Consider the following 66,195-nt stretch of genomic DNA (forward strand, 5'->3'; position numbering starts at 1 on the left):
ATTTTTTTTATTTTTTTTATATATATATATTTTTTAACGTTTATTTACTTTTGAGATAGAGAGAGACAGAGCATGAACAGGGGAGGGGGAGACAGAGAGGGCGACACAGAATCCGAAACAGGCTCCAGGCTCTGAGCAGTCAGCACGGAGCCCGACGCGGGGCTCGAACTCACGGACCGTGAGATCATGACCTGAGCCGAAGTCAGACGCTTAACTGACCAAGCCACCCAGGCACCCCCCATGAAACCTTTACAAAGAAAAAAAATCACTCCCTATTCTCACTAGCCACATTTCAAGTGCTCACAAGCCATTCAGAACATTTCCACATCTGCTTCGTATACCATCCAAGAAGACCACTTTGCAATGCTTATCATGATACAAGAGAGAATGATACAAGAGATTACTTTTTCATATATAAAGGATTAAGTGAATATATTTTCACATTTCACCTTAAAAACCGACAGGGGTTAGAAAGGATTAGTCTTTAGCGCAGAAGTCTTTTTAGGGGATTAGAAACAGTAATTGGCCTACAGATAAAGATCTTACTACCGCATTCCACATGCACTATTGGCATAGTCATAGTTCTGGAACCGGTAGCTCTCTTACGTAAGCATGAAGATGAACATTGGCATGTGAGCCAAAAATCTGATGGATATGTACTGGGGAATCTAAATATATTGAATGAGGCTCCCGGCACAACAAACAAACAAACAAACAAACAAACAAAACAACCCAAATGGATTATTGCCTATATTTTCAGAGATACTATGGAATACGTGGTCAGATTTCTATGGGTTATTCTTGTAGTAAGTACAGTGAACAACTGATCTCGGTTTGCCTGGGTCTTTGCAGGCTTTAAAACTGAAAAGTCCCACATCGCAGGAAACTCCTTAGTCCTGGGCAAACCAAAACAGTTAGTCACTTTAGTGTTAAGGGATAGTGCTTTATGTCTCTTGTATATTTTCCATAATGGCAGCAAATAATAGGAACTGAATAACTTTTCTATATTAACATTTATACAATGGTTAATATAGATTTCTACATTGACAGTTATATAAGTGTTAATATAGACTCAACATAATCTGGCCCAGTCTGCCTTTCTAGTCATTCCACTTGTATGAACTTTATGTTCTTTTTTTTTTTTAATTTTTTTTAATAATTTTTTTTAATGTTTATTTATTTTTGAGACAGAGACAGAGCATGAATGGGGGAGGGGCAGAGAGAGAGGGAGACACAGAATCGGAAGCAGGCTCCAGGCTCTGGGCCATCAGCCCAGAGCCCGACGCAGGGCTCTAACTAGGGCTCTAACTCACGGACTGCGAGATCGTGACCTGAGCTGAAGTCGGACGCTTAACCGACTGAGCCACCCAGGCGCCCCTGAACTTTATGTTCTAACTATAGTGAAGTGTTTGGCTTTCCAGAATCAGGCACTTTCATACCACTGTGCCTTTGTTCAGGCTATTTTCTGCCCTGAATGCTTTCCCTCCCTTTGACCATACACTGAACTTACCCAACAAGGTCCAATTCAGATCGTACATCTACACAGCCTTCCTTGATACTTCCCTTTCTTCAATTTCCCCTATTCCCCAATAAAGTGGCTTGCTTCTTCTGCTGTACTACCAGCATTTAAAAATTTGCTTTCTTTTCTTTTTTTTTTTTAACAACTGATAATCAAGTTATTAAAAAAATTGATTTAAGGGGCGCCTGGGTGGCGCAGTCGGTTGAGCGTCCGACTTCAGCCAGGTCACGATCTCGCGGTCTGTGAGTTTGAGCCCCGCGTCAGGCTCTGGGCTGATGGCTCGGAGCCTGGAGCCTGTTTCCGATTCTGTGTCTCCCTCTCTCTCTGCCCCTCCCCCGTTCATGCTTTGTCTCTCTCTGTCCCAAAAATAAATTAAAAAACGTTGAAAAAAAAATTAAAAAAAAAATTGATTTAAGCATCTGCAGTGGTGAGTTCACCCTCAACTCTTGGCTCAATACTCTTGGAAGTAATCTTGTTTAACAATCTCAAAAGGACTGTGCAAATCAATGAGTCACTTGTAGATCCTCATCTGAAAATGATCCTGAGTCTTAGAACCTTCATCACAAGGAGTTTTTCTTGTGGTGAATCTAGCAGGCATCTGAACTGGTCCTTTCACTTTGAGATTCTTTCCCTTTGCATCTCTGATCAAGTCAGCATATACCTTCTCCAAAGATTTTAAGTTGCGTCTGGTTATAATAATTCTAATTCAGTGAATTAGAACCTCTGGTTCCACAGGTGTCTTTATGGTGTCTTTAAAAGCCATGGCTGTGGTGCGGCTTCTTCATGACTGGTTCCTTGGAGAGAGCTAACAGCAGTGAGCTGGGAACAGGAGCGGGCAAGTCCAAAGCTCCTTTGTAGCTGTGACTGTATCTTCCTCAAAAGAGCTAAAAATATTCTTATAATATTTGCTTCCTTGTGCTAACACGTGACTACATGTTTGCTTTCTTTTCTAGACTAAACTTGTAAAGGGCTCTATCATTATTACCAGTGTCTGTCCATTTCTGGCACATAAGAAATGCCTGTATGTTTTTATAAACTAAAAAAAAGTTATTGTTTATTTATTTTTGACAGAGAGAGAGAGAGAGAGAGAAAGAAGACAAGAGGGTGAGGGACAGACAGAAAGGGAGACACAGAATCTGAAGCAGGCTCCTGGCTCCAAGCTGTCAGCACAGAGCCCGACGTGGGGCTCGAACTCATGAACTGTGAGATCATGACCTGAGCCGCAGTCCAATGCTTAACCCACTGAGCCACGCAGGCACCCTTGTTTTTATAAATTTTAAAGCTTATTATATATGTATTATCTCATTTGATCTTCTCAACAAAGATTGACAAAGTTGATCATAGGATATTCATTCAGTTGGTGAACAAACAGGTGTGGACAGTGACTAAGTAACCAAGGTTAGTAGAGCATAAGTGATGGGAATGAATCGCAGGTCTTCTGACTGCCACTCTTTATTTTAAATACTGCTGAGGGTTAAAGGTCACCCAGCAGAATTACTCGGTTGGTAAAAACAGGGTGATCAATAATATTTGAAAAGTAGACTCCGTAAACGTTCCCCTTGTCTTTCCACCTCCTTCAAAACCCATTCCACACTGGAGCTTTCTTTCCCCTCCCCAATGTAATTCTTTTCTGGTAAGAAACGTGGGCTAAACCATTTGATCTTCAGTCAAATTGCCAAAACTCCACAGGCTACTGAAGATTAACCCTTGCTGAATGGTACACGTTTTACTATTAAAAGGAACTCTTTTATACCGTGACTTCAGGGATCTTTAGTTTCAATGTGTCTTTCAAATTTCATACCTCTTGTTTGATAGGCTTCTAGCTGTCAGCTAGCTAGCAACCGTGGTGCAAAGGGGGAAATCTCCTGTTAGGAATCTAACTGCAGGAAAGGGTTGTAGTCCAGGTCAACCATTCGGATTCTGGCTTTATCTTTCCTCACTCCACCAGTGAAAGGCGAATTCACGCCACACCCCCCTCGTGAGGGCAGGGTGCCGCGAGAATTAGAGACCCAAAAAGTAAAAGCGACTTGCAAACCTGAATTCTCAGCCCATAAAAAAATACTATGACATTTTCACACTTCTGTGTTTTGCTTGTAGCACACGATCTACTTAATTTTGGGGGGAAAAAAAATGTTCTTCCAACCTTGCGAAACCAAGTTCAGGTCTCCCCAGCGCCTCCGAGTCTCTCCCGGGAGAACCCGCCTTCCCGCTTTCCTCCGGTCACCGGGGACCAGAAAGGCACGCCCGCCGCGACGCTTTTACCCTGGGCGATGACGTCACTACCAGGCGCCGGGCGGCACGTCGGCCAGGCCTCGGGCGGGCTTCAGGGGGACGAAAATGGCTATGGCCAGTGATTTCTACCTGCGCTACTACGTAGGGCACAAGGGCAAGTTTGGACACGAGTTCCTGGAGTTCGAGTTTCGGCCAGACGGTGAGCAGGGGAGCGGCGCCGCCGCCGAGCGCGCTGCGCGGCTGGGGGAAGCGGAGCGCAGAGGACGCGGAGGGGGCGGGGTGGGCTGAGCCGTCCGCGGTGGGCTGGCGAGCCTGCGGTGGGGCCGGGGCCACTAGAGCCGAAATACACACGAACGAAAGTCTATCAGAGGCGTACATTGGTTCCGTGAAGAAAAGAAAATTGATCGGTGTAAATTAATTCAGAAAAATCGAACCCTGCCAGATACTGAAAACTTGGGGGTAAGCAGAATCCTGCATCCAGCGCACCGGAAGGGACCTGAGAAGGCATCTCGTGTACTTGACGTCATACCTGAACATTTTGAAGAACATCCCATCGTGCCGGGGTCCAAGGGATGCTGAAGGTCTTCCGGTGACCAGTTAATTTTCGGACTCCCCGTTCAACCATTGTATTCATTCAGGCCCTGCCTCTCAAGCCACGTGTGTAGGAAAAGGACCTGCTCTAAAGAGGGGAGCTCCTCAGTGTAGAAAAATGAATGTAATGATGTGTTTAGGGTGCTTAAATACAGTTGTTTGCCATAGGATGTGTTAAGAATACAAAAGAGGGGGATGGTTAGGGCTACGTGTAGGAGGCGTCAAGGAAAGCTTCCTAGAGAAGGTAACAGTTGAAATTGCAGCTGGTGCGCAGGGCTACAGGAGCACTTGTCTCCCGGGTTCCCAAACAGACCAAATCGGAGGCTCATTGTTGACACATCCAAAGGTAGAGAATCTACTGATGGTGAAACAAGAAAGTTTATTTCAGAGAGGCCAGCACCGGAAGACAGTGGACTAGCTTCTCAAATACGTCTCTAAAATGCCAAAAATACTTCCAGGTTTATGTAAGGAAAACGTGGGGCACAGGTGGGTGGGTTGTGTGCCGGTGGACCTTGAATTTTAAATTGATCATTGTCTTGGATTTCAATCCCAGCTGAGGTCTTGCTGGCTCCGGGCAGTCCTTGTTGCTTGAGGAGGTAGTTTTGGTTCCCATTAGGAGATACTTTGCCCTTAGGGTCTTCTGCAGGAGCCGAGAGATAAGCTGGAAGGAGGAACCTAACTAAAAAGTTTGAGATCACAATGGAGGCAGCCGAAGCCCTCTTTCAAGATGAGTCTTTTTTTTTTTTTTTTTTTTAGTTTTTTAACATTTATTTATTTTTGAGAGAGACAAGGAGAGAAAGACAGGGGACGAGTAGGGGAGGGGCAGAGAGAGAGGGAGACACAGAATCCGAAGCAGGCCCCAGGCTCTGAGCTGTCAGCACAGAGCCCCATGCGGGTCTCGAACCCACAAACTGAGAGATCATGACCTGAGCCGAAGTCGGATGCTTAACCGATGGAGCCACCCAGGAGCCCCAAATGAGTCTTTAAATGAGAATAGGATGTTCTGGGCCTGTGAGGGAGAAAACCATTCAGACTGCTGAAAATAGCATGAGCAAAGGGTGAATGGTCTGCTGCCGTGTAGGTGCAACATAGTCTATCTTTTGACAGCCCCGTATACTGAACTCTCCTGGCAACCTGGGCAGTCCACCCACCTAGGCTTTTCCTTCTTTGAATACGTGTTATGTGCTGGGCAAAAAGTAAATAAAAACATTGAGGATACAGTAATGAATAAGACTCTTTAATTTCCATGAAGGAGTTATGTCTTGGTGGGCGACACAGACATGAAACTAGCCATAAAACAGCGTGGATATTAAGTGGTGCGATATGTTTTGGGCAAAGTTCTGTGGGAGTGAAAGAGTGGAGAAGGGGCGCGTGGGTCGGTTAAGTGTTTGACTCTTGATCACAGCTTAGGTCTTGATCTCAGGGTCGTGTGAGTTTAAACCCCATGTTGGGCTTTACGCTGGGCGTGGAGCCTACTTTAAAAAAAAAAAAGAAAAAGTAGAGAAGCCTCGTATATTAGGAAAGAGGAAGAGAATCAGACGTTGAAGGAAGAACTCAAGGTAACTACAGCCATGCAATCTAGAAACTGTAATCACTTTATTCTCCCTTGTTCTCCCCATGTCTCTTCTCAATTTAACTAAGGAGCCAAATTTACCTGAATACTCCATCTATTCTTTTTTTAGGTGATAATCTTCTTAGTGTCTTTGCCTGTGAACAGCTTTCAGCTTGCCTATATCCTGTTTAGCCAGTCACGTAAATTAAGCAGTCTGATACTATCAGGGAAATTTCATGCCAGGACGGTGGTTCTCATCCAGTAATCTGCCATCACACCATTCTACACACTTCCTTCATTAGTGAGGGGATCACCTCATTAGGGTAACATCAGAGATGAGGACCATATTACATCTGTCCCTGAGCAACTGACTACAGCCATAAGGAGAAGCATGCATCAGGGAGTACAGAAGTCAACGATGGATTAAAATTAACTATAGGTCAGCTAACAAACTGGCCTACTTTTTATCTAGAAGCATTACATAGCATATGCATCCTAGTGACAGTGCTAAAATATTAGCATTGCCATATTGTATAGAGAACATTTTGGAGTAGTAGGGAAAGCGTGAGTATTGAAAGAAGGTGGATCCAGATCCGAATCTTTGTGTCCCTGGGCAAATAACTGAACTCTTGTTTTCTCAACCATGAATAGATGAAGTACCGATTAGATTAAATGCTCTGGGTAAATCACTTAGGACCAATGAAGACATAAAACATAGGCTTTAAAAGAAATGTTAGTTCCTTTTTCAGATTCCCTGTCTAGTTCATGATAATAGCTTAAGCAAATGAGCCTTAAAAGTAACTCTCCTAAAGGGTGCCTGAGTGCCTCAGTTGGTTAAGTGTCGGACCCTTGATCTGGGCTCAGGTCATGATCTCGTGGTTCGTAGGACTGAGTCCACATTGGGCTCTGTGCTATCAGCTTGGGATTCTCTCTCTCGGCCCCTCCCCAGCTTGTGCTCCCCCGCCCCCAATAAATAAATAAACTTTAAAAAAAGGCCCTCCAATTATATTGAAGGCATGAAATATTTATTTATTTATTGAAAAAAAATTTTTTTAACGTTTATTTATTTTTAAGAGAGAGAGAGAGACAGAGCATGAGTGGGGTTGGGGCAGAGAGAGAGGGAGACACAGAATCTGAAGCAGGCTCCTGGCTCCAAGCTGTCAGCGCAGAGCCGGACGTGGGGCTCGAACTCATGAACCATGAGATCATGACCTGAGCTGAAGTCGGGCGCTTAACTGACAGAGCCTCCCAGGTGCCCCAACGGCATGAAATATTTAAAAATTATGTTGAGTACTTAAAAATTCTGTTGAAGGTATGGAGTATTTGAAAATGACTAACTTCAGCTTTAGCTAACTTTTTTTTTTTTTACCAGCAAATACAGATCTAGCATTGATCTTATGCTAAAAAGGCAGAAACTATTAATAAAAAAAGTGGTAGTATAAAATGGTCTTTACCTTCAAAATTGCTTACAGTGTCATTTCTTTCTTTCTTTATTTTTTTTTAGCAGTTTTTGCTGTTATAGATTGAATTTTTTTCCACTCCCCACAGGAAAGCTTAGATATGCCAACAACAGCAATTACAAAAATGACGTCATGATCAGAAAGGAGGTAAGTTCTTTTTGAATGTCTAATTTTTTACATTTAGACCATTTTCTTCAGATCTTTTTTGAATTTACAAAACTACATCTAAGGCTATATTACTATAAAGAAGCCATTTATAGATTTAAAAGGGATTCTATTTAAATTAGATATAACTGTAGCATGTGTAATATCAAAAGAAGCAATCTGAATATAAATTGTAGACCCACCTTTGAACATATGATTTAATTCATTTTGTCTTTATGTCACATTCACTATTTAAAACTAATTGATAGTATTTAAACACAGTATGAATTTTATTTTTTTAAGTTTTTATTCATTTATTGGAGAGAGAGAGAGAGATAAAGAAACCAAGCAGGGGAGGAGCAGAGAGAGAGGGGGAGAAAGAGGATCCAAAGCGGGCTCTGCCCTAGCAGCAGAGAGTCTGATGCGGGGTTCAAACTCATGAACTCCTGAGATCATGACCTGAGCTACCCAGGTGCTAAACACAGTGTGAATTTAAATAAAAGGCTCAAAAGTTAGGGATAAGAAAAAGTTCAGAACAGTAGCTGTGATGTCTACTTGTATTTGCCTCTGTTCACCTTATAGATTTTCCCTTATCACCATTAACCACTCAGATAATTGAGTCCCATGTTATGAAGTCCAGAATCCAGGGTTTTAAAAGGAGGCTAGTGTATATTACCTTTTTTTTTTTTTTTTTTTTTTTAAATTTGGAGACAAATGTATATTCAAGGAAAGGGCAAGAGAATGAAGAAGAATCCTATGGATGAGTGATTCTCTCTCACCTTGTAATTTTGGAATCAGCATTCGATTCTTCCCTGATACTCCCTTTGAATATTTAGTGTTTGTAACATTGTATGATTATTTCATTCTGAGTCGGGGGAAGAAATAGACATGAGATTTTTACTGGAACTTATTTTCAGGCTTATGTACACAAGAGTGTAATGGAAGAACTGAAGAGAATCATTGACGACAGTGAAATTACAAAAGAAGATGATGCTTTGTGGCCTCCCCCTGACAGAGTTGGCCGACAGGTTGGTGTTTAGTGGTTCTTTAAATGTATACGTCTTAAAAGTTGGTAATATAATTAATTGTTACGTTTCTCCTTATTTATTTAGAATAGACCATTGGTTCTTTGGTTTTCCATTTAGTAGGCACCCGGTAAATCCTGTTTAATTTTGTTTCACTTAGGCTCATTTCCTGTGCTACCTCTGAGTAGTAAAGGAGTCAATGTGTAGCTCAAGATTTAGACCCCTTTCTGACCAGTCCTCTCTCTAGCCTCCCCAGTTAAAGCTATGATGTTTTCACGCTGTTATGAATAATTTCTATTGTGTATTACTTCTGTTAGGAATAAGTACAGTGTTTGTTAAATTCAAGACAGGATTCTTATTGACTGTAAAATTTACTTTCTTCATTTTTATAACTTTGAGAACCCTTGTCTGCATCCTTATGCCCAGGAGAGGGATTTGATTGGTGTCTTTGTTCGAACTGACCATTGCTTTTGCCTCATATTCCCTTTAGAGTAATTAATGTTTCTCAGAGGGCTTGTGAAGAACTTTGAAGGTTTCATTTCACTCTGTAAAAAGATAGTTTGATTGGGTCTTTTCAGCTCTTGAAGACATGAGATACAATTCCTGGAGAAAGAAACACTTAATTTCACTTTTTTATGTTCCTAAGAATTATACTTTATGTCACCTTCTTTGACTTTATTACTTTCTTCTAGAAGAAAATGTGGAGAAATCGAATAGATGCTGACATTCTATAGCAGTCACTTAGCTCTTCTGTTTAAAGAAACATTATTTAGGAAAGCAAAGGTAATAGTTAACAGTATTTATTTTATGCATTGAAACACTTTTAAAAAATAAATTTAAATCTCAGTTTGCTTTATGCAATGGGTACATTTGTACTAAAAAACAGACAACAGCAGTAAACCTTTTATCTCTTTTAGACTCTGGGAGAACCCAGTATTTTATGTACCCACTTGATGATGTGTTTATGTTTTGGTTAGTGGGGAGGGTTAAGCATGTTCCAGAGATCATCCATTGGATCTTTAAGTCAAAGATTTTATGATTGATTGAGAGCCTTAGGTAATTCTCCATGTTGTGTGTGCCATAAACTGTGTGTAATTAGGTCTTTTGATCAGACATATAGCTGAGATTGTCTTTAATGGCATTTGTTATTTAACCTGATAAATCACTACAGACATAGCCTCTTAATCATTGGTTTTAGATTTGCAGATAAAATATAGAGAAAAACTTATCCAGTAATTGTGGCACACTGAGAATGTCTACAGTATGTTGTATTTGTTTTAGTAGTGCTTAATTTTAAATGTTTTGTGAAGTCAAACAAGTGTGAGTCTTTCAGTGTTAACAGCCCAGGATTCAAATATGAGTACTATCACTTATTAGTGGTTATAAATGTTGATGTTTTTCCCTATGCTTTATGAATCTTGTATTTTGCATTTGTCAAATACCCTGATAAGGGTATTTTAGGGATTACAGAGTATGTTTTAAAGTCCCTAGCAGCAGGGCCTCATACACAGTAGATCCCAAAGTGGTGCTGTTAATACTCTGCATTTCTGGTAGAATGGTTAAGTGTGCTTATATTTATTTATTAAAAATAGGTTTTTACCCATATTATTATTTTTACAACATTGTGCTTCAAAGTTATTTCTTTAGTTTTTACGGACATAAGAAATGTTCATGTGTCATTCATATTTATAGTGTTTTCTTTATGAGATCTCTGGAAAGCAATTCTTGGTTGATCCTAATATTGGGGACTCCTGAGCATTCGATGAGGTTTTTATTTTACAGACATAGTTTATGTCTAACAGGTCAAGTTCCTTTTCCTTTTTCTTTTCTTTTTTTTTTTTTTTCTCCTCTATGACTGCTAGAAAACTCGCAGCTACAATTGGGACCTCTAGGTAACAAGAATACAGACACTTCTGAGATGGAGTTTTATATTAACTACATGAATCTATTTTTTTTTTTTCAGGAACTTGAAATTGTAATTGGAGATGAACACATTTCTTTTACCACATCAAAAATAGGTTCTCTTATTGATGTAAATCAGTCAAAGTGAGTATGTTAAAGTATTTTGACTAAATTGACATAATTACTTAGAGAGGCTCATTTTAGAACAGTAGCCAGTTTTTTAAGATTATTTCGGTGGCATCCTGTCAGTTTATTATGCAGATGTAATTCTAACTTTTATGTCATTAAAGACTTGCTATCAAAGTGGTTAGTGTATTTTTGTGATTATCAAAAGAATGTTAATCTGACAACTGTGTACAATAATGACCACGTTGTAATAGCTATTTTTGGTAAAAGTCTGGGTATCTTTTTACAGAGTTTAAAAGAAATCCTTATTGGATTATATCATTCATTATCACATCATCCTCATCTTTGAATTTAATATTTGAAAGAATTTGAAAAAAGTCATTGTAACTTAAGGATGGTTTTAGCTTCCTCTGTCTTTCCAAGTTTGTTTCCTCTGGGCCTTTGTAGGACATACTGTTGTTTTTGTCTGAAAAATTTCTCTACTTGGAGTTACTTTTCTCTCTTTACCCCTCAAAATGTTTTCTTAGTATTTTGTCCTATCACCCTAAATTGTAATAACTTATTTATTTGCTTTTCTGGCTTGAATATAAACTCCATGAGAACCTTGCTATATCTCCAAAGTTAACACAGTGCCTGGCACAGGATAGGTGCTTGGTAAATATATGTTAGAGGAAAGGAGAAAGGAATGAATGTATAGTAACTATTAGATACAATAAAGACCGACCAGATACTTTTAAACTATCACATTTATTTCCCCACAGTGGTGAGGATGTGGCTGGTGTTCATATCCTAAGTGGGATTTTAAATTGGTACAGTGTTTTTTGGAAAGCAGTTTGATAATTGTGCATTAAAAGGTGCTAGCATTTTAAATTCATCTTTGACTTAGTAATTCCATTTCTGAGCATCTATTTTAGGGAAATACTGTCAAATAATGAAAATGCTTTATTAGTCATAAAAATGGTCATTGGAGTCTTACTTATAATTGGGGAAAAATCCAACTGTTTAACAAAAAGAGAATTGTTAATTAGAAATCATTTGCGAATTATTTTTCATGTAATGGAAAACAACGTTAAAAAGGGTACAAGGAACAGGGGTCCCTGGGTGGCTTATTCGGTTAAGCATCTGACTTTGGCTCAGGTCATGATCTCCCGGCTCATGAATTGAGGCCCCAAGTCGGGCCCTGTGCTGACAGCTCAGAGCCTGGAGCCTGCTTCAGATTCTGTGTCTCCCTCTCTCTGCCACTCCCTCACTCGCATTCTGCTTCTCTCTCTCTCTCTTTCTCAAAAATAAACATTTAAAAAATTTTTGTAATCAAAAAGGGCCAGGGAATGCTTTTAGTTATGAAAATAGAGAAATGCCAAAATATTCATAGTTTTTCTGTAAGGAGTGACATTTTATAGTATTATGAGTATTATTTTTTCTATCTTTATAATTATATCTGCTTTATACATTTTTGCTATGTATAGTTCTTACTTTGATAAGAAAATAAATACTTGAGTATGAAATGAATACTGGTGAATAAAATTTATATTTTTTGTAGAAAAGATAGAGAAAGGAAATGAAAATTATTCAGTATGTTCATTTTAGTTGCAGCAAATCCTTCCTTTCTCCTGGATTCCTTTGTTTTGTTTTTTATTTTGTTTTAGGAATTAACTTACAAAATTATATGTTTCATTTTAGGAACAAAAAAGTAACTTTTACCTTTTTAAATTTTAGGGATCCTGAAGGCCTTCGAGTATTTTACTACTTGGTACAGGACCTGAAATGTTTAGTTTTTAGTCTTATTGGATTACATTTCAAGATTAAACCAATCTAAGTTGTATGTTTTTTTAAAAGCTGTTTTTATATTTAATTAAGGGATGGGTTTGTCATTTACAATATTGGGATTTTTATAAATGTGAAACTCTTGTTTTGTATGCCCACTGAAAATAAGAAAATACATAAACAGGCTTAATGGTTATTCTCACTTGGCTCCAAGTGGTTTAGATAGTCCTCACACATATTAAATTCTGTAAATGAAAGCAACTTTTTGTTGAGATTTTGCTCCAATAAAACATATCAAAGCCTGGATGGAGAGTGGTTTTTTTTTTGTTTGTTTGTTTTGTTTTTGTTCTTTTTTCCAGAAGGGTATGTCTTTTTATTCACTTTAAGATAATAAAGAATTGTTATGGTAGGACATCCTATGGCAGAAGTTCTTTCATGCAGCCAGAGTTTCATCCATTAAAGGCAATTACGTGTTACCTTTATTACTTCCATACCTAATGGGACTTAATTTGTTGGTGCCTATAGAAGTTGTTTACAGAAGGTTCTGGATTTTTTTTTTTTTTTTTTTTTTAATTTATTTTTGGGACAAAGAGAGACAGAGCATGAACGGGGGAGGGGCAGAGAGAGAGGGAGACACAGAATCGGAAACAGGCTCCAGGCTCCGAGCCATCAGCCCAGAGCCTGACGCGGGGCTCGAACTCACGGACCGCGAGATCGTGACCTGGCTGAAGTCGGACGCTTAACCGACTGCGCCACCCAGGCGCCCCGGTTCTGGATTTTTTTACATTTATCACCAACCCCCCAGGAATTACTAAAATTTAAATATTTTTGGTATAATCAATCATGCCTAAAGGGTTACAAGAGTAAAGTCAGCACCCCAAGTTAAACACAGCTTTTATTCTGCCCTTATTCCTTATTTTCACAGTAAATTTTGTAAATAAGATATTTCACAATATATTTGTGTTTCTGTAGGAACTAAATGAGTTCTCAGCATGACAAATTATTAAAAATTTAAGCTTTTACACGCACATGTGTGTGTGTATTTTAATTTCTAATGACCATAGTTTCCACTCGTGATTTTCAGTTCCCTTCAACGTCTTTCTGATAGACTTGGTCTTTCATTATTTCTCTTAGTAAGCATGCCCCTGGTATTGTTCTTTCTCCATCTGAACCCCCACTTTTTAAAGGGGGCAGTCCTTGTAGTGACGATTCACTTAACCCGGGACAGTGAGGATGACCTTATTGGGAAGAATTAGTCTCTGAAGGTGTGCAGTACTCCTGAGCTACATTATCTAGAGAGGTTCTGGCCAGTCAACTTATTTGAGATAATGGAGATGTCCTCTATCTGTAGTTCAGTAAGGTAACCACCAGCTACTATGTGTGGCAACTAGTACCTGAGATGTGGCCAGAATAACTGAATTTATAGTCCTGTTTAATTAAAATCATTTTTTAAATTTTATTACGAAAAATTTCAAGCATAGAAAATGTTAAAAAAATTGTAAAATGAACACCCATATGTCAAATCTAGAGTCTATAATTTTTTTTTTTTTACTGAAGTAAGGCTTATAAATCCTGTCCTGTTGATTTTTGACTTAAGAATGGAATAACTAGTATAATTGGTGTCAATAAATAACTTTTTTTTAGTGCTATTTAGTTTTGGTTAAAATTTATTTATTTATTTATTTATTTATTTATTTATTTATTTATTGTCAAGTTAGCTAACACACAGTACATACAGTGTGCTCTTGGCTTCGGGAGTAGATTCCCATGATTGATCACTTACATAAAACACCCAGTGCTCATCCCAATGAGTGCCCTCCTCAATGCCCATCACCCATTTTATCCATCCCCCTGTTCTCCCACTCCCTTCCACCCTCAGTTTTTTCTCTAATTAAAAGTCTCTTATGGTTTCCTTCCCTTTCTGTTTGTATCTATCTATCTATCTATCTATCTATCTATTTTTTTATTTCTCAACTTCCACATATAAGTGAAAACATGATATCTGTCTTTCATGGACTGGCTTCTTTCACTTAGCATAATATTTTACAGTTCCATCCGTGTTGTTGCAAATGGCAAGATTTCATTCTTTTTCATTGTTGAATAGTATTCCAGTGTGTGTGTGTGTGTGTGTGTGTGTGTGTGTGTGTGTGTACCACATCTTTATCCATTCATCATTTGATGGACATTTGGGCTCTTTCCATAATTTGGCTATTGTTGATACCATTGCTATAAACGTTGGGGTATATGTGCCCCTATAAATCAGCATTCCCCAATCCTTTGGATAAATTCCTAGTAGTGCTATTGCTGGGTCATAGGGTAATTCACATTTTAATTTTTGGAGGAACCTCGACACTGATTTCCAGAGTGCCTGTACCAGTTTGCATTCCCGCCAACAGGACAAGAGGGTTCCCCTTTCTCCACATCCTCACCAGCATCTGTTGTTTCCTGAGTGTTCATTTTAGCCACTCTGACTGGTGTGAGGTGGTATCTCACTGTGGTTTTGATTTGTATTTCCCTGATGATGAGCAAAGTTGAGCATCTTTTCATGTGTCTGTTAGCCATTTGGAGGTCTTCTTTGGAAAAAAGTCTATTCATGTCTTCTGCCCATTTCTTCACTGGATTATTTGTTTTTTGGGTGTTGAGTTTAGTAAGTTCTTTATAGATTTTGGATACTAACCCTTTTTAAAAACAACTTTTTTTAATGTTTATTTTTATTTTTGAGACAGAGAGCACGAGCAGGGGAGAGGCAGAGAGAGAGGGAGACACAGAATCAGAAGCAGGCTCCAGGCTCTGAGCTGTCGGCACAGAACCAGACGCGGGGCTCGAACTCATCAACTGGGAGATCATGACCCGAGCCGAAGTCGGACGCTCAACTGACTGAGCCACCCAGGCACCCCTGGATACTAACCCTTTATCTGATATGTCTTTTGCAAATATCTTCTCCCATTCTGTCGGTTACCTTTTAGTTTTGTTGATTGTTTCCTTTACAGGGCAAAAGCTTTTTATTATGATGAGGTCCAGTAGTTCATTTTTGCTTTTCCTTTGGAGAACATGTCAAGTAAGAAGTTGCTGCGGCTGAGGCAAAAGAGGTTGTTGCCTGCTTTCTCTTCTAGGATTTTGATGATTTCCTGTTTCATGTTTCAGTCTTTCATCCATTTTGAATTTACTTTTGTGTATGGTGTAAGAAAGTAGTCCAGTGTTGTTCTTCTGCATATTGTTGTCCAGTTCTCCCAGCACCGTTTGCCAAAGAGACTGTCTTTTTTCCATTGGATACTCTTTTCTGTTTGTTGAAGATTAGTTGGCCATACATTTGTGGGTCCACTTCTGGGTTCTTTATTCTATTCCATTGGGCTGTGTGTCTGTTTTTGTGCCGATACCATACTGTCTTGATGATTACAGCTTTGTAGTAGAGGCTAACGTCCAGGATCGTGATGCTTCCAGCTTTTGTTTTCTTTTCCAACATTACTTTGGCTATTTGGGGTCTTTTGTGCTTCCATATAAATTTTAAGATTGTTTGTTCTAGCTTTGAGAAGAATACCGATGCAATTTTGATTGGATTGCACTGAATGTGTAGATTGCTTTGGGTAGTACGGACATTTTAACAATACTTGTTCTGGGGCGCCTGGGTGGCGCAGTCGGTTAAGCGTCCGACTTCAGCCAGGTCACGATCTTGCGGTCTGTGGGTTCGAGCCCCGCGTCGGGCTCTGGGCTGATGGCTCGGAGCCTGTTTCTGATTCTGTGTCTCCCTCTCTCTCTGACCCTCCCCCGCTCATGCTCTGTCTCTCTCTGTCCCAAAAATAAATAAAAAACGTTGAAAAAAAAAAAATTAAAAAAAAAAAAAACAATACTTGTTCTTCCAATCCATGAGCATGGAATGTTTTTCCATTTCTTTGTGTTTTCAATTTCTTTCATAAGCTTTCTATAGTTTCCAGCGTACAGATCTTTTACCTCTTTGTTTAGGTTTATTCCTAAGCATCTTATGGTTCTTAGTGCAATTGTCGATTCCCTGATACCTCTGTTGCTTCATTATTGTTGAATAAAAATGCAACCGATATCTCTACATTGATTTTATGTCCTGCAACTTTGTTGAATTCATGTATCCGTTTTAGCAGTTTTTTGGTGGAGACTTTCGGGTTTTTCATGTAGAGTATTATGTTATCTGTGAAGAATGAAAGTGTGACTTCTTTGCCAAATTGGATGGCTTTTATTTCATTTTGTTGTCTGCTGAGGTTAAGACTTCCAACACTATGTTATACAACAGTGGTGAGAGTGGATATCCCTGTCATTTCCTGATCTCAAGGGGAAAGCTCTCAGTTTTTCCCCTTTGAGGATGATATCAGCTGTGGGCCTTTCATATATGGGTTTTATGATGTTAAGGTATGTTCCTTCTATCCTGACTTTCTTGAGGGTTTTTATTAAGAAAGGATGCTGTATTTTGTCACATGCTTTCTCTGCATCTATTGGCTGGATTGTATGGTTCTTACCCTTTCTTCTATTAATGTGATGTATCACACTGATTGATTTGTGAATATTGAACCAGTCCTGTAGCCCAGGAATGAATCTCACTTGATCATGGTAAATAATTCTTTTAATATACTGTTGAATTTGATTTGCTAGTATCTTGTTGGGAATTTTTGCATCCATGTTCATCAGGGATATTGGCCTGTAATTCTCCTTTTTAGTGGGGTCTTTGACTAGTTTGGGTATAAAGGTAATGCTGGCTTCATACAATGAGTCTGGAAGTTTTCCTTCTGTTTCTATTTTTTTGGAGCAGTGTGAGAAGAATAGGTACCATGACTGGTTTAAATGTTTGGTAGAATTCCCCTGGGAAAGCATCTAGCCCAGGACTCTTAAATGTTGGGAGATTTTTGATAACCAGTTCAATTTCTTCACTGGTTGTGGGTCTGTTCAAGTTTTCTATTTCTTCCTATTTGAGTTTTGGTAGCGTGTGAATGTCTAGGAAGTTGTCCATTTCTTCTAGGTTATCCAGTCTGTTGGCATATAATTTTTCATCATATTCTCTAATAATTGTTTGTATTTCTGTGGTATTGGTTGTAATCTCTCCTCTTTCATTCGTGATTTTATCTATTTAGGTCCTCTTTCTTTTCTTTTTGAGAAGTCTGGCTGGGGGTTTATTGATTTTGTTTATTTTTTCAAAAAACCAGCTCTTAAATTCATTGATAGGTTCTACTGTTTGTTTGTTTGTTTGTTTTTGGATTCTATATTGTTTATTTCTGCTCTAATCCTTATTATTTCTCTTCTTCTGCTGGCTTTGGGGTTTCTTTGCTGCTCTGTTTCTAGTTCCTGTAGGTGTGAGGTTAGATTCTGTATTTGGGATTTTTCTTGCTTTTTGAGATAGGTCTGATTTATGATGTATTTTCCTTTTAGGATTGCCTTTGCTGCATGCCAAAGGGTTTGGACTGTCATGTTTTCATTTTTATTTGCTTCCATATATTTTTAAAGTTCTTTAATTTCCTGATTGACCCATTCATTCCTTAGTAGGATATTTCCTTTTCTTTCTTTCTTTCTTTCTTTCTTTCTTTCTTTCTTTCTTTCTTTCTTCCTTCCTTCCTTCCTTCCTTCCTTCCTTCCTTCCTTTCTTTCTTTCTTTCTCTTTCTCTTTCTTTCTTTCTTTCTTTCTTTCTTTCTTTCTTTCTTTCCTTCTTTCTTTCTTTCTAATTTTTTAAATTTATTTTTTTAATTTACATCCAAATTAGCATATAGTGCAACAGTGATTTCAAGAGTAGATTCCTTAATGCCCCTTACCCATTTAGCCCATCCCCCCTCCCACAGCCCCTCCAGTAATCCTCTGTTTGTTCTCCATATTTAAGAGTCTCTTATGTTTTGTCCCCCTCCCTGTTTTTATATTATTTTTGTTACCCTTCCCTTATGTTTATCTGTTTTGTCTCTTAAAGTCCTCACATGAGTGAAGTCCTATGATATTTGTCTTTCTCCGACTAATTTGGCTTAGCATAATACCCTCTGGCTCCATCCATGTAGTTGCAAATGGCAAGATTTCATTCTTTTTGATTGCCGAGTAATACTCCATTGTGTGTGTGTATGTATATATATATATATATACACACCACATCTTCTCTATCCATTCATCCATTGATGGACATTTGGGCTCTTTCCATACTTTGGCTACTGTTGATAGTGCTGTTATAAACATGGGGGTGCGTGTGTCCCTTTGAAAACAACACACCTGTATCCTGTGGATAAATGCCTAGTAGTGCAATTGCTGGGTCGTAGGGTAGTTCTATTTTTAGTTTTGTGAGGAACCTCCATACTGTTTTCCAGAGTGGCTGCCCCAGTTTGCATTCCCACCAGCAGTGCAAAAGAGATTCTCTTTCTCCGCATCCTCGCCAACATCTGTTGTTGCCTGAGTTGTTAATGTTAGCCATTCTGACAGGTGTAAGGTGGTGTCTCATTGTGGTTTTGATTTGTATTTCCCTGATGATGATGCTGGTGATGCTGAGCGTTTTTTCATGTGTCATCCCTGGTAATGCTGAGCATTTTTTCACGTGTCAGTTGGCCATTTGGATGTCTTCCTTGGAGAAATGTTTATTCTTGTCTTCTGCCCATTTCTTCACTGGACTATTTGTTTTTTTGGTGTTGAATTTGATAAGTTATTTATAGATTTTGGATCCTAACCCTTTATCTGATATGTCCTTTGCAAATATCTTCTCCCATTCTGTCGGTTGCCTTTTAGTTTTACTGATTATTACCTTCACTGTGCAGAAGCTTTTTATTTTGATGAGGTCCCAATAGTTCATTTTTGCTTTTGTTTCCCTTGCCTCCAGAGATGTTGTAAGTTGTTGTAAGAGTAAGAAGTTGCTGCGGCCATGATCAGAGGTTTTGCCTGCTTTCTCCTTGAGGATTTTGTTGGCTTCCTGTCTTACATTTAGGTCTTTCATCCATTTTGAGTTTGTTTTTATGTATGGTGTAAGAAAGTGGTCCAGGTTCATTCTTCTGCATGTCGCTGTCCAGTTTTCCTGGCACCACTTGCTGAAGAGACTGTCTTTACTCCATTGGTTATTCTTTCCTGCTTTGTCAAAGATTAGTTGGTGTCATCTGTGAAGAGTGAAAGTTTGACCTCCTCCTGGCCGATTTTGATGCCTTTTATTTCTTTGTGTTGTCTGATTGCAGAGGCCACGACTTCCAATACTATGTTGAATAACAGTGGCGAGAGTGGACATCCCTGTCTTGTTCCTGACCTTAGGGGGAAAGCTCTCAGTTTTTCCCCATTGAGGATGATATTAGCGTTGGGTCATTCATATATAGCTTTTATGATCTCGAGGTATGATCCTTCTATCCCTACTTTCTTGGGGGTTTTTTATCAAGAAAGAATGCTGTATTTTGTTAAATGCTTTCTCTCTATATATTGAGAGGATCATGTGGTTCTTGTCATTTCTTTTATTGATGTGATGAATCATGTTAATTGTTTTGTGGATATTGAACCAGCCCTGAATCCCAAGTATAAATCCCACTTGGTCATAGTGGATAATTTTTTTAATGTATTGTTTGATACGGTTGGCTAATATCTTGTTGAGGATTTTTGCATCCATGTTCATCAGGGAAATTGGTCTATAGTTCTCCTTTTGAGTGGGGTCTCTGTCTGGTTTTGGAATAAAGGTAATGCTGGCTTCATAGAAAGAGTTTGGAAGTTTTCCTTCTATTTCTATTTTTTGGGAACAGTTTCAAGAGAATAGGTGTTAACTCTTCCTTAAATGTTTGTAGAATTCTCTTGGAAAGCCATCTGGCTCTGGACTCTTGTTTTTTGAGAGATTTTTAATTACTAATTCGATTTCTTTTTTGGTTATGGGTATGTTCAAATTTTCTATTTCTTCCTGTTTCAGTTTTGGTAGTATATATGTTTCTAGGAATTTGTCCATTTCTTCCAGATTACCCATTTTATTGGCATATAGTTACTCATAATATTCTCTTATTATTGTTTTTATTTCTGTTGTGTTGGTTGTGATCTCTCCTCTTTCATTTTTGATTTTCTTTATTTGGGTCCATTCCTTTTTCTTTTTGATCAAACTGGCTAGTGGTTTATCAATTTTCTTAATTCTTTCAAAGAACCAGCTTCTGGTTTCATTGATCTGTTCTAATGTTTTTGGGTTTCTATAGCATTAATTTCTGCTCTAATCTTTATTATTTCCTGTCTTCTGCTGGTTTGGGGTTTTATTTGCTGTTATGTTTCCAGCTCTTTCAGGCATAAGGTTAGGTTGTGTATCTGAGATCTTCCTTCTTTAGGAAGGCCTGGATTACTAAATACTTTTCTCTTATGACCTCCTTTGCTGCATCCCAGAGGTTTTGGGTTGTGGTGTTATCATTTTCATTGGCTTCCATATACTTCTTAATTTCCTCTTTAACTTCTTGGTTAGCCCATTCATTCTTTAGTGGGATGTTTTTTAGGTTCCAAGTATTTGTTACCTTTCCAAATTTTTTCTTGTGGTTGATTTCAAGTTTCATAGCATTGTGGTCTGAAAATATGCATGGTATGATCTCGACCTTTTTGTACTTGCTGAGGGCTGATATGTGTCCCAGTATGTGGTCTATTCTGGAGAACATTCCATGTGCACTGGAGAAGAATGTATATTCTGCTGCTTTAGGATGAAATGTTCTGAATATATCTTAATTCCATCTAGTCCAGTATGTCATTCAAAGTCTTTGTTTCCTTGTTGATTTTTTGATTAGATGATCTGTCCATTGCTGTGAGTGGGTGTTGAAGACTCCTAGTATTATGTTATTACTATCAATGAGTTTCTCTATGTGATTAATTGATTTATGTATTTGGGTGCTCTCACATTTGGTGCATAAATGTTTATAATTGTTAGGTCTTCTTGGTGGATAGACCCCTTAATTATTTTTTTTTTTATTTTTTATTATTTTATTATTTTTTTATTTTTTAAATTTTACATCCAAATTAGTTAGCATATAGTGCAACAATGATTTCAGGAGTAGATTCCTTAATACCCCTTACCCATTTAGCTCATCCCCCCTCCCACAACCCTTCCAGCAACCCTCAGTTTGTTCTTCATATTTCTGAGACTCCTCTAGTTTGTCTCCCTCCCTGTTTTTATATTATTTTTGTTTCCCTTCTCTTATTTTCATCTGTTTTGTCTTAAAGTCCTCATATGAGTGAAGTCATATGATTTTTGTCTTTCTCTGACTAATTTCACTTAGCATAATACCCTCTGGTTCCATCCACGTAGTTGCAAATGGCAAGATTTCATTCTTTTTGATTGCTGAGTAATACTCCATTGTACATATATATCACATCTTCTTTATCCATTCATCCATCGATGGACATTTGGGCTCTTTCCATACTTTGGCTATTGTTGATAGTGCTGGTAAAAACATGGGGGTGCATGTTAGACCCCTTAATTATGATATAATGCCCTTCTTCATCTCTTGATTTAGTAGGATCTTCTTTAACCTCCATGTACTTGGAGGCTTTCCAAATTTTTTCTTGTGGTTGATTTCAAGTTTCAAAGCATTGTGATCTGAAAATATGCATGGTATGGCTCAGTCCTTTTATATTCGTTGAGGGTTGTTTTGTGACTCAGTATGTGATCTTTTTTGGAGAATGTTCAACATGCATTTGAGAAGAATGTGTATTCTGCTTCTTTTCAATGAAAAATCTGAATATACCTGTTAAGTCCATCTGGTCCAGTGTATTATTTAGAGCCATTGTTTCCTTAATGATATTCTGCCTAGATGATCTTTCCATTGTTGTAAGTGGAGTATTAAAGCCCCCTACAATCACAGTATTGTTGTCTATACATTCATTTATGTTTATGATTAATTGATTCATATATTTGGGGGTTATTATGTTCAGGGCATAAACATTTACAATTGTTAGCTCTTCTTGATGGATAGACCCCTTAATTATGATATAATGGTCTTCTTCATCTCTTGTTATAGTCTTTATTTTAAAATCTAGTTTGATATAAGTATGTCTACTCTAGCTTTCTTTTGACATCCTGTAGCGTGATAGTTCTCCATCCCCTCACATTCAATCTGCAGGTGTCCTCAGGTATAAAATGAGTGTCTTGTAGGAAGCATAGAGATGCGTCTTGTTTTTTTATCCATTCTGATATCCTATGTCTTTTGATTGGGGCATTTAGTCCATTTACATTTAGAGTGATTATTGAAAGATATGAGTTTAGTGTCATTGTGTTATCTGTAGGTTTTGTGCTTGTGATGTTGTCTCTGGTCCTTTGTAGGTTTTGCTGCTTTCCACTCATAGAGTCCCCTTCAGGATGTCCTGCAGGGCTGGTTTAGTGGTCATGAACTCCTTCAGTTTTTGTTTGTCTGGGAAAGCCTTTATCTCTCCTTCTATTCTAAATGACAGCCTTGCTGGAAAAAGGATTTTTGGCTGCATATTTTTCCTAGTCAGCACACTGAATATTTCCTACCACTCCCTCTGGCCTGCAAGTTTCAGTGGACAGGTCTGCTACTACCCTTATGTGTCTACCCTTGTAGGTTAAGGTCTGATTTTCCCTAGCTGCTTATCAGAATTCTCTTTTCATTTTTGTATTTTCTCAGTTTCACTATGATATGTCATGGTGTTGATCTGTTTTTGTTGATTCTGAAGGGAGTTTTCTGTGCCTCCCGGATTTGGATCCTGTTTCTTCCCCAGATTAGGGATGTTCTCAGCTATAATTTGCTGAAATAAACCTTCTGCCCCTTTCTTCCTCTTATGGAACTCCTATGATATGAATATTATTTTGTTTCATTGAGTCACTTAGGTCTCTGATTCTCCCCTGTGGTCTATTAATTTCTTTTCTCACCTTTTCTCAGCTTCTTCCTTTTCCATAATTTTATCTTCTATTTCACCTATTCTCTCCCCTGCTTCTTCCATCCTTGCTGTCACTGCGTCTAGTTTATTTTGCATCTCATTTACAACATTTCCTAATTCATCGTGACTATTTCTTAGGTCCTTGATCTCTGCAGCAGTATATTCTCTGCCATCTTCTATGCTTTTTTCAAGCCCAGCTATTAGTCTTATGGGTACTATTCTACATTCTTGATCAGATATGTTGTTTCTATCTGTTTTGAGCAATTTTCTGGCTGTCATTTCTTCTTGGAATTTCTGTTGAGAAGAATTCTTCCCTTTCATCATTTTGGCTAGTTTTCTGTCCTTTACATGTTTTAATAGCTTGTTATGTGTCCTGCACTTGTGAGTACTACTATATTAAAAAGGACTGTCCAGGGTCTGGCACTTCAGGAAATGTTTTTGGAGTGTGTTATGTGCACTCCATTGTTGTGTCTTGGCTGCTGTATCTCACTACTCTTAGTGGTGTATTGGACCGCCCACCAGGTATGCTTTGATTTTTCATTGAAGCAACCCTGGAAAGGAGGACAAGGTGAGGCGAAGAAACCTTATTGCAAACTAAGAGATAAATGATTAGGGTGGATAGAGAGACCAGTCAGAGAATCAAATAATTTATAGGGCTTAATCCAGAAAGAGATGAAAATAAAGAAGAAGGAGATACAGAAAACGTGTAAAAAGAATATGGCAAAAGGTCTGATTACACAAACAACCAGACCAAGAAAGAAAAAAAGAGAGAGAGAGAGAGAGAAAAAAAAAAAAAAGAAAAATATGCATAATAAGAATCAACTAAAAATCAAATCAGAAACTGTAAGTCTGAATCCATGGGAGGAAGAAAAAACTTAGGAGAGCAGAAAGATAAGGCAGGGGAAAAGAAGAAAGAAAAAGAAGAAAAAAATAATTAAAAGAAAGAAGAAAACAACAACAACAACAATAACAAAAACAGACTCACATACAAAACCACAGGACAGTTGTCCAGTGGTGCCTTGGACCCCGTGGCTGTGCTGGTCTGGAGGAGGGGCCTACTGGTTCCGTGAGTGTCAATCTCACTCCTGGAGAAAAGCCATTGCTAGCCTCGGAGGGGTGAGGTTTGGTGTTAGTGGGTCCTGCCTCCCCTGGGTGCCCCCTGCACTGGGTGCCTCTATCTCGTTCCCTTAAGCCCCACTGTGTTGGTGACGGGGAGGAAAATGGTGACACCCTAGTCCTCCCCCTGCACTGGGTGTCTCGAAACACACTGTTCAGGCAGCGCTCCCCAAGCAGCATGGGCGGGAGCCGGCCCGGTTTGTCCGGCTCCCCAGTCTCCCTGCATCCTGGGCACTCTACTGGAATTCAAAACTCGGTGGTTTAAAGGATCCCACTCTGCACGGACCGAGAATAGCACTACTCTGCCCGGTGGACAACGGGCCTCTGGCTGGCGCCTGCAGCGTCTTGTTCTTGAAGCATTAGTAAACCCTCTTCTCACAGCACTGCATGGAGGGGACAGCTTTCTTGCAGTGCGGCCCCAGAGCATTACCAAGCCGGGGGCTGGCTCTTCTCCCCACCAGGTGCACGCAGGGCAGCCCGCAGGCAGTGGCTCTGGTCCGGAGATAGTCCTGCAACCCTGAAATCTCTGATCTTCACTCCTGGGCTGCTTGCAAAGTAGAAACTGTCTCTCATCTCTCTTTGTATTCTTGTTTCCTGGACCGTGGTCCAGGGAGGTTTTTCTCTTGTCCAAATACAATCCCACACTTCCATAGCCTCTTTCTGCTCCTTTTGTTTCTCCACCGACAGGGTTACCTCCCTCTTCCTTGCCTCCGCAGCCACCCGATTGGTCTCTCCCAATTCACAAACACGCACCTCTGAACTGCCAAGCTTCTCTCTAGCTCCTGGAGAGGTTTCTGTCCGACTGCAGCCTGGATTCCTGGAATTCCAAGTGATCTCAATACTGCCAAGTTTGAGGGAGGAGGGAAGTTCTGGTATCCCTCTTGTTGACTCCTCCCTCTTGATTAAATTTAGGTAGCCAGTGTCCCTTGTGGCTATCCTTTGGACAATGTAGCTCTAAAGCACGTCTTGGTAGCCTGTTTGCCTTGGAGTACCGTCTGGTCTTTCGCACTGCATAAACACGCATGAACACGAATGAGCATCCTCTTCAGGTTTGCTCTGGAACATCACCTGATCTCCACGGTGCAAGACTATACTGTCATCACCTGCTGGTCTCTTAAGAAAATAAGCATATCTTCTTAAGTTGAGACCTTGGTGGATATACAATGTAAAGTCATAAAGTCATGTTATAATTTTCTTAGACGTCAGTCTCCAGGAGGAAGGGAAAACAAATTGCTCTGTTAACCTTCTGTAGGGCCACAATTTTTGGTTGCTCCTTGAGAGAATCTTTATTCTGAGTCTCCTGAGGAAGACATTGACTAAAATGATGAAGATTGAGGAAGTTGGGGGAAATAGTCCTTAGACTAAAAAAAGCCTCTAATGTATTAACTCTGTTTTCATTCTCTGACTTCCCTCTAGCGCTGACTCACTTGTTATGCTCTGTCTCCACTATCTCCTGTGTTTCTCATGTTCAAACCAAGATTGGAGGATAGGTCATTAGGATAAATACTTTATATTGTTTCTGGCTTTCATGTACCCTGTTTGAACTGGCTCTCCTTGATGGTAAGTTGCTAGCGGACAAGGATCACTAAAAACTAAATTGTGTGCTAATTTTATGTGAAACCAGATTGTTATAGCACTCAGGTCAGCAGATACATGTTCCCTTTCCCCTCTCCCTATAAAAAAAGAGACCTCTTACAATAATCAAAGTCATTTCCTAAGTATTGGTTCTGTGCCCCGTCCCTCCTTTTGTTCCTTTTTGGGATGGAGTGTCACCACCCAGCACCTAGCACAGTCTTTTCCATAGAGTAGGTGCTTTGTAACAGTTGATTGAGCTTGTTGTCTTTTGTACTTCCTGCCTTCAGATTATGTGTCTTTGTAACTTAGTCTGAGGTGGAAGAGACTCATTTCTGCCACTGTGCAAACCTTCCAACTGCCATGAATTTTGCATACACACATACCTGTGCCACAGAGCTGTATATTCAAATACCTCGGAACAGGATGTGTCTTTTGGATGTGGTCCCACTGTGATTCTAATTTTCTCATGTATGGTCCAAGTAGAGCACTTTAACTTTGTTCAGCCAAGGAATAGATAAATGGCCCCGCAAAGAGGACCGGCGAGAATTCTTTATTTTGAGTTTCTAGGTTTTGCACCTCTGCTTCTTACAGTTAAGAGTACATGCGGATACTTCATCGATGTCAGACTGAGTTTATTCATGTGGACATTTTTAATGTAGATGAGAGCTGAGATTATTTTGTGTATCCATCATTAGACCATTTTGTTTGAGGCCTGTGAACATGGGTTGTGCTGTAAGTTCAACAAGCGATCCCTGTGATTTTTTTTTAAAGATTTTTTTGGGGGGAGCAATTTTCGGTTCACAGCCAAATGAGAGGAAGGTACAGAGATTTCCCATATACTCTAGCTGCACACATGCACAGCCTTCTCTGTTATCAGCATCTCTCAGCAGAGTGGCACATTTGTTATATTTGATGAGTTTCCACTGACATATCATAACCGCTTAAAACCCATAGTTTGTTTACATTAGGGTTCACTCTTGGCAGTGTGTATTCTGTGAGTTTGGGCAAATGTATAATGACCATATATCCATCATTCTGGTCTCAGAGCTAGTATTTTCACCACCCTAAAATTCCCCTGGGCTCTATTCTATTTCTCCCTACTCTCATCCTCTGGCAACTGCTACTCTTTGTATTGTCTCCATAGTTTTATCTTTTCCATAGTGTCATAGTTGGAATCAGACAATATGTAGCCTTTTCAGATTGACTTCTTTTACTTGGTAATACACATTTGAGTTTCCTTTATGTCTTTTCATGGCTTGATAGTTCATTTCTTACTAAGTTTCCTTCGTGTCTTTTCGTGGCTTGATAGCTCATTTCTTAGCGCTGAATATTCCATTGCTTGGATGGACCACGGTTTATCCCTTTATCTAGTGAAGCACCTCTCAGTTGCTTCCAAGTTTTGGCAATTGTGAATAAGGCTCCTATACTCATCTATGGGCAGTTTTAATAGTTGGCTTCTTAGCATTGTATGGTAATGAGCTAGAATAGAAAATCCACAGAATTGAATAAAAATAAAGAGCAAAGGTAAATGAATGGTTTGAGGGTGAGCTTAGAGTCTGAACTGTGTGATGTAGTGGAGGGAACACTAATTCAAACATCTAATTTCTTAATTATGCCACTACTTTGCAGAGCTATTTTCCCTTCAACCCATGAACAGACTTTATCCTTTAGTGGCACAGAGCCCAAATAGCAACCTGAAATCCTTTTTTTTTTCTTTTCCTATAATTTTTTCATGCTTACTTATTTCCTGAGATGGTCTTCTCATTTAGGTATTTAGAAATTGGAGGAAGGATGGGTACTGTTTGATTGACTGCTGGAGGGCAATTGGGCCAATATCAAAGATTTTGACTCTAGAGTGTTAGAACAGTTTTTATTGTAAAGACAAGAAGGACAAATGAGGTACTAGTCAGGGAACAGGAACCTTCAAATGAAGTCTTTTGGGTTTTTACAACAAGAGCCAGAAGTTGCTCACTGTCATGAAGTTTAGGCATTAAGTCTAACAACCGTGGAGGTGGGAATCGTGGCTAGGTGAGGTCCACTTCTCAGGAGAGGGAGGAAGACCATCTTTTCGTAGGACTAGTGTTTATGCTAGACATACTTCACGTTCAAGAGGAGGAACAGCATGCTGCTGTGAAATGATAAGCCGCTGAGGTTTGACAGTGTGACCAGAAAGCTGGAAGGTGTGACTAGAAGCCGTGATCTAAGCTCCTAGCTGACAAAGTGAATATTGTCAGTAGGAGTTGAGGTAAGTTGTGTGGTTTCCCAAATGGAAAAAGGCTTTGCAGCCAAGCAGCCAGGAAGTAAGTAAACAAATGCTTTGTATATACATATGTTTTATGTATTATGTGTGTTTTGAGCAAAAGTGAATTCAGAAGACCAAGGATATCCTCTCACTGGCTTCTCTCTAAAATGGAAAAATCTAGATTTTATAGTCAATTTCTCTTAACTCGAACCCCCTTGCTCATCAAGCACACATGTAGGCATCGTATCTCTTGTCTGTGCTGCAGTTACGATAAGGGACCAGACAGATGTGGTAGTCACAGAGTTTACGTAGAGAAGACAGACAGGTATGGAAGTGCAAAAAGGTAATCTGCAGCTGTCTAGGCTCCATCGTGAGAACTCTCCACCCTTTCATCAGCTATAAGGATGTAAAGCAAAACAGAATAAAGGCTCAGCATTACTAGTGTCTCCACAGGGACAGGAAAATATAAATAGCTAGATCTGAGGGCACAGAATGGTTTTTCTAGGGCGGTAGTAGGATGCCGCCCACGTTTTTCCAGTACTAATGTGCCTGCCCGCCCCTTCCTACCTCCTTTCTTCCGAACGTCTACACTCCAAACCTCACATGTTAGGACAGAGAAACTAGCTCAGCCTGTCAGGACTTCTGGATCGCAGTCCTGGCTTTTCTGCTATTTATAGAACCTTGGGAGAGAGAGGGAAAAAATGACTATTTATTTTGAAGTCTGAGAAATCCTATCTGTAGTGCTAATCTCATTGAAGTCTTCCAAGTCTATCAAGTGAGTGATATTCTCATAGAACATGGGAGGAAACTGGCTTGAAGATCGCAAGTGACTGGTTCACATTTTTGCAGCTAGAAACTATTTGAACCTTGGACCTCAAATAATAATATTTACACGTAATGAGTGCCTACTGCGTGTTTACCAGGTCTGGTTGGCACTTGATAGACCCGGTCTCACTTAACTCTCGTAACAACCTGAGAAGGCAAATATTCTCGCTATCTTACTCTGATGAACCCGACGTTTTATAGAAGGGTAGTGACTTGCCCCACATCTCACAGGGAAGCTAGTGCTGGTATTTCAAGCCACATCTGCCTGCTTCCAGAATTCATGCTTTGTAGCATGAGGTTTGTTGCAAATCCAAGCCCTTCTGAATCCATATTCTGTCAGTGCTTTATATTCAGTCAGGCATGATTTTAAACATGGGTCAAGACTTAGCAAGAAAGCGGGTGTCGGCAAGTCAATTAACTTCTTAACATTAGTTTCTTCATTCGTAAAATGGGGACAGTAATAAACAGTTCTCAGCATTGGAAGGTTCTGATATGTTTGGATGTACAGTGGATCCTCCAATAAATGATAGTGTCTCTCTCTGCCACTTTTTTGATCACCATGAATACTTCTCCCACCCCTGCTCCCAATGTTCTCTCAGCAGAACTGGTTTTATTTATTTATTTATTTACTTATTTATTTTTGGCGCTAGGATAGAAGGCTAAGATCTTTCTCTGTTTGGAGATGAACAAAGTCGAACCAGGAGTGAGGTAAAGACAAGAAAATGCCCAGCAGCATGTATTCTTGAAGTGTCCAGAACCTACCCATGCAACTTTGCTTTGTCTTATTGAATTAAATTAGTCTCTGGGAGGTATTTCAGCTGAGTGCCTGCACATGATGACAAGTGGTGATTCAGAGATTCAGGACCGCTTTGGGGACAGACAGGGACCAAACACCGGCAACATAACCTAGACATGGTGGTCCTAGCGGTGAGAACAGTCAGTAGCTGTGTTTGTAAAGTAGCATGGAAGTGAGGTGGGCAGCATGAGCAAACTGAAGAATGAGAAATCCTTCTAAAGGACAATGCTTTGGTTGTGGCTCGACGTGGTAAGGGAAAAAAAGAATAAGCAAGGAATTTGGTCAGAGTCGGGTGAAATAAGGGTGAGTTGTCTCTGCATAACCAATTTCTGTTTCTCATCCCACCTCACTCCTCTCTGCCACACCCCACGTTAACCATAATCATGTGATGTGAAGGGCAACGTCAGTTGGTTTCATAGAGCTGTATGTCAGAAGACTGACAAGGACTGTATTACATGACAATGAACTTCAGGGAGATTTGGGTGTATTCTGGTAAGGTCTGACTCATAGAAACAGTTGCAGAGATGAATTTCCTTTAGCTGGAAGGTTGAAGATCTTCACGAAGTAAGGTTCACGCACAAAACTTGAGTGGAGGAATACTTCAATAGTATCTCTTCTTAAAAGATCAAATGTGAGCATTTTCTCACACACCTAGTGATGTACAAATGAGAGCAACTTCACTGGAAGGCATTTGGCAATATGTATCAAAGTTCTTTAACGTATCGATCCCATAATTTTATGTTTAAAATTTTTTTCTAAGACAGTATTCAAAAATAAGGCCAAATATTTTTTATGTTAGCAAAAAACATGGAAACCACCCAGATGCCCAACCGTAGGGGATTGCCTGAATAAATTGTGATATAATCTGTCTGGGTAATGACTATATATGGTTTTTAAAATCACATTGTAGATGAATATTTTTTAAATGAGGAAACATTTATTAGGAAATAATCACAAACATCATGTATGGAACGATTCCAACTTTGATAATAAACCCAGTGTGTGGATAGAAAAACTAGAAGAATATACGCCAAAATTTTTGTAGTGGAATTATGGACATGTAAAAACAATTTCTAAAATACACTTATCTGTAGTACACATAAATGGAAAAAAGAAATAATACATTTTTTTCAAATAGCAACATGGAAGACAAAGTTTCTAACAGGCTATTTAAGAGTTAAAGAATTTAGTTACTTAGAATTTAGAACAAAACTGTGTTCATTTATATGTTCAGTCCTCAAATAATTGATTTTGACTGTTATTTTGCAAAGAGTTCAAAGTGGTTGGTTAGTTGAAATGGAGGAAGATATACCTCAACATCAGCCTTTTGATATAATTTCCTTTCACCACTTTGGTCAAGAGGAGGGGCACTAATTTTTTTAGTGTGAGTACCATTCAGAGAAAATTCATTTCTGCCTTCTGTCTTATAGTCCTGACGCACACAAGGGATCCAGGATTGGAAAGGCCAGCTTCTTCCACCGCATTTCTGGACCAGTGTTCTCCACCTGCATCACTGCCTGGCATAGACACAGGTAACATTTGCTTTTGCTTTCTCATAGCTTTGTTATCTGAGTATCTTACTAGTCCCACTTATAAAGAAAAAATTCTCAGGAAAAAAGATGCTAGGAATATGGCATTTTATTACAAGTGGCTTGGCATGAATATGGGATTGCTAGAAAAGAATTTTCTAATGATCACATCAGAACTGCATGAACTCTAAAGGATGTGAAAACAACTGCAGCATTCACCGGAAGCTATTTTCTTTTTCTCAATATGCTGCGTGTTTTGCTTTATGTTGAGTTACATACTATCCATCTTAAAGGACTGAATAAGTGAAAACACTCCTGTTCCTTAGGAAATTAGGGAAAATGTGAAGAAGTTAGAAAATTTTAGAAATTAATTAAAAAATTGAAAAAGGATATAGTTACATGTGCAATTTGTTTTCCACGTTTTCTGCTCCTTAGATATCATCTCTTCACACTGATTAATATAAGAACCAAGGTAAGTTTTAGACGTTTACTATTTAATAATTTCTTGTTATATTGATATTAATATAGATCAAATCCTTTATGGATATTAACTAATGACTGCCTATTGACAAATTTTATTTTCACAGAGGCTTCTGTGGCAACATCATACACTAGAAAATTATTTCTAAAATTCAAATATACATGGAATCATTTGGGATTAAAAATACAGGAGTCTTGGCTCCAACTAAGAGATTTTTTTAATCGTTATTTTTTAATTAATTTATTTTTGTTTTGAGAGAGAGAGCACGTGCAAGTGGGGGAGTGGGGCAGAGAGAGAGAGAGAATCTTAAGTAGGCTCGATGCTCAAAACAGAGCCCGACATGGGGCTACCTGGGATTATGACCTGAGCCAAAATCAAGAATCGAATGTTCAACCAACTGAGCCACCCAGGCACCCCTAAGAGATTTTTATTCCACACACCTTGCATGGGGCACTGGAATCAGATTGTTGAGCAATCTGTGATGTTAACCCTTAATAATTCTTTTGCAGATGGTTTATGGGATGTATTTTGGGAAACACTCTAGTAGAGTCATGTCATAACTGAAAAGAATGCAAGAAATTTGTAATATTTATATATAGATCTGAATGTGTATATTAAGGCTTTTTAAGGCAAGATACTTATATTTTTTCAGTACTTCAGAAACAGAATTTTTGTTTTTTGAATTGATAGTTTTAAAACAGTCTCAGTAATTTACAATGGTGCCTCAAATTTGCCCAACATTTGTATATGTACATTGAACATTTGGAGTTAAATTGGCTGGGTGAATATGACTCAGCCTATTCAGTGTATTGGTAGATTAAAAAAAAACCACCTTTCTGTATTTCTAATCATAATGGCAATAATCACTAGAAGTATAAATGAGTTTAACAGAAATATTGAAAGGTTTTCGCTTTCCTATATATATCAGGCTCAGTCCACATGCTTTGTGCACTTGAAGGAGTTAAACACACCTCCCCTTACACATACAGATACACACACACACCTCTAGGTATGTTTCTTGTATATTTCTATAGACTGACACAGTAATTTTTCTTTTGAAAGAAATCATCCTGTTGTGAGGTTTTAATGCAAAACATGTTTTCCTTCTTCCTGTAGAGATGAGCGATCAGAAAGTGATTTATTCCACCCTGAGATTTCTTCAGTCTCCTTCAGAGTCACAAAATAGAATAAGGCCAGGTAGGACTCAAAGGCCTGGGAAAACTGATGACAAAGGTACGTGTCTTAAGCATCTCTTTCAAACTTTGACGTTTGGAAAAAAGTTCCTGTCTGTCCTTCAGGTTCTCAAATGGTGATAGGAAACGATAATGGCGTAGGTAGCAGAGCAAGTCTTTTTTTTTTTCTTTTTTGTGAGAATGGAGAAATTGATGAATTCTTTTAGATTCATAAAGCCAATAAAATGTTTTTATTCAAATTTCTGATCAAGAGGAATTTTTGAGGCCATTAAAAGTGAAGGACAGATTACAGTCTCAAGAAAACACTGCATTTCCTAGAGAAATAAAGGTCTTAGAGACTGCTTGAAAAATGACAATATTTGTTAGAAACAATGTTTTTATTCAGATAGAAGGTGTTTTAGGTGTCTTAAATATTTACCAAACCTTAACGGCAATGAAGAAACAGAAGGAGCATTCATTTTTTTTTTCTGTTCTCTTTTCTGTTCTACCTTCAAATATTGTCACGAGCTCTAAAGTGAGAATGACTTTTACTGTTTTAATTTAGTGACAGAGATACAGTTTTCAGATCAAGGACCTCAAAAATAGGAGGCTAAATATAATATTGTCTAGGGAAAAATAGAATTGATGAAAAAGAAAGGAAATTTGATTTCTAGAAATTAAAAAAAAATTTTTTTTAATGTTTATTTATTTTTGAGAGAGAGAGACAGACAGCATGAGAGCAGAAGAGGGGTAGAGAGAGGGAGACACAGAATCCGAAGCAGGCTCCAGGCCCTGAGCTGTCAGCACAGAGCCCGATGTGGGGCTGGAACTCACAAACTGTGAGATCATGACCTGAGCTGAAGTCGGACGCTCAACCAACTGAGCCACCCAGGCGCCCCTATTTCTAGAAACTCGTTTAAGGATAGATCCCAATCACATTTCCAGCTTCAGAATATCCACTGTTGGCTACCAATTCCTCAAGAATATTGACTGTTTTTTTGTTCCTCGTCATGATTAGTTGTGATCACAGGAAAGAGTATACAATGTCCGTGTGGATTCTTATAAATGTGTATTATGTCTATTGCCTTCTGTGCTTCTTTTTGAAAACTTGGTTAGATTTTTTTAAATTGAAGGATAGTTGACATGCAATGCACCTTAGTTTCAAGTGCACAGCATAGTCATTGGACAGCTCTCTATTTAGTAAGGGAAGTACTTTTAAAATCCTATTGCAGGGGCGCCTGGGTGGCGCAGTCGGTTAAGCGTCCGACTTCAGCCGGGTCACGATCTCGCGGTCCGTGAGTTCGAGCCCCGCGTCAGGCTCTGGGCTGATGGCTCGGAGCCTGGAGCCTGTTTCCGATTCTGTGTCTCCCTCTCTCTCTGCCCCTCCCCCGTTCATGCTCTGTCTCTCTCTGTCCCAAAAATAAATTAAAGAAAAAAAATAAATAAATAAATAAAATAAATAAATAAATAAAATCCTATTGGACTGTTCTTATGTGTAATATTTCTACAGTGGGTATATATCATCAGAAGTCTGAGACCTTATTTTTATTTTTCATAAAAGGGGAGAGGGGCAGAGAGAGAAAGAGAGAGAATCTCAAGCAGGCTCCTTGCTGAGCCTGACACAGGGCTGGATTCCATGACACTGGGATCATGACCTGAGCCAAAATCAAGAATCAGATGCTCAACCGACTGAGCCACCCAAGCGCCCTAGAAATCTGAGACTTTAAAACTGTAATTATTAGGTTACGAATTTAAATCAATTGGTATGATATATTTTTGTAAAAATTTTAGGGAAGATTGTCTCTTTGTTTCAAATGGTATCCCAGGCTAAGGTTAGTAGGGGCCATGCTCTGCCCCTGATAATTATCTTTCTTTTTATTTAAAGAGTTTTCAGTGCCCTGGCATCTCATTGCGGTGATTCTTGGGATCCTCTGTTTACTACTATTGGTGACAGTTGCAGTGTTGGGAACAAAGAGTGAGTAATTGAAATATATCCTTCAAGCCTGAGTAATAGCAGGGACTGCTAATTGTGCAAATATTAATTGTGCTCCGTTAATTGTTCCCCGACTCCCATCAGGGAATGTCCCAGGTGGCTCCTTCTGGGTGATTTTTTCCATAGACATGTCACAGTGCTATTTTCATGTTACTTACCTATTCCAGTGACTCTGTGGTTCAGTGAGTTGTCTTACTGTGTATAATACATGATAACATTCCTCCAGTTACAGGACTTAGTCATATTCTGACTTCTGAGTTTAGATCACTGTGATTCTTAAACATTCTTCAAGAAATAGCTGTTCAGAAGAAATTATGACTTTCTTGTGATTTTTTTTAAGTATTTAATGAAGATACAGTTTAGTGGAAAGAGTGATTCTGTACATGGACATTAGATGATCTTGAATACAACTTTTTAAATGTTTTTTTAGTTTATTTATTTATTTTGAGACAGACAGAGACAGCGTGAGTGGGGGAGGGGCAGGGAGAGAGGGAGAGAGTGAATCCCAAGCAGGCTCCGAGCTGCCAATGCAGAGCCCCACATGGGTCTTGAACCCAGGAAACTGAAAGATCATGACCTGAGGCCAAAACAAAGAGTCAGATGCTTAACTAGTTGAGCCACCCAGGTGCCCCTTAAATTCAACTGTTATCTTTTATTTGAATTTCTTGACATTTTTTGAGAAAATTACTAATATGTTACACTCAGATAAATGTACATATTTAAATCTTTCTCTCCTTTCTTCTGTGTATATTCTATCTCCTCTAATAACAATGATGCTATTTCCTTATGTGTCTCAGCACAGTTTTTCATGCTCAGATGTGTTGTTAAAAGTTGATTGACTGATTTTTACTTTGGTACCTATTTATAAATGATGCACTAACTTTTAAAAAGAAACAAAACCGAATTATAAGGTATTACCATCATAATTTTATTTATTTATTCTACACTCAGGTTACTAACAGTGTGAAATTTGGTGGTTCCATTTCTGTGGTTAGTTTATTGAGGTGTTACTTTCTAAATGTCAAATTACTCATTTAAAGTATTGAAATGGGTTGGTTATCAAAGTGAGACTTTCCTTTGTCTTACATTTTAACAGTTAAGTCGTATGAGTACTTTTATATTATATCTATGCTGTTAATTTTAGTTTTTCAGTATATTCAAGAAAACCACCAGCAGAGGGAAAAGATAAGAAATTTGAGTCAAGAGTACCAAATTGTGCAAAATGACAGCTACTTCAAGGAGCAACTTTTGACAAATAAGATTTTGGAATATAACAGTCGTGAAAATGAAAGTCTTCAGCAGAAAATGAAGCAGGATTTTATAGAAAGGACATGCCAGAGAAAAAATATAGGTATGAAGGGAAGGGAAGATTGCATGATTTTCTTTTATTTCTTCCCCTCCCAGAAGGTTTGAGGCTAAATAGACAGGTTTACGATCTATGCTAGTGATCTAGGTTTACCAGGCAACTTTTTATTTCTACTTCTGAGATGTAATATGAGTGTTCGGGTTTGCCTGTATCAAATATGAGACAGACCCCAGGAGCCATTTGGATTAGTAGGGCTCTATATTTCCCCCAAACTCAATGACAAGCCCTGCATTTCTACTGCTCCCAGAAGGTGAAATCGTGTGTCAGCTTCCCTGAAAACTTGGATCATTTTGGACCTGTGGGCAAATTAGGCACTCCGCTTTGTTGCTGACATGAGATATGGAGGCTATAAGTAAAAATGTACTTCGGCTAAAATGGGCACAATGCCTTTCATTTGGATGCTCTTGGAAAGATGATTGTGTGCATGTGTTCCCATTCTGCCTTGAGTTGAGATATTTGGCCTGTGTGCTCTCTGCAGTGCTCCTGCAAGTTTTGCCTAAGTGTTGATGTTTGTGCAACTCGGTGTGATAATACCATTAAAAACATGCAAGAGATAAGAATATTAAATCTCACATAATAAACTCTGTTATCATGTATAATGGTGGAATGAACTGACCTGGTTAATTAACAACTATTAAATATTTGTTTAGGATTTGAAGTTTACAAAGATTTTGCATATTTAATATCATTTCAATATGGTAGGTTGTAGGAATTTATCTTCTCTGTTATTAAAGAATCAATGCTATTTCAAAAATTTGATACATTATAAAATATATGAGGAAAAGAAAAAAAATCCCAAAGAATGTTTCTTTTATTTAGAAGACATTCCAGAATCTTTTTATTTTTAAAAAATTTTTTTATTATTATTATTTTCTAATGTTTATTTATTTTTGAGACAGAGGGAGACAGAGCGCGAGTTGGGGAGGGGCAGAGACAGAGGGAGACACAGAATCCGAAATAGGCTCCGGGCTCCGAGCTGTCAGCACAGAGCCAGATGCGGGGCTCGAACCCACAAACTGTGAGATCATGACCTGAGCCGAAGCTGGACGCTTAACCGACTGAGCCACCCAGGCGCCCCCAGAATCTTTTTAAAAACTTACTTTTATTGTTTTAAAAACAGCTTTCTTGAGGTATTATTAACATGCAAAAGTTGCACATATTTACTGTATATCATTTGACAAGTTTGGACATATGCATATATCTGTAAAATCATCCATAATCAGGGTAATAGACATATCCATTACCTCCAAAAGTTTTCTCATGTGTCTCTTTTTGGGAGTGGGTAAGAACACACAAGATTCACCCTTTTAACAAGTTTTTCAGTGCACACTTCAGTATTGTTAACCAAAGGCATTTTGTTGTACCACAGATCTTTAGAACTTAATCATCTTGCACAACTGAAACTGTATACCCATTGAACAAAAAACTCCTTACTCCCCCCTCCTGTAGCCACTGGCAACCACCTTCCAGTTTCTGTTTCTCTGAATTTGACTATTTTTTGTATCTCATATAAGTGGAATCATGGAGTATTTATACTTCTGTGATTGGCTTATTTCATTGAGCATAATATCCTCAAGGTTAATCCATGCTGTTGCCTATGCAGGATTTCCTTTTTCTAAATGCTGAAGAGTATTCTATTGATTGTATATATCACATTTTCTTTATCCATTCATCCATTGAGGGACACTCGTTGTTTTCATATCTTGGCTGTCGTGAATTGTGCTGCAAGGAACATGAGAGCTATCTCTTTACATTCCAGAATCTTGATGAACATAATATTGTCATTATTGATGATACTAAGAGTTTACTTAGTTATGGAGGGCTGATAAATATATGGCTCTGCTTAATGGAATAGCAGGTAATGTTTCACCTTATATGTTGCAGGCAAACTCTATGAAAGCCACTGGTCCTGTTGTGGAATAAAGTGTTACTATTTTATTCCTGAATATAAAAACTGGAAGGGATGTAAACAGACATGCCAAAGCTATAATTCATTTCTTCTGAAGATAAATGATCAAGATGAACTGGTAACATGGACTGTTACATTTACTTTTATTTTCTTGCACCAGGTCTCTTACCCAGGGACCCAAGATAATGAGGATGTGGCAATCCAGACAGAGGGACCTTCAGTTATCCTCTGGGTTGTATCTGTTGAGTGAGCACAAGTTGTGTAGTTAAGAAGGTTAAGGGTTCTGGAAAACCCTGCCTACTGATGGGCATATATGATGCTGCCACTCACTAAGCATTCTTATATTATCTATTCATGATGACCATTACTATTTCCAAAATGGAAAACCCCCTTGAAGATTCACTTTGGGGTTTTGCATTCATTTCCTTTTCTAAGGCATCTGCAGGAGAACAGCTCACTGAAAAGCATGGCTCTCCTTCAATGGAGCTCTTAACCCTTTGGTATTTGCAGCCTGGAAGCAGTGGTTATTTATCCTTCTAAGGTGGCAACTAAGTACCTGGAGGCAATCTAATCCAGTAGGTACTATTAGGAATCCAGGAGCCAGACTGCCTGGTATCAGGCAAAATCCAGTTCTGCCACTTTCTAGCTAAGTGAGCTTGGGTGAATTACTTAGCGTCTGGGTCTCAGTTTTTCCAGCTGCAAAATGGAGATAATAATGAATAACGTAAAAGTGGTAACAGTTTTACAAATTAGCCTAATGGTGATTTTCATTGCATCTGTACATAACATTCATTTGATCAATATTCTAATATATTGTATCGATGTATATTTTTTAAAATGAATTGTAAAAAGAGAAAATAAAGTGACAATATCAAAATTATCTTTTAAATTTATTACCAATAAAAACTATCCACATACATAGAATGTTTTTTACTGAGAAATGTTTTCAAAGATCAGTCTGAAACGTCTACTTATCACTTAGGAAAACAACATAACATTTATATGCAAATCTAATAGATGTTTTAAATCACAACATAAAAAAAATTTATGATATGAAGTCATAAAATTATTTTTGTTTGTTGCAGTAAAACCCACTTAAATTTAAACCTATATTTTAAAATACACTTACACATTTGATCAGACATTATATGTCACTTTGATATATTACATTTTTTGACATAGCAAATATTTCCAAATACTGCCCCTTTTCCCTTCACCCTTTCTAACTACTACACTATAGCAAGCCTTTCTCAGCTCTGATGCACAACTTCTTATATATACTTCTTATTTTAATAAATTTGTTTTGAAAATTCCTTTCTTCATCTAAGAATATGTAATGATCACTTATCCTTAAATATTTTTCTGGAGCATGATTTTGAGTAGTTTCATAGTGTCATAAATTATTTAACAAGTCTATTATTAGATACTTAAATTTACATTTTTTTCGTGTTTTAAATAATCTATGAGACTGGCAGCCATTTTTGTTTTTTATTCTATTAAAAAAAATTTTTTAAAGGAGTGCTCCATTTTTTTTTTTTTATTTTTAAGTTTACTTATTTATTTGAGAGACACAGACACAGCGTGAGTGGGGAAGGAGCAGAGAGGGACAGAGAGAATCCCAAGCAGGCTCGGAGACTGATGCGGGGCTTGAACTCATGAAACCACAAGATCATGACTTGAGCTGAAACCGACAGTCAGGTGCTTAACTGACTGAGCCACCCAGGCACCCCAGGAGTTCTCCATTTAATTTTAATTTTAATTTTAATTTTATTTGATTTTGTTTGAGAGAGAGAGAGAGAGAGCATGAGCAGGGGAGGAGCAGAGAGAGAGGGAGAGAGAATCTTACGCAGGCTTCATGCCCAGCATGGAGCCCAACTTGGGGCTCAATCTTATGACAGTGAGATCATGACCCGAACTGAAAACAAGAGTTGGATGCTTAAACGACTGAACCACCCAGGAACCCCTTGGCAGCCATTTTTAATACTAAGTAAATAATCTATGATAGAAAATTACTTCAGAAGATAAAAGCACAGGGATGGACGGGAAGAGAGGGTTTTCTAGGAAGTAGAGATGAAGTATGGTATGGAACATAGCAGAGTACCAGCCACAGAAATAGGTGGGACCTTTATCTGGTTTTTTTCATTTATCTAACCGATGGGAGCTAGTCACATGATATGTTTTGTTTCCTTTACAGACCTTCATTCAAACCCAAACTTATAGGAATTACTACTGGATTGGATTATCATATAAAGGAGGAGAAAGAAAATGGAAATGGATTGACAGTGACCCACTTTTGGGGATGTAAGTCTCTGGAATGAATGCATTCCAACTCCAACATTGGTGTTGGAATCAGGATGTATCTGTATCTAAAAAGAATCTTGTCTTGTTTCCCACAGTTTCCCACAGAGGTCATTGGTAAGAACAAGTAGAGTGATTAAGAAAATGTTTTAGGAAGTATAATTAAAAAGGAAGGGAAATGTCATGCAGATTATTAACAAAATTATGATCCTAGGCACATGCTCAGACGTATGTGTTATGAGGCACACAAAATAAACCAAAATTATAAAGTACATCATTCTGACTGAATTATAGTGATCCCTCCCACAATGACAGATGGGTATTTTGAGGATACCCCAAATTCATCTGACACACCATTGTAGATGGTCCCTGAGTTATAATGGTTTGACTTATAATTTTTCTTTTTTTTTTAATTTTTTTTTTTATAACGTTTATTTATTTTTGAGACAGAGAGAGACAGAGCATGAATGGGGGAGGGGCAGAGAGAGAGGGAGACACAGAATCGGAAGCAGGCTCCAGGCTCTGAGCCATCAGCCAGAGCCCCACACGGGGCTCGAACTCAGGGACTGTGAGATCGTGACCTGAGCTGAAGTCGGACGCTTAACTGACTGAGCCACCCAGGCGCCCCAAACTTATAATTTTTCTACTTTACAATAATGTGAAAGCAATATGCAGTAGAATTTGTACTTTGAATATTTCATATGATCTTTTTCTGGGCTGGTGATGTGCAGTATGATCTCTTGTGATGCTGGGAGCTGCGGCTCTCAGTCAGCCATGTGATCCCAGTCAGCCACGTGATCACAAGATCACCAACCCAGACACAACCCGGTACAACCATCCTGTACCCATCCAACCATTCTGGTTTTCACTTTCACTATCGGATTCAACAAATCACTGGAGATACTCAACACTTGAGTATAAAATAGGCTTTGTGTTAGATGGTTTTGCCTAACTAAAGGCTAACATCAGTGTTCTGATCATATTTAAGGCATGCTAGGCTAACCTAGTAGGTTAGGTGTATTAAACGCATTTTTGACTTAGGATATTTTCGATACGTGTGAAATATTATCACATCATTTGATCTGTATATTGTTAGTTATATTATTTATAGACATAAATATACATGAGTATACACACAAACATGCATACATATACCTTCACTATGGTTTTATTTTTAATTTGTTTCTTTATGCAAGTAAGTGAGTAACTAAGTGATCTCTATACCCAATATGGGGCTCAACCTCATGGCCCTGGTGGCATGCTTTTCCAACTGAGTTAGCTAGGCACCCTTAAAGTTTTATTTTGAAGTGCAGTGTTTTGTAAACGCTTGGGTTTATATTTAGTTATAATCTTCTTTTAAATTGCTCAATGACTTTTAAAAAATCTTAACTGTTACACTTTTGATTTCTAGGGATTCTGTTTTAAGTTTTCAAATCTTGCTAGTTACTCATCTTTTCAAACTGTCTTTTGAAAGATATCAAACATACTAGTTTATATTTGGTATCCTATAATTCTAATATTTGAAGTCTGTGGGTCTACTCTATTGTTTCTGCTTGCTTTTGTTCATGGTGTAATTTCCTTTGTAGTGTTTAGTGATTTTTGTTTTTCTTTTTGAGCTGCTGTGGAAATTATTTGGGGACTGAGATGAAGGTTGCTTTTTCAAGGAATAATTAGCTGTTTTTGGATACCTTGGGGTATGGTGTATCTGGGCCACTTTTAATTCTAAATTTAGGTCCTACAAGTAGTGTGATTTTGGGCTGCAAACTTACAAGAGATGTCATGAAGGAGATTACTTCGATATAGTCATAGTGAGTACACTTCTAGGCAAAGACCTCAGAAGCATAGAACAGAAAGGCTCATGGGCCAAATTAAGATGCCTAAATTGTACAGTTAATCAAATCAATTTAAAACAAATAGCACTATGCAAGGGGAAAGAAATGGGATAGCTTTTCACAGTGGGCTGGAATGGGATCAATTGTCAAACTCAGGATAGGGTGCCAGTGGGTAAAAGGATCACTTGAATCCTGGTTAAGTAATCTTCATATGGCCTGATTCTTCTGCATACCGCTTTCCTGATAATGGTGTGGTTTCTAGGACATCACTTGAGTTTTGACTAAGAGGTCCCACCAAACAGAAGCCTCTATGGCCAGCATACACATTTTCTCTATTGGGGAGAGGCAGGAACACGTAAGCCCGGCCACAACTGCAGCTTTTCAGTGAACCTGCTGAGCAGGTATGGATTTTATTTGAGTTTTTTAGGCAGAGGGCCAGTATGCGTGTCACCAGTGGGAGGTGAGTTTAAGACCTCATGGATGTTAAGTATCTCTGTTCATAGTGTATATTTTGAGTGAGACATTTAGTGCTGCTTTGTTCTTTCTTCCTTTCCTATGCTCTATACTGTATATATACCTGACATGTCTCCAAGGTTACTGATTTACTTATCCATATATATTTAATACATCTTATGCTTTCTGCCCATGCCTCACAAGATAGTTTCATTTATCTCCCTTCCTTCTTTCCTTCCTTCCTTCCTCCCTTCCTTCTTTCTTTCTTTCTTTCTTTCTTTCTTTCTTTCTTTCTTTCTTTCTTTTCTTTCTTTATTTTCTTTCTGTAAGAGATTTGGATATTCAAATACATAGCAAATACAAATTATATGAGGGATGGAAAGCAGGCTTACTGTATCGTGACTCCATAGCAATATTGCAAGGTAATTTTGCCTTCTAACAAAAATTCCCAGTGTAAAATAAAATGAGAGATTATTATGGGATCAAAAGGTTGATATTCTGTTTAATAGGTTAAGACCAAAAGAAAATCTTTTACTGATGAAGTTATAATATTTCCATTTTCTAGATATTTAGGCAATGGACTTAAAAAAATTATAATTTATGTTATTGTCAGCTTCAGAATTAAACAGCTGAGCGTGTATGCTTTCTTTTCTACAGGCACTATGCATTCATGAATATTTCTGGGAGAGGACAATGTGCATTTTTATCTTCAACAAGAATAACAAATGCTGAGTGCTCTCAGATGTACAATTGTATCTGTGAGAAGACAATTGGTGATATTTTCTTTCCCTGCTTCAATAATTATAAGAAAAGATGAGATAGAATTTTGTAATTTTTTTTGTTTGTTGCTGTGATAATTTGTGATTATTTACAAACTAATGTTTTTGATAGCAGGACTTAGTTTACTGTGGAAACGGAGATGAGTTAGAGAAGGAAGAAAATGTTCTTTTTGGACTATGATTTAAGAAATTAGATACCTGATCTTTTCTTGAGGAAGAGGGCAAGATTTTGTCTTTGAAGAGCAATTTCCCCTCTCTTTAATGGCCCTGAGAAATTCTCTCTTTCTATTTCCCTGAAGCAATTAGACATCTCTGATAGTCTAGTCTTTTCCTTATTAATAGGCTGGGTCTTTCCTTATTAATAGGATGAATCATTTAAATAGCCTCGGCTTTGAGGGATGGCACGATTAAGAACTAAAAAATAGTTATCTAGCCTCCCCCTCTCCCATCTAGATAATCACCTCTCATTAAAATGTTTTTCTTTTGCTATAATTTTATACTTCCTGAATAGTTGAAACAACAGTATAGAAACTCTCATGGGGCACCTGGGTGGCTGAGTTGGTTAAGTATCCGACCTTGGCTCAGGTCATGATCTCGTGGTTTGTGAGTTTGAGCCCGGCATCAGGCTCTGTGCTGACAGCTCAGAGCCTGGAGCCTGCTTCAGATTCTGTATCTCCCCCTCTCTCTCTCTGCCCCTCTCCTGCTCACACTCTGTCTTTCTCTTTCTCAAAAATAAGTAAACATTAAAAAAATGAAAAAAAGCCCTTTCATATAGTCTTTGCACATTTACCATTTGTTAATATTTTGTCCTATCTGTACTTTATAGTCCTTCTCTCTCTCCCCTCCCCCCACCCTGCTCACCTGTTTGATAATAAATCGGGGTCATTATGTCCCTTTCCTAAATGTTTTATTAGAACTAGGACTTTGTCTTGTATAACCATAGTAAAATTATCAAAGCCAAGAAATTTAGCATTGACAGAGTACTGTGTTTTCATCTATAACCCATATTCAAATTTGTCAACTATCCTGATTATATCATTTATAGGCATTTTTCCTGCATGTTTCAGGGTCATATGATACATTTAGTTGTGATGTATCTTTTTGTTTTGTTTTGTTTTACATTTTATTTTAGAGAGAGAGAGAGAGAGCGTGAGAGGGGGAGAGCCAGAGGGAGAGAGCAGACTCCATGCTCAGTGCTGAGCCCAACGCAAGACGATCTCACGACCCTGGAATCATGACCTGAGCCAAAATCAAGAGTCAGTTGCTTAACTGACTGAACCCCCCTCTCAGGTGCCCCAGTTGTGATGTTTCTTTAATCTGGGAGAATTCCTCAGGGTTGTTTTCCTTGACCTTGACATTTTAAAATACAACTTTATTGAGTTATTCTTTCATGCAATAAAACACATCCATTTTAAGTCATGAGGTCAGTGGGTTTTTAACAAATGTATACATCTCTTAAACATCATCGGGTCAAGACATAGAACATTTCTATCACCTGCAAAAGTTCCTTTCTTCCCTCTCACTACCCACTGGTTCCCAGACAACCAGTTACACATTCTGTCACTAAAGGATTAGTTTTGACTGTGAGAGAATTTCATAATCATGTACTCTTTCATGTATCAGTAGTTCATTCTTTTTTTTTTTTCTGAATAGTATTCCATTGTACCAATGTACCAGAGTTTATTCACCCACCTATGGATATTTGATGTAGTTCCTACTTTTGTCTATTACGAATAAACCTGTCATGAATACTTTTGTATAAGTTTCTGTGTGGACATGTGTTTTCATTTTTTTTAAGTTTTTTTAATTCATTTTGAGAGAGAGAGAGAGAGCATCTGCATGTACTAGTGGGAGAGAGGCAGAGAGAGGAGAGAGAGAATCCTAAGCTGTGCTTACAGCACAGAGCCTGAGGCAGGGCTCCATCTCATGTACCATGAGATTATGACCTGATCTGTAATGAACAGTCTGATGTTCAATCTACTGAGCCACCCAGGTGCCCCCTGCCCCCCTTTTAAGTTCATTTATTTATTTTGAGATTTTTTTTAATTTTTAAGTGTTTGTTTATTTTTGAGACAGAGACAGAGACAGAGTGTGAGCAGGGAGAGAGAGGGAGACACAGATTCTGAAGCAGGCTCCAGGCTCTGAGCTGTCAGCACAGAGCCCGACGTGGGGCTCGAACCCACAAACCATGAGATCATGACCTGAGCTGAAGTCAGATGCTCAACCGACTGAGCCACCCAGGCACCCCAATTTTGAGATCATTTTTTAAAATTATTAAATACCTAGGAGTTTGATAGTTGAGTCCTATGGTAAGCACATGTTTAATTTCATAAGAAACTTCTAGTTTGTTTTCCAGTGTGGTTGCAACATTTTACTTTCCCAGTAGCAACATATGAGAGTCCCAGTTGCTCCAGATCATTGCCAGTACTTGATAGTATAAGTCTTTTAAAATTTAGCCATTATGGTAGATGTGTAATGGTATCTCACTGTATTTTTTAATTTGTATTTCCCTGAAGACTAATAACATTGAGTATCTTCTCATGTGTTTTTTGGCCATTTGTATATCTTCTTTTGTGAAGTGTCTGTTTAGTTTTTAGCCCATTGAAGTGTCTGTTAAGTCTTGTTTTAAGTTGGAGTTACGAGTGTTCTTTATGTAATTTGTATACAGATTATTTGTTAGATATATGTATTGCAATACTTTCTCTCAGTCTGTCTTCTCTTTTCATTTTCTTTTTTTTTAAATGTTTATTTATTTTTGAGAGAGAGAGAGAGAGACAGAATGCGAGTGGGGGAGGGGCAGAGAGAGAGAGAGAGAGAGAGAGAGAGAAGGGGACACAATCTAAAGCAGGCTCCAGGCTCTGAGCTGTCAGCACAGAGCCTGATGTGGGGCGAACCCACAAACCGTGAGATCATGACCTGAGCCGAAGTGGGATGCTCAACCGACTGAGCCACCCAGGGGCCTCTCTTTTCATTTTCTTAATGGTGTCTTCCCAAAAGCAAAAGTCTTACATTTTCGATGAAGCCTAATATGTTTTTTTTTTCTTTTTTGGTGCTTTTTATGCCTTATCTAAGAAATCTTTGCCTATGTTAAAGTCACAGATATTTTTCTCCAATATTTTCTGCTAGAAGCTTTATAGTTTTGATTTATATGTTTAGTCTGTACTCATTTCAAGTTAATTTTTGGGTGTGGGAAAGGGTTGAGGCTTATTATTATTGTTGTTTTTATTTTAATTCTCATTAGTTTACATACAGTGTTGCATTAGTTTCAGGTATACAATATAGTAATGCAACACTTCTGTACAACACTCTGTGCTCCTCACAAGATGTGAACTCCTTAATCCCCATCACTTATTTAACCCATTCCCGCACCTTCCTTGCCCCTGCTAATCAGTTTCTTCTCTATCATTAAGAGGCTCTTTCTTGATTTATCTCTCCCTCCCTTATATTTTCTCTTTGCATTTTTGTTTTGTTTCTTAAATTCCACATATGAGTGAAATCATATGGTTTTGGTCTTTCTCTGACTGTTATTATTTTGCTTAGCATGATGCACTCTAGCTCCATCCGAACCATTGCAAATAGCAAGATTTCATTCTTTTTTATGGCTGTGAAAGTAGTATTCCATTATCTATCTATCTATCTATCTACCTACCTATCTACCTAGCTATTATCTATCTATTATCTATCTATCTATCTATCTATCATCATCTATCTATCATCTATCATCATCATCATCATCTCAACTCTTATCTTTCCATTCATCAGTCAATGGACACTTGAGCTGCTTCCATAATTTAGCTATTGTAAATAATGTTGCTATAAGCATAGAGGTGTGTGTACGTCTTTGGATTAGTGTTCTTGTACTCTTTGGGTAAATACCCAGTAGTGCAATTGCTGGGTCGTAGGGTAGTTCCTTTTTGAGGAACTTCCATGCTGTATTCCAGAGTGGCTGCACCAACTTGCATTCCCACCAACAGCGCAAACGGGTTCCCTTTTCTCCACATCCTCGCCAACACCTGTTGTTTCTCGTGTGTTGTAGATGTTAGCCATTCTGACAGGTGTGAGGTAATATCTCATTGTAGTTTTCATTTGTATTTTCCTGATGATCAGTCATGTTGAGGATCTTTTCATGAGTCTGTTGGCCATTTGTATGTCTTCTGTGGGAAAATGTCTATTCATGTTTTCTGTCCAATTTTAAACTGGATTATTCATTTTGGGGGTGTTGAGTTATAGAAGTTCTTTAAGTATTTTGGATACAAACCTTTACCAGATATGCCGTTTGCAAATATTATCTCCCATTCTGTAGTTTGCCCTTAGTTTTGTTGATTGTTTCCTTCTCTGTGTAGAAACTTTTTATTTTGATGAGGTCCCAGTAGTTCATTTTTGCTTTCGTTTCCCTTCCATCAGGAGACTTTTCTAGAGAAAATATGGTATGGCTGATGTCAGAGAAGTTACTGCCTGTGTTCTCTGGGATGTTTATGGTTTCATGTCTCACATTTAGGTTTTTCATCCATTTTTAATTTATTTTTGTGTATGGTGTAAGAAAGTGATCCGGTTTCATTCTTTTGTATGTTGCTGTCCAGTTTTCCCAACATCATTTGTTGAAGAGACTGTCTTTTGCCACTGGATATTCTTTCCTGTTTTGTTGAAGATTAATAGACCATATAATTGTGGGTTTATTTCCAGATTTTCTATTCTGTTGTATTGCTCTATGTGTTTGTTTTTGTGCCACTACCATACCGTCTTGATGATTACAGCTTTGTAATACAGGTTAAAGTCCGGGATTGTGATGGCCTCCAGTTTTGCTTTTCTTCTTCAAGATTACTTTGGCTATTCGAGATCTTTTGTGGTTCCATACAAATTTTAGGACTGACTGTTCTAGTTCTGTGGTAAATGCTAGTGTTATTTTGATAGGGATTACATTAAATGTGTAGACTGTTTTGAGTAGTATAGGTAGTTTACCAATATTTGTTCTTATAATCCATGAGAATGGAATGTCTTTTCCATTTCTTTGTGTTGTCTTGAATTTCTTTCATCAATGTTTTATAGTTTTCATCTATAGGTCTTTCGTCTCTTTGGTTAGGTTGATTCCTAGGTATCTTGTTATTTTGGGTGCAATTATAAATGGGATTGTTTTTTTAGTTTCTCTTTCTTCTGTTTCATTATTGGTGTATAGAAGAACAATAGATTTCTGTACATTGATTTGGAACATGGACCTGTATCGAATTCACTGATCAGTCCTAGCAGTTTTTTGGTGGAGTCTTTTGGGTTTTCTATACATAGTGTCATGTCACCTGGATATAATGAGTTTTACTTCTTCCTTGCCAATTTGGAAGCCTTTTATTTCTCCTCATTGTCTGATTGCTGTGGCTAGGACTTCCAGTACTATGTTGAATAAAAGTGGTGATTGTGGACATCCTTGTCTTGTTCCTGAGCTTAGGGGAAAAGATCTCAGTTTTTTCCCATTAAAGATGATGATAGGTGCTGGTTTTTCATAAATGGCCTTTCTTATGTTGAGGTATGTTCCTTCTAAACCTATGTTGAGGTTTTCATCATGAATAGGTGTTGTATTTTGTCAAATGCTTTTTCTGCATCTATTGAAATGATCATATGATTCTTACTTTGTCTTATTGATGTGATGTATCACACTGATTGATTTGTGAATATTGAACCGCCCTTGCATCCCAGGAATACTTGATCATGGTGAATGATTTTTTTAAATGTTTATTTATTTTTGAGAGAGAAACAGAGTGCGAGCAGGGGAGGGGCTGAGAGAGAGGGAGACACAGAATCTGAAGTAGACTCCGGGCTTTGAGCTGTCACCAACCGCAAGATCATGACCTGAGCCAAAGTTGGACACTTAACCAAATGAGCCACCCAAGTGCCCCAGTGAATGATTTTTTTAAAGACTTAAATGCATGTCTTTTTTTCCAGGTGTACAATATAGTGATTCACACTTCCATACATCACTCAGTGCTCATTACAGCAAGTGCCCTCCTTAATCCCTATCACCTATTTGACCCATTCCCCACCCACCTCTGTTCTAGTAACCATCAGTTTTGTTCTCTATAATTAAGAGTCTGTTTCGGGGCGCCTGGGTGGCTCAGTCGGTTAGGCGACAGATTTTACTCAAGTCATGATCTCACAGTTCATGAGTTTGAGCCCTGTGTCAGGCTCTGTGCCAACGGCTCAGAGCTTGGAGTCTGCTTTGGATTCTGTGTCTGCCTCTCTCTCTGCCCCTCCCCTGCTCATGTTCTGTCTCTCAAATAAATAAACATTTAAAAAAAAAAGAAAAGAAACTTCCTTAAAAAAAAAAAAAGAGTCTGTTTCTTGGTTTGCCTCTCTCTCTTTTTTCCCTTTGCTCAAATGTTGTTTTGTTTCTTAAATTCCACATATGATCTTACCATATGTGAAATACAGTATTTGTCTTTCTCTGACTGATATATTTCACTTAGCATAATACTCTGTAGCTCCACCCATATCATTTCAAATGGTAAGATTTCATTCTTTTTATGGCTGAGTAATATTCCACTTGTCCAATATGGACACTTGGACTGTTTCCATAATTTGGCTATTGTATACACTGTTGCTATAAGCTTCAGGATGCATGCATCCCTTTCAATAAATATTATTGAGACTATATCAAAATAAAAAGTTTCTACACAGCGAAGGAAACAATCAACAAAACTAAAAGACAATCTATGGAATGGGAGCGATATTTGCAAATGACATATCTGATAAAGGTTTGTATCCAAAATACTTAAAGAACTTCTATAACTCAACACCCCCAAAATGAATAATCCAGTTTAAAATTGGACAGAAAGCATGAATAGACATTTTCCCACAGAAGATATACAAATGGCTAACAGGCTCATGAAAAGATCCTCAACATGACTGATCATTAGGAAAATACAAATGAAAACTACAATGAGATATTACCTCACACCTGTCTAAGTGGCTAACATCAACAACACACAAGAAATAGCAGGTGTTGGCGAGGATGTGGAGAAAAGGGAACCCCTTTGCACTGTTGGTGGGAATGCAAGTTGGTGCAGCCACTCTGGAATACAGCATGGAGGTTCCTCAAAAAGGTTAAAAACAGAACTACCCTATGATCCAACAATTACACCAGTAGGTATTTACCCAAAGAATACAACAGTGCTAATTCAAAGTTAAAGGATTTTGTAACATGTACTGTTGAATTCGATATGCTAGTGTTTTGTTGAGAATTTTTGCATGTTTCTTCAATAGGGATATTGACCTGTAGTTCCCTTTTTTAGTGGTGGCTTTGTCTGGTTTTGGTATCAGGATGATGCTGGTCTCATAGGATAAATTTGGAAGTTTTCCTTCCTTTTCTATTTTTGGGATAATTTAAGAAGAATAAATATTAATTTTGCCTTAAATGTTTGGTAGAGTTTGCCTGTGAAGCCACCTGGTCTTGGACTTCTGTTTGTTGGGAGTGTTTTGATTACTGACTCAATTTCTTTGCTGGTTCTTGCTCCGTTCAAGTTTTCTATTTCTTCCTGTTTAAGTTTTGGTGGTTTTATACATTTCTAGGTATTTTTCCATTTCTTCTAGGTTGTCCATTTGTGGACATAGAGTTTTTCGTAATATTCTCTTCTAATTGTTTGTATTTCTGTGGTGTTGGGTGTTATTTCTCCTCTCTTATTTGTAATTTTATGTATTTGAGCCCTTTCTCTTTTTTTCCTCACAAATACGGTTAGAGGTTTTTTAATTTATTGATTTTGTTTTTCAAACAACCTACACCTGGTCTCATTGATCTCTTCTATTGTTTTTTTTCAATGTCTGTAGTATTCATTTCTGTTCTAATCTTTATTATTTCCTTCCTTCTTCTGGTTTGAAGTTTTGTTTGTTGTTCTTCCTCTAGCTCCTTTAGATGCAAGGTAGGTTGTTTATTGGAGATTTTTCTTGTTTCTTGACGTAGATTGAATTGCATTATTTGTGAAAAAGACTGTTTAATCCTCAGTTGAATTACGTTAGTGTCTTTGTAGAAAATTGATTGGTCATATATGTGTGGGCCTGTTTCTGGATTCTTTATTCTGTCTCCATGATCTGCATGTCTATTCCTGCAGTAATACCACATTGTCTCAATTACTGTAGTTTTACAGTAAGCCTGGGGATCAGATGTGCTAACCCTCCAAAAAACATTTTTTTTTTTGAAACTATGTTTGCTATTCTGGGATCTTGTGTTTTCTCAAAATTTCTTCAAAATTGCCTAATGATATTTTGACTGGGCCTGCATTGAATCTGTAAAATAATTTGGGAGAATTGGCATCTTAATTTGAGTGTGATAATTCACGAACATAATTTATCTCTCCACTTAGGTCTTCTTTACTTTCTCCCAGCAATGTGATACATTTCAGGATATACGTCTTATACATATTTTGCTAAATTTATATTTTTTGATGCTATTATGAATTACATTTAACATGTTTTTCTAATTATTTCTTGTTATTTTGTAGAAATAAAATTGGGTGTTTTTTAGACTGAGTTTATATTATCCTATCACTTTGCTAAATTTACTTATCTCCAGTAGGATTTCTTTCTTTCTCTTCTTTTTTTTCCTTTATTATGAACTCTTATGGTTTTTCTTTTCTGTATACACAACCACGTCTTACAAAAATATGGAAAGGTTTACTATTTCCTTTCCTTCATTTTTTTCTCTTGCTTAATTGTACTAGTTAGGACCTCTGGTACAATGCTGAAGAGAATGATGATAGTAGACTTCCTTATCTTGTTCCCTATCTTACAAAAAAAAAATTAGTTTTTCACCCTATGTGTGAGGTCTGCTTTTGGTTTTTCAGAGATCCTCCTTATTATGTTGAGGAAATTCCCTTCTATTCGTGTTGATTGATACTTTTATCATGAATGGCAGTTGAATATTGTTATATAATACTTTTATATCTCTTGAGATGCTTATATAGATTTTCTCTTATAGTCACAATGTGGTAAATCGCATTAATTGATTTTTCGATGTTAAACGAAACTTGTACTTCTTGGATAATTCCAACATGGTAATGCTATATTTATTATTCTTTTTTATATATTGCTAGATTTGCTTGGGTAATATACTGTTAAAAGTGTACTTTGTGTACTTATATTCATGAAGAATATTAGTCTGTTATTTTATTTTTTAAATCTCTTTTCTTGTTTATGGTATTGGAGAATTACTGGTCTTATATACTCATTTGGGATGTTTCTGAATATCCACCAATTTGGGGGCATAGGATTTGTATTTTCATTCTGTAAATGTTATTCAAATTTACTAGAGAAATAATCTGTTTCTGAAGCTTTCTTTGGGAGATGATATTTAATTGGGAATATAATTTCTTTAATAGAGGATTTTTAGACATTCTGATTCTTGTTAATTTTGATAATCTTTATCTTTCAAGAAATTTGTCCTTTTTGTCTAAATTGTCAAACGTATTATCTTATGGTTTTTCATGGTTGTATTAATTTCCTGGGGCTGTAGTAACAAAGTATGACAAATTTGCCAGCTTGAAACAATCAAAACTTATTCTTTCATTGTTCTGGAAGACAGAAGTTCAAAACCAAGGTATCAGTATGTTTTCTCTGAGACTTGAGGTGGAACCTTTCCTTGCTTCTTCTGGCTTTTGGTGGTGGCCATTGAGTCTTGGCATTACTTGTTTTGCAGCTGCATTTCTCATTTTCTGCCTCTGTTATCACATGACATTCTTCCTGTGTGTCTCTGTCCTTACATATAGTTTCTTCTTCATAGAAGGACACCGGCCATATTGGATTAGAGCTCACTGTAATGACCTCATCTCAACTTGACTACACTTATAGAGACCTTATTTCCAAATAAGGTCATATTAATAGGTTCAGGGGTTAAGACAAGCATATCTTTTGGAGGACACAATTCCACCCATAGCAATAATATTCCCTTATTATCTGTCTACTGTTTTTAAGATCTATAATCCTGTAATTTCTTCTTGGATATTTTTTGTGTTTCTGATATTGCATTTGTGTTTTTCTCTCTTAATCAGTCTAGCTGAAGATTTACATGAATTTTGTTGATCTTACTGATGAACCAGATTTTTGTTTCAATGACTTGTTTATGTTTGTCCACTTTCCATCTTATTCATTTCATCTTTTATCTTTATTATTTTCTCTCTTCTACATATTTTGAGCTGGACTGCTTTTATTTTCCTGCCTTCTTAAGTGAAAACTTTTATATCCTGTCATCAAACGTAGATCTTTACCTATATGAAGTCAAACTTAAACCTAAAAAGTTTTTAAAGACTTGAATAAAAGGTTCAAACATGCATCACTGGGCAGTGTGCTAGACTTGGTTTATGTTCTCAGCCGTCTTACTCACCTGGATGCTTGCCCAGCTTCCCAGTAAGCACAGCCTCAATTCTCTACCCATGGTTATAAAACTGGATCATCATAACCTGTATAGTAACTAGACTTTGCCATGGCCTCCATCGTGTCCATCTTGGCATGATCTAAAGCAGATCCAATGCCCAGATTGACCAGATCCCTCAGAGGCTATGGGTATCCAGAAGTTGTCCAAAGGGTTCAGTTAACACAATCCAGAAATGCAAGAATATAAGATCTTATATGACAAATTTCCACAGAAAAAGACAGGAGACAGGAAAGAAGCAGCTGATGAATTGCTAGCCTCTTCCACCCAATGTGAAGGACTGTTTAGAGATGCAATGTTTGTGTAAGGGCTCTTCAGAGATGTTCCATGTGCATGAGTAAAAACCTGTTTTTTTTTTGTTTTTTGTTTTTTGTTTTCCTGTGGAGCTATGGCCAGTCTGAAAGTGTACCATCGTGTGATTCCATTTTCCTTCTTCCCTGACTCATTTCCCTTTCCTTTTGCCTCTCAGTCTTGCTTTCTTTGGATTTCACCCCTTCCTCCATTAGGTGTTTTCACATAATGCTTGCCTCAGGCTCTGTTTTCCAACAACCCTGGGCTAATGAAAGGCACGGTTGTAGCCATCCAGGGGAGTTCGCAATGAGGATTTGGTTCACACAAAATAAGCCTTCTCTAAATAAGTAAATATATCATTAGCCAGTGAGAAAGGCTATCATGTTTACAATGTAAGAGAGAGGAGAATTCTATATTATCTTTGATCCTTTCATTAGGATCCAAACCATACTTAAAGAGGAGATACAGGAACAGCTGGCTTCATGTTGTCTTATACCTGCTTTGGAAATGAGAATTCCAATCCCTTCCCCACAAAATTTTTAGTTGTTTGTACTGCTACCATTGAGTTATCAGGTGATTTAGGAGGGTTAATTTTAATCATGAATGATTGAAAATTAGGTACGAAAAACCTATAGAATGCAGAAATACAAAGAATATGTTGTGGGGAATAAGTTGAGGAATTCCCTGAGCTTGCACCAATGAGTTCACAAAGGCTTAGGATGAAAGCGTCCAAGATTAGGTAAACAGGGCAAAAGCACCTCCCGTATAGAACAAAGGCACAGGAATAGGAAGCCACAGGATGAAAACATCCAAGATTAGATAAGTAAGGTGGAAGTGTCCCCAACATAGTAGGAAAACAGAAAGCTGCTTTCAGAGGAAGGAAGGTCCAGAATAGGGAAACAAGTAAACAGGGTTATAGACCTCCGCAGCAGGGTGAAATTGCCCGGGGCAGAGCAATTAGCAAAAGAAAGGTGCCTTGTGGACCCTGAGGTAGCATGCTCTATCTGTCTTATCCCCTAGGCAAGCTAAGATAATCAGATGGGGCACCTGCTTGATGCTGCGATTTTGTTTTGTATTGACCCAAACCCCTAACACCGCATATCTTTGAAACCCCCTTTCTCTCACACACATGAATTAATGTTCACCATTTCATTGACTCTTGTTGCACATCCATCATGTTTGTAAGCCTTTGGATCCTAATAAAAATGGAGCAAAGGCTCCTACAAACAGGGCTCTTGTCTCCTCCTGGACATTAGCCTCTCTCACATTTAATTCTGCATCTGCTCTCTTGTTGGACAAGAGAGAACTCCAGACTCAAAGGCTGAGACAATATGTGATGTAGAAAATGTTGGGGTTTGGAGCCGACAGCCAAGAAGGAATTCTTGAGACATCTTCAGTGCAAAAAGGTGGCTTAATTAAAGCAGGGGTACAGGACCATCAGCAGAAAGAGCTGCACTGAGATTGCGAGGAGGGACTGATTATATACTTGGGAGTTGGGGGCAGTAAAGATAAGGGGAAGTTTCCAAAAGGACTTTCATTTGTTAAATAAGACTCACTGGATCCTGGAGTCCTAGCTGTTGTCAAGCTAAGGTTGTTTTTACTTCTGGCAAAGCATTATCATTAAGACAGTTGGGAGTTCCTGGAAGAATGTCACACTCTGCCTGCCTCAAGTATTTGTCAATGGGCTGCAGGTTATAAGGAGATTTAATTTTATCTACATCTCTCTCTGCCTTCGCTCCCTATATCATTCTCTCTGAACAGTTTTGACCCTTAAATCTTTAGGGTTGCTGAGGGTGGAAGGTCTTCTGTAAATTCTTTCTACTGAATAGGGGTGTAGAGATGTCCCTCCTATGAGTCAACATTGGTCAATTGGGGAACTTTATATATAGGATTTACCAAAGGCAGAGACATCCAGCCCAAGGTAGACAACATATATGAACCTCCTGGGGTAGAAAGGATTGTTTGTCAGCTGGAAGTTATGGCAGTGGAGTCTTGGCACCAGAAAATCAGACATCAGAAAAGACAACAAAGTAAGCTTAATGTTATTATGAGAAAGAGAGGTCTGAATAAAAGACCTTTGATAGATGACCAAAATTTTCCTCCCGTCCAGGCATGTAACCAATGTAACCAACCATGTAACCAACTAAAGGAAAGAGAGATCATTTAAAGTGCAGATGAGAATATTTATATCTTTTAGCAATCCTGCTACTGTTTTGTGTTATCTGCACTATATCCTCAACATTCTGTTTTTATGCTAGTGTGTTTCACCTTGTGCAGCCGTTAAAACATTGCATGCCATTTTGAGAGACATTCAAGGCCTTAATTAAATAACAAGTGGTGTTAGCTACAATATATTCTGTTTGGTTTAGCAACTAATCAGGTAATTAAGAAGAGGCACATTTATGGAAGCAAAAGAAAAATCTAGGCTAATGGTTGGAGCAAATTAGAAACCCGGTGTCTTAAGTCTCAAGTGCTTGAATCTTACCTACAAAGATGTGTCCTTGAAACATAATTTTCTCTATCATAAGCCTCGTTTCTAAAGATAGCCAATCAAGATTAATTCGTTTGTAAAACAAGTCCAGTATTAACAGACTTGGCCTAATTATTTACATAAACTCAGAAACAATAGTGACTGTTTATATAGATCTTTAAAAATTTGCTTTGCTGGAACTTTTTATAAGGAATCTTGATTGAAATTTTAGAAGTTTCTCCAGGCCAGAAGCCAAGACAATGCTTGCCATCAGATATGCTTGCAATACCTGTAGTTTGGGGTGAATTCCTCTTCTCAACATCCCCCAAATATCCTGAGGCTCTTGCCACCTGCCGGGAATTGACATTCTTTATTCATCTGATAAGGCTGCTGGGAACTCTGTAAGCAAGGTATCAGGCCAACATTTCCAAGGGGCTTTATTGGCTTCCTGCTTCATAAAGTCAACCTTAGTTTCTTAACACTGTCTGGGTCATATCTGTGTCTATACATATCTCTCTCAGATATGACATTCTAGTCAGAGGCTTGGTAAGATAACTGGTGTTTCCAATGGTGTCCTATTACAAGAAGAGTGGAATCTTTTTATTTTTTAAATAATTTTTTAAGTTTATTTATTTTTGAGAGAGAGAGAGAGAGACAGACAGAGAGAGAGAGAGAGAGAGAGCACAAGCAGGGGAGGGGCAGAGAGAGAGAGAGGGAGACAGAATCTGAAGCAGACTCCAGGCTCTGAGCCGTCAGCACAGAGCCCCACGTGGGGCTCGAACCCGTAAACCTGACCTGAGCTGAAGTCGGACACTTAACTGACTGAGCTGCCCAGGCGCCCCTAAGGAGAATGGAATCTTACTGGATTTATGCAAATAACTATGATTGTCATGGAAGAAAGAATACTTTGAGAGTTTCTGAATTTCAGAGGGTTCAGGTAGAGAGAAAAGTCAAATGCTTCAATTTGTTCACAAAGGAGTATTTTATCTTACTTCTGTATATCATGGATATCTTAAAGTTTCTTTAATCTGGAAAAGCAAACATTAGAGAACCAGCAGTATTTCAAGCAAGAGTTCCAAAAACTATAATCATCTTCAGTTCATTTAGTCCCATGTTACTAATTTTGTTCAGTTTGTGAGGAATAAGCCCATTGACGCAATGAAAGGAGGGATGCAGAGACTCGTAGCACAGTGAAGCGAGGCTGTAATTAAAATTCTTGTAAGAGCGGGTGTCTGATGGACAGGCACACTTGGGGCAGTTACAGCAGACAATTTAGTTTCTAGTATGCAAGTCCCTCCCCTGGTTCCTCATTGGCTGAGTACTACAGAGGTTATAGCCTTACCTGGATACTGCCCTATGCCCATGTAAGGCAAAAAGTAGTCTGACTGGAGCAAATGTACATTCCCTGAGGTGACCCAGAGACTTTCGGTCCCTCTTTCCCCTGTTCTCCGGTGCATGCTCATTGCAAAGCCCAGGAAAATAAGCCCTAGAAATGGAGAGGGGAAGAAGAATCAGGAAGTGAAGTGTCTGAGGGTTTGGGACTCCATTGTGGTGGGGAGTTCATACATATTTCCAATAGGTTGTAAATATACTGTTAACTAGACAGCACAGCTTTTGTTTGGTACTTCTGAAAATGAATCATTTCCCTTACTTCTCAAGAGTTTGAAAATACCTTTTTAGTGAGTTCTGAAAATTTTTACCCATTTCAGTTTTATGATCTTAAAGATATAGTACCTGTATTTGTTCTAAATGTCCTTCTTGTAAATCTTGAAGATGAAATACGTTTTGTAAGAGAATAAGAACAATTAGTATAAATAACAAAAGACTCAAAAGTGGACATGGTTAAAGATCTGATGAGGTTTCATTATAATGTAGCTGGCAAGGAAAATCTGGTTATTTCTGTGACACACAACACTTCAATAATCAGAATATCAAGTGATGACCTTATACCAGAACATATTAAAATGTTAGGAATTGCATAGCATATCCTTAGAATAGTTATACCATTTATCCAAATGTAAGCCTTATTATTTGTTTAACAGAGCTTCCAGAGTAATTAAAAAATATTTTTGAATATTTATTTTTGAGAGAGACAGAGAGAGAGCACAAGTTGGGGAGGGGCAGAGAGAGAGGGAGACACAGAATCTGAAGCTGATTCAGATCTCAGAATCTGAGCTGTCAGCACAGAGCCTGACCTGGGACTTGAACACATGAACTCTGAGATCATGACCTGAGCCAAAGTTGGACGCTTAACTGACTGAGCCACCCAGATGCCCCACCAGAGTAACTTAACATACCAAACAAACAAGCCTAATTGGTCAAAAAGATTTCATCTACAATTTAAATCTTGAGAAGTTTGTTTAAAAATCTCAGAAAGTTATAAAACACATGTCTAAATAGGATTACAGATCATTATAAAACTTAATTATTTATTTAACCAAGGTAGCAATAAGAGATTCCCAAGGTAAACATGTAAGGTTATATAGTTGTTAGCAAAACTTAGTTCCTTTAATATTGAGTAGTGTTAATTAAGTAATCAAAAACCTGATAAAGACAAAGCATAAGCTTTGGTTTTCCAGGTAGATAAAAGAGAAAAAAAAGACTTTGTTCATATTTTCTTATCAAGAACATACCAACAATTTAAGAAAACCTTTATTTTTTATTTTTATTTTTATTTTTATTTTTTTAAATTTTTTTTTTAATGTTTATTTATTTTTTGAGACAGAGAGAGACAGAGCATGAACAGAGGAGGGTCAGAGAGAGGGAGACACAGAATCTGAAACAGGCTCCAGGCTCTGAGCAGTCAGCACAGAACCTGACATGGGGCTTGAACTCACGGACCGCAAGATCGTGACCCGAGCCGAAGTCGGACGCTTAACCGACTGAGCCACCCAGGCGCCCCAAACCTTTATTTTTTAAACAGTAAGAAAAGCAGAATTTCAATCTTATATCAGTATGCTTTAAAAATCCATTCATTTCAAATTTAGTCTGCCTGACCACATATAAAATTCCTTTCCAAAGATTTCCCTTCATAAACCTTCTGCAACAACTTAAAAATTTTTTAAAGCTTATTTATTTATTGAGATAAAGAGAGAGAGAGGGAGCAGGGGGAGGGGCAGAGAGAGAGGGAGAAAGAGAATCCCAAGAAGCTTCCGTGCTGTCAGTGCAGATCCTTATGTCAGGCTGGATCCCATGAATCTCGAGATCATGACCTGAGCCAAAATCAAGAGTTGAATGCTTCACAGACTGAGCCACCCAGGTGCCCCTGCAACAACTTTTTAAATTCACAAATTCCTTCTCTTATTTCCATTAGTCTTAATTACATTTAGCAGAATTTTAACTCTTAGAAACCTTAGTCTCCAGTGAAAACTAAGTAGTAGCGAATTGTAAAATGTTACCCCACAATTCTTTAGATGGTAAATTCATGAATCAGTTAAGTACAAAACATGTGTTCCAATAAACCCAAGTATTCTTAGTTTCTCTGCACTAAGAAGTCAAAGCACAAACCCACATTGAGCAATCAATGCTTTAGCATTTTATCTCAGTTGAGAAAGAGTTATATGTCCAATGGATTCAATCCCATTTATCATGCAAGCAAAACTTTAAAGTTCCAGGTTACCAAAGTGAACGCTATCTTAACAGTTACCCATGAAAAGGTCGAGACAGACAAAATTAACCATCGTTTTAAGTCATCTTTTAATTGCTAAATGACAGCAGAGAGAACATGAGCTTATTTGACCTTCAGCAAACCTAGATAGAATACAAGTTTCATATTTAATGCTGATAACTCTAGAGGCATGTCTATCTTAATTAAACCAACAAACTTAACAGGGTGCTCTTTTCTTCTTGACAGTGAAGGTAGGAGGAGGACCCCATGATGCTGGAGACGCTGAGGATGGTGTATACAGGCTGCACTCAAAGTGGCACAGAAACAGAAGGAGAGGCAGGTGGAGGCAGAAGAGGTGAAGTCCTGTTGGAAGGCAGAGAAAGAAAGTTCCTGGTTCTTTTTTTAAATTTTTTTTTTACCATTTTTATTTATTTTTGAGACAGAGAGAGACAGAGCATGAACAGGGGAGGGGCAGAGAGAGAGGGAGACAGAATCGGAAGCAGGCTCCAGGCTCTGAGCCATCAGCCCAGAGCCCGACGCGGGGCTCGAACTCACGGACCGCGAGATCGTGACCTGAGCCGAAGTCGGCCGCTTAACGGACTGAGCCACCCAGGCGCCCTGAAAGTTCCTGGTTCTAAACCTCATCAGCTGGGCTGATGAGCAGCCACCATGTTTTTGTTTTTGTTTTCCCCACCAAAGTGGAAATACGCAGCCTGTGTTGGGCCAGAGAAGATAGGGAATTTCCCTGAAACAAAGGGAGTTTTGGCAGCTGCTTGGAAATATTCTTTAAAGTCCCCATCCTGAGGTAGATTAACCATAGTTAACTCCAATTTTAGCCATTAATCCAGGAAATGAATGAGAGAGAAACTCCCACATCTATGAGAAGAAGGAAGAGTGAGAGAGTCAGTGTCCCCTTCATTAGGGATGGCCTATTTTTCCTATTTGTTAATAGGCTGCAGGTCATAAGGACATTTAATTTTATCTACATTATTTTCTGCCTTTGTTTCCCACATCAATATATAACCATCAGATGAACATAGAAAGCAGATCCTCTCTACTGTGAATAGATACTGGATGTCTAGAAGATGTAAACGACAATGTTTTTTATATAAGGGAAAGAGATAAAGTCAAGGTCAGGTCAAGAAGCCTGGTCACTGACCGTTGTCTGAAGCTAAGGGGCTAAGTCTCACAAATAACCTCTTAAACTAAATCGTGAAGAAGGCATAAGATGGAGGCGTTGCACAGAGACAGGGCATCTGTGATGGGGATGTTCCTCAGTGCAGCTGAGTCCTAAATCCCTAGAGTATCTGCTATGGCAGGATTAGTTAATGGGTAATTTTAGTGCAATAACCCAGAGAGTCCAAGGTAAAGGAGGACATAATGGAGACAGTCCAATCAAATAAAACTTGTATGTAGAACAGGAGAGGAAGAGTTGAGAGGGGCCATTACACTAGATAAAGAATCCCAACTAGTTGAGGCATTAGCCTCATAAGGAAAATGAATGAGTGGTGGGAGTAGAAAGTGGTAACTATCAACTATGGCTTCATGACCTATTACAGAAATGAGGATGTTGGTAGCTATTTTTGTCATGCCTATGTGATAAGCAATTGTATATTTTTTTCTTTCCTTTCCACTGCCATTTTGTATAGGGAGTGTTGATAGAATTTATCAATGGAACGCAGATTTCTGAATTATGAGGGGCCATATCTAGAGCTGATGGGGAGGACTGCATGTCATTCAGAGACACGATGTTTGAGGTGGACGCGATGTCTAATGGGGTTTTGTGTTTCTAGGGAGACTAGGGAGAGGGTGAGAGGCTCTTTATTGGTATAGCAGAGAGTCGCCTCATCTTAGGTTGAAGCATGAAGTTGTTAAATAAGATTTAAATATGAATATAATGATGGCAATGACTTCTGGGCCTGTTTGCACTCAGATCTACTCTTTGCCTCTCTCCTATCAGCTTTGCACTGCAGGGGAACTAACCCCTCTGGGCTGCACGTCCCAGTGTCTTAACCAAGCAAAGCCTGGGGCAAAATTTCAGTGCTCCACTGCTTTACAGGGTAGTGGAAGTGAGGGAAAAGAGAAGTGGGGAGAGAGAGGATGGGAATCATGTACAAGGGGACACTCACTGAGCTGGCCACAGTTTCATGAAGAAACAAAGCTGGCCACTTGACCATGGGGAACGCGGCTGCACAGAACATCGTATGTGTAAACAGTCCACGGAAGGGAGGAGTGGAGAGAGTATTTATGTGTCAGTTCCTTTCCATCTCATCTATCATTGATTGTAGTTCATCCCAAGCAAAAACAAGCAACCTGCACTCGTGGTACATACAGCTGCTGGTGAAGCCAGCTCTTAGATCCTGTGGTGTGGTGCTTATCAGAGCCTGGAAATGGCATTCAGAGCTAGACAGTTCAGTTGTTGACCTCAGACAGTGGACACCTATAGGCCTCACTTATAGGTGATCATTGCAGGGGCAACCGTGTAAAAGTAGGGGCTAAGACCCTGAGAGATGTCCGAAGCTGAGGCTGAGAATCTGAGAAGGTACGTAAGATGCGCTTTGTACAACCAGGCTCCAGGATTCAAGGTGGGGTTTGTCAAGAGGGCATGTTGATAGGAACTTGGGGGATAGGAGAAAGGGAGGAGGCAGGGTGGTTTTAAGCCTTCTCTCCTTGAAGTTGCACCTCTAGCCACAGCTACATTACATTTATGTTTTTCTACCTCTGGTTGGACACCTCATCTGTGCTGCTCGCTTCCGCCAAATGACCCAGCCACCGCCTTCTTTTGTCCCTAGTTTACCGGTGGTAGTGGCTTCCAGGTAGTGTTAAACTCTGAGTTTCCTTATTGATTGATGGCTGGTTTCTGAGCATCTTTGCCACTGTCTTAATTCCCTGAATGAAATTACCTTCGCTTTCGATACTCAGAGATGTTTCTGTTTCCTTTGCTAACTCTTGCGGACCCACTTATATTTTCTCATTTTACCATTGTAATAATCCTGTGTCTTATTGTATTATTGTATTACTGTATTATTATAAAATAATACCCATTTTATAGATGCGGAAACTGAAGATTAGGAAGATTCGTCAATTAATTAATAGTTGGAATTGGGTCTTTGAACCCTGGCTGCTTGCTTCCACTCTGACAATGATATAGTTCTGATCTTCATCTTTAGCTTGGATATCTTTGCATTATCTTAATAGGCTGAGAATAATGATTGATAAAAATAATTAATGATAATAATGGATATTTTCTTGGGTACAAAGGCAGATGTGTATGTTCTCATTGGCATTTAAAAATGGTAGGTGCAATGCTTTCAGGCAAGTTATTATGCCAATTATTTAAAATAGGCCTTTCAGTGGGAATGCAAGCTGGTGCAGCCACTCTGGAAAACAGTATGGAGGTTCCTCAAAAAACTAAAAATAGAACTACCCTATGACCCAGGAATTGCACTACTAGGCATTTATCCAAGGGATACAGGAGTGCTGTTTCGAAGGGACACATGCACCCCAATGTTTATAGCAGCACTATCAACAATAGCCAAAGTATGGAAAGAGCCCAAATGTCCATCAATGGATGAATGGATAAAGAAGATGTGGTATATATATATATATATATACACACACAATGGAGTATTATTCGGCAATCAAAAAGAATGAAATCTTGCCATTTGTAACTATGTGGATGTAACTGGAGGGTATTATGCTAAGTGAAATTAGTCAGTCAGAGAAAGACAAAAATCATATGACTTCACTCATATGAGGACTTTAAGATACGAAACAGATGAACATAAGGGAAGGGAAACAAAAATAATATAAAAACAAGGAGGAGGACAAAACAGAAGAGACTCTTGAATATGGAGAACAAACAGAGGGTTACTGAAGGGTTGTGGGGCAGTGGTGGGCTAAATGGGCAAGGGGCATTGAGGAATCTACTCCTGAAATCATTGTTGCACTGTATGCTAACTAATTTGGATGTAAATTTAACAAAATAAAAAAATAAAAATAAATAAATAAATAAAATAGGCCTTTCAGTCTGTGACAGTAACAGTAAGACCAAGTATAGATACAAATTGGATCTGATAAAAGAAAACAAAACAAAACATAAAAAACAAAACAAAAACAACAGTTGAACGTGATACTAAGTTCCCTTGGTAGATGCTGACTCATGATGTAAAGAGAAGAATATAGGAAATCAAGTGTGGAATAGAGCTGTTTTCAATTTTTTCCTTCTTTGATTTTATCTGCCATGTGTTTGTTAGCATCTCAAAGTAGAATCTAGATATTCTACACCAAAATTCCTAAGGTAATTCAGATATCTTAAGTGGTTATTGTTCTTTGTCTTTTTTTTTCCTTTTTCTTTTCTCTTTTCTTTTCTTGTCTTCTCTTGTCTTTTCTTGTCTTTTTTTGTCTTTTCTTTTGAGAGTGAGAGCTGGGGAGGGGCAGAAGGTGAAGGAGAAGAAGAGAGATCCCAAGCAGACTTCAAGCCCAATGTGGAGCCCGATGCAGGGCTCAATCCCACAAACGGTGAGAACATGACCTAAGCCAAAATCAAGAGTTGGCTGTCCAACCGACTGAGCCACCCAGGTAGGTGCCCCTCAAGTGGTTATTGTACTTTGAATTCTCTATGCTTAATGCTGGTCGTAACACCCCTACTTGCTCTGGGCTTGAGTTTCATTTGGCCTCGTGTGCTTGTTCCCTTCCCAGTTTTCTCTCAGGAATCAGCTCAGATGGGACCTTTGTACAGTTGCTCATGTTCCAGCGCAGTCAGAATTAACTGCCACTTTACTGCTCTAGGAAACTCTTGTCTTCTATGATGTCATTTCAGATTACATTGAGTAAATGTTTGTTCATAATTGCGTTGGGAAGGATTTTTTTTAACGTTTTGTGATTTCTATTAATTTAATCTGATTTAATTTTTAATGTTTATTTATTTCATTATTTTTTTATGTTTATTTTTTGAGAGAGACCGAGCGAAAGTGGGGGAGGGGCAGAGAGAGAGAGGGAGACAGAATCCGAAGCAGGCTCCAGGCTCTGAGCTGTCAGCACAGAGCCCGACGCGGGGCTGGAACTCGTTGACCTCGAGATCATGACCTGAGCCGAAGTGGGAGGCTTAACCGACTGAGCCACCCAGCCGCCCCCTCTGTTAATTTTAAACAAGTTTCTTTCCTCACTTAGTAGCAGTTTGCTTTTGTCATGAAAGCAATACAAAAACAAAACACATCAGTGGCTTTCCTAGAGATATCTTAAAAGAGAAGCAAGCATTTAAAAGAAAAGGAGAAGAAATTTCTTTGGTTGAATATGAAGAAAACTATTTTCCAGTGGCCAAAAGTATAAGCTGAGTAGTGGTATAGCTCTAACACCTCGTTTGAAAAATCTCTCACAATATTTATCATGGTAACACTGTCGGGAGAGATAAGGCTCTGGAGGACAGTGTGTACTTTAAGGGTCCAACAGGCAAAATGCACTTCAAAGCTAAATAATAAGGACGTGTTTAGAGTTCAGTTTCAGTCGAGAAATGTTAATTAAGCAACTACTGTGTATAGAAAACTGTGGTCAGTACTAGATATTCAAAGTGCATACGGGCATGGCCATTGCCTAGCATCTAGGCTGATGGCAAAGTGATTATTAATTAAAAGACAAGTATCTATGGCAGCAAATAACTTATTAATGAGAAACAAATATTGTAACTAGGGAAAGATTCAGACGATAAATAACATATATTAAGTACAGGGGTGCTAAAGCCTGGGAATATAGATACTATCTGCTCTTACGTTTTCCACATTAACCCACTTGATTCCTTACGGGGTTTGCTAACGGTGCAGGTGTATACACTGAGAATCAGAGGCAACTCTTCACAGAAACATGTTTAGGGACTGATGCCAACGTTACATTAATGTGCTGCACTGATTCCCATTTTGCATAATACATTGCTGA

At 38.4% G+C, this 66,195-nt stretch overlaps 2 protein-coding genes and 1 pseudogene across 4 annotated transcripts; 2 read left to right on the forward strand and 1 right to left on the reverse strand.

The window, feature by feature from the left end:
- Positions 1 to 1,930: 1,930 nt before the first annotated feature.
- LOC131519996 (small ribosomal subunit protein uS10-like) lies at positions 1,931 to 2,545 on the reverse strand (annotated as a pseudogene).
- Positions 2,546 to 3,780: 1,235 nt separating this feature from the next.
- Positions 3,781 to 12,619, forward strand: MAGOHB (mago homolog B, exon junction complex subunit). Of its 2 annotated transcripts, none has more exons than XM_058743671.1 (5): positions 3,781 to 3,950; positions 7,443 to 7,501; positions 8,416 to 8,526; positions 10,487 to 10,569; positions 12,268 to 12,619. In XM_058743671.1, the coding sequence occupies exons 1-5, from the start codon at positions 3,857 to 3,859 to the stop codon at positions 12,365 to 12,367; spliced, it is 447 nt and encodes a 148-aa protein (XP_058599654.1). In that variant the 5' UTR covers positions 3,781 to 3,856; the 3' UTR covers positions 12,368 to 12,619. The 2 variants fall into 2 exon arrangements, with proteins under 2 accessions (XP_058599654.1, XP_058599655.1); XM_058743672.1 differs by having other exon boundaries at positions 3,812 to 3,950; positions 7,399 to 7,501.
- Positions 12,620 to 25,501: 12,882 nt separating this feature from the next.
- Positions 25,502 to 45,253, forward strand: LOC131519998 (killer cell lectin-like receptor 2). 2 transcript variants are annotated; one of them, XM_058743674.1, is made up of 8 exons: positions 25,502 to 31,211; positions 31,644 to 31,680; positions 32,806 to 32,922; positions 34,747 to 34,836; positions 35,999 to 36,205; positions 38,105 to 38,247; positions 40,324 to 40,430; positions 43,370 to 45,253. In XM_058743674.1, exons 3-8 carry the CDS (start codon positions 32,808 to 32,810, stop codon positions 43,527 to 43,529), a joined length of 822 nt encoding a protein of 273 aa, XP_058599657.1. In that variant the 5' UTR covers positions 25,502 to 31,211; positions 31,644 to 31,680; positions 32,806 to 32,807; the 3' UTR covers positions 43,530 to 45,253. The 2 variants fall into 2 exon arrangements, with proteins under 2 accessions (XP_058599657.1, XP_058599656.1); XM_058743673.1 differs by lacking the exon at positions 31,644 to 31,680 and having other exon boundaries at positions 25,507 to 31,211.
- Positions 45,254 to 66,195: the final 20,942 nt, after the last annotated feature.

Source organism: Neofelis nebulosa, chromosome 8 (assembly GCF_028018385.1).
Source record: "Neofelis nebulosa isolate mNeoNeb1 chromosome 8, mNeoNeb1.pri, whole genome shotgun sequence".
NCBI classification, from domain to species: Eukaryota; Metazoa; Chordata; class Mammalia; order Carnivora; family Felidae; genus Neofelis; species Neofelis nebulosa.

What these genes read in the sequence shown, in the direction of transcription:
- MAGOHB (XM_058743671.1), top strand. Translation starts at nt 3,857, where the DNA reads ATGGCTATGGCCAGTGATTTCTACCTGCGCTACTACGTAGGGCACAAG. An exon ending in GTTCGAGTTTCGGCCAGACG is followed by an intron (nt 3,951 to 7,442) that starts GTGAGCAGGGGA and finishes CACTCCCCACAG; the next exon opens with GAAAGCTTAGATATGCCAAC. An exon ending in ATTGATGTAAATCAGTCAAA is followed by an intron (nt 10,570 to 12,267) that starts GTGAGTATGTTA and finishes TTTAAATTTTAG; the next exon opens with GGATCCTGAAGGCCTTCGAG.
- LOC131519998 (XM_058743674.1), top strand. Translation starts at nt 32,808, where the DNA reads ATGAGCGATCAGAAAGTGATTTATTCCACCCTGAGATTTCTTCAGTCT. An exon ending in TGGGAAAACTGATGACAAAG is followed by an intron (nt 32,923 to 34,746) that starts GTACGTGTCTTA and finishes TTTTATTTAAAG; the next exon opens with AGTTTTCAGTGCCCTGGCAT. An exon ending in ATGCCAGAGAAAAAATATAG is followed by an intron (nt 36,206 to 38,104) that starts GTATGAAGGGAA and finishes TATATGTTGCAG; the next exon opens with GCAAACTCTATGAAAGCCAC.